The sequence below is a fragment of the Triticum urartu genome, chromosome 2 (genome assembly GCF_003073215.2).
Source record: "Triticum urartu cultivar G1812 chromosome 2, Tu2.1, whole genome shotgun sequence".
NCBI classification, from domain to species: domain Eukaryota; kingdom Viridiplantae; phylum Streptophyta; class Magnoliopsida; order Poales; family Poaceae; genus Triticum; species Triticum urartu.
In genome coordinates, this window is record NC_053023.1 from 86,552,947 (window position 1) to 86,625,035 (window position 72,089).

A 72,089-nucleotide genomic window follows, 5' to 3' on the forward strand; every position below is an offset into this window, starting at 1 on the left:
TGTTTAAGATAAAAACATTCCATGCTTGTAGAGATATTAAAGATAAGCCAAAAGAAATTTACCTCCTCGTTATAGGTCGAGGGCTAGCTTGTGGGACACCCAATGAAGACATCCCTCCAAGAGGGCTATGAGGAGATGATTGACTACCGAGAAAACATAGTTTAAGGTAAAAATATGCCACATTTGTAAAGATATTAAAGATAGGCCAGAATAAAATTACCTCCTCGTCATAGGTCGAGGACTAGCTTGTGGGACAGCCAATGGAGACATCCCACCAAGAGGGCTACAAAGAGATGATTGACTACAGGAAAGGGCATTTTTTAAAGATAAAAACATGCCACATTTGTAGAGATATTGAAGATAATAAGCCAAAAAAATACCTCCTCGTCATAGGGCGAGGGCTGGCTTGTGGGGCAATCAATGGAGACATCCCTCCAAGAGGGCTACAAAGATATGATTGGTTGCACAATATGTAGTTTGAGAAAAAAATACCTCACGCCCACTTGAGAAATTGAAAAGAAGCATTATTTTTACCTCCTTGTAATAGGACGAGGGCTGACTTGTAGGAGAGCATCTCCTGGGATTGTACATTCAACATCTACTTCGGTGTTTGGTTTTATCTTTCTAGGTTTCGGTTTCCTGTCAACAAATTGAAACAATGTTACAAACTCGAGCAATAGAAGTGAAAATATGAGTTGAGCAAATGTGAATAAATATAAATAACCTTTTCTTCACTCCATTAGTTGGGCATCCAGCTTGCCTATGTCCAAGTTGGTTACACTTCTTGCACCTGTTTTGGCTTCCTAATTGACCTTTTGGTGGTGGTTTCTTTTTATAATGTCCTCCTCCCTTTTCAAGGCAACTTCTAAATCTCAACTTCCTTTTTCTTCTTACGGAACTTTTGGGGAGTGGTGCATGCAATACAAAGTCTAATTTAACATTAGGCCATTATGATCTATCTGTGAGGGGCTCTACAACCCCCCTATATGCTGCCCTAAACCTTTCTAGAGAGTAGTACTCATGAAGATAATCTTCCATCTTCACGTTCCTTTTTCCAATCAAGAAAACAAGTGCATGCTCACACGGTTTACCTGTGTGCTGCCACTCAAGGCACGTGCACTCGCTTTTCTCTATGTTAACCACATGCCTCAAATTGTCTTTGTTGATGTCCCTGACCTCACCTTTCCAATTACTTGATCTGGTAACTTTCAAGTGCCCAAGCCCCCTTGTTCTATTATTCACTTGTTGTACAACTGCTGGCAACATTCGTCCTTGTAACTTCTCCCCAATTGTTCTCCTTGTTGCAACCAATTTCATTATCTTTCCATTAAGCGTGTCAGCTAACACATCTACGGGAAGATCTTTGGTTCCTTTTATCCAATTATTGAAGGTCTCTGCAAGGTTGTTATGAATGTAATCGCACTTGATCTCAGTGTCAAAACTAGACCTCATCCACTTCAAATTATGGTACTCTTGCAAGTACTTGCCCACAGTTTGGCTAGATTCTAGACCCTTGGAGAAGTGATACTCAAACATTGAAGGTCTATGTGTCTTACCAGCAGCCCACATGCGTCCAATTATGTCACCATTATATCTTTTTGAAAAATTCTGCATTAAATGCCTAAAGCACTCCCTCTGTTCTGCTTGAGGGAAAACTTTCTTAACTGCATTTTCTAGGCCTTTGCATGCATCCGTACATATAGCAAGCTTTGAAATTGGCCCTAATGCCCTATGCAACTGTGTCATGAACCATGTCCAATTATCTTCATCTTCAACCTCAATAAAGCCAAATGCAAGTGGAAACATCCAATTATGTCCATCTAAAGCTGTGCATGCAGGTAAATGACCATTCCACTTTCCATTCAATGCAGTTGAGTCTACGCTAAGATAAGGCCTACATCCAGCATGGAATCCATCTACACAAGGCTTAAGTGCCATAAAAAATCTGTGGAAGTAAACTTTACCTTTCGTTAGCTTAGTATCGACCTCAACAATGCTTCCAGGGGATCTAAGTTCCATCTCTGCTTTAAAATTATATAGGTAACAGAAGCTACTACCCCAAGAACCATATATCTCATCCTTTGCTCTCTCCCTCCCCTTCCATACAGTGTGATAACCAGTGGTTACATTCCAGTCTTCCTCTAACTTTTCTTGTAAATCCTTGCAACCAATGTTTGGAGTTTTCCTTAAAATTTTCTTAGACCTTTCTTGAACCCAATCTTGCGAGGCCATTGCTGAATTGAGCCTACTACTTGAAACACATGTGTGTGCCAATCCTATCTGGTTAACCTGCATACATAACAAAGTTGTTAGCGTTGCTACAATAACATGATGCTACCATAACAAAAATAATAGAGAAAGTGAAATATTAAGCTGTGTTAGTACCCTGGTCTTTGTCTTATCAGCCATAATGCGACATGTTATTTTCCATGGACAATCTTTAGCCATACAATGTGCCATCCACCTACTTTTGTCAGCTCTGTGAGTCCCAAGGTTGAATTCTTCATTGATTGCCCATTGCCTCACAGCCCTCCTACAATCGATCATTGTTGGAAAGATTGAACCTTTCTCATCTTTTGGATGATCTTCGTCATAGGACATTTCTATGTCTTCGGGAACTTGGTCATCAACTGGTATAGCTCCCTCGGCCATTAACTCCTCATTAGCATGGCACACAACAACTGGAGCTGGATCATTTATTGGTTGAGCATCCTCAACCTCATCCTCAATTCCAAGTACCTCACACATGTTTTCCTGGGACATAGGAGCTATTATATCATCACCTATAGGAGTTATCTCAAGATTGGACCAGTCAATAATAACCTGACCATCACATTGCACATATCTCTCATTATTACGAAGCACATTACCATCGTCAACACATGATGCACTACTAGCATTTGACTGGTAAACATCAGAACTTGAGAAAATGATGTTGTCGACTATCTCACTAGATGGGATATTTTCTGAACAAGATGATGCCGTAAACCCCTTTGCAATTTCCACAACTTGAGCAAGCACAAGCAATTCTTTCTCTTCCCATCTCTCAAGAAATGATGTCAGCAACTTTCAGTAGTTATCAATCCTCTCAACTGAGTCAAAATGCTTGTCCTTGCATAAAATATGGACCTCTTGTCCGCTCCCCCGAACAATTTTGGACCCAATGAGTTCTATCATTTTTTCAACCGAAAAATGTTTCATGTTAACCTCAAACTCCACATCATGTTGGGCAACTTGATGCTCGCTGCCATCATCAAGCTTTGCAACAAATCGAAGAACTCTAACAATTAGTTTATAAATGACAACGTGCAATTCTACACCTTCTTCCCTACAAAATTTCGAATAGAATCAATGATTAGGCATAAATATTCGTCAATATTTGAGTTAACAATTCACGTAATCCTCCTATTCAAAAGCATAGGTTGAACGACTAACCCTTCCGGAACTGTGCCCTCTGGCTCTAACTGTTTCGGAGCTGCACCTTCTGGCACCATCTTGGCGAACAACACCCTTCTACTCCTACTTGTGAAGCCTGCTCACTAGTTCTCCTCCTCCACCATAATCTCCATGGCCTAGGGTTCCACAATACACATGTCAGATCAAATGTGTGTGTGTGTGTGCGTGTGTGTGTGGAGAGAGAGAGAGAGAGAGAGAGGCAACCTGTAAGGGGCGGCGGCAGAACGTACGTGTGGACTGTTGGGGAGGAGAAGAAACGGGATGAGGCGGCGGCGGGATGAAGCACGTCGACGTGGCGGGGCGCCTGGGAGGATGGAACGGCAAGGCGTCGGTTTAGGGAGGAGGCACGGCAAGGCGGCGCCACGCTGCAGAGGAGGCACAGCTAGGCGGTGGCGCTGGGAGGAGGAACGGCGAGGCGGCGGCGTCGTGCTTCGTTCTGTCTCTCGTGGTTTGATCGTTTCGTATCCAGGAAACGACCTGGGGGCAATTTCGTCATAGCAAAAAAGAGATGTGGGTCTGGACATGGAAAAAAGGAAAAAAATCAATTTGTGCTATTTTGTCCAAGTATTAGTCAAAGGTGTGCTATACAATCCAATAAAAAGAAAGGTGTGCTATGGGAGCAAAGTCCCAAAAAAGACGTGGCATTTTCTCAAATTGCTCCCGCTCCTCACCCTCCCCGCGCCCTCGGTCGGCGGCGGCGGCGTCCCCCTCCGGGCGGCGCAGATCTCCAAAACCCTAAGCCCTGGCGCGGTAGGGTTTGTGGTCCGCCATGGCGCCCATCAACAGCTCCAACATGGAGATGCACTCGCAGAAGCTCTTCGAGCCCGACCTACGTACGTCCCCGCGTTCCCCTCCGCACATGCCCTGTTTATTCGTCTTTTTTGTATGCGCCGCCGCGTCAATTTTGCAGCAGTGCTTGCGCGACGCGCTCGCGATTTCGTTCGGGGGCGGCGAATCGTATGTAGTTTACCCGCCCATTGTTTCCTCGCAACCTTTTCTGTTCGTTTGCAGTTAGGCTGTCGCTCTTGTAGTCCTGTTTACCTTACTGAATCTCCGCATTCCCCTTCTGGTTTATTAAGCCTGTATCTTTTTCCTACAGCGTAGATTAATTAGAGGTGTATTGCCCCCCAAATGTACAGTTTTGCAGCTTCAGGTTTCCGCTGCCTGGAACCGAATGAAGCTGTTCCATGTTTTTTAGTTGATCTAGCATGTAGTTCACCATTGTAGAATTTTGCCAAAGGGCCTGCTCTCCACTTTCCTGTCGAAATTCACCATACGAAGGAGTAAAATGACACCTTTTGTTCAATCCCAAGTTGCAAATTTTGAAAGCCATAATACTTTCTCTGGAGTTGGTGACTCTTTTGGCTCAATGGTCCGATGCCTAATCATCCGTTTGACTATTTTGCAGCTGTGCAAGTCCGGCTGCAGCTCGTGATGGAAGTTCGGGACAGCCTGGAGATGACACATACTCCGGATTACCTCAACTTCCTTCGATGCTACTTCAGGGCCTTCTCTGCCATCCTGAGCACCTACACCTCACCACAGGCCACAGAAAACGCTGAGCACAAGCTGCGCAATGTGGTGATCGAGATCCTCAACCGGCTTCCGCACAGTGAGGTGCTGCGACCCTTTGTGCAGGATCTTGTCAAGCTCTCTCTCCGTGTGCTGACACAGGGCAATGAGGAAAATGCCCTTCTTGTCATTCGAATCGTATTTGACCTTCTCCGCAACTTCCGCCCTACTGTTGAGGCGGAGGTCCAGCCATTTCTTGATTTTGTTGTTGCAATATACCGCAACTTCAAATTTACCGTCAAGCATTTCTTCGATAACCCCAATGCCACAGCCAATGTCGTTCCTCCCGTGTCCAATCAGCATTTGGACCCCACTGCCGATGGCCCAGGCATGTTGGCAGTGCCAAGTGGTGGACAACTCAATCCAAGCGCACAGTCTTTCAAGATAGTTACCGAGAGCCCTCTTGTGGTGATGTTCCTCTTTCAGTTGTATGCTAAGCTGGTGCAGACAAATATCCCGTTCTTATTGCCACTCATGGTGTAAGCAATTGCTGAGAACGGGCCAGACAAGGTGCCGCCTCACCTGAAGACGCCCTTTGTTGAGTTAAAGGGTGCACAAGTCAAGGTAGGGCTTAGTTCACTATACTTCTGTTGCCTTGCCTGCGGAGTTCTTAACCGATTGATGGTTTGTGCTGCAGACATTGTGTTCCTGATGTACCTGCTAAAAAGCAACGCAGATTATATAAAGCCATATGAGAACAGTATATGCAGCAGTATTGTGAAATTGCTTGTTACATGCCCCGCAGACTCAGTCTCCATAAGAAAGGTTACTATGCTTTGCAAACTCCCTTAGTTAGGTGCTGCATCATGCATTATTTTAAAACACTTCCATTTATGTAATTCCAGGAGCTGCTAGTTGGGCTGAAGCAAGTTCTCAACACTGAATACAGGCGTGGGCTGTTTCCCTTGATTGACACACTTCTTGATGAAAGGTACATAAACCATTTCACTTCTTGAATGCTCACTACCATATTTTGTTCCATGATTTTTAAATGCGGAGGCAAGATGGTTTACCATGTGGTGTGCTAGCTAGCTATTGATCTGATGTCATAACTCATGACCACCTGTTTCTTTCGAAGTTACTTTTAGAGGGCTGAATATTTCTAGATATAGTCCAAATAAACAAGGTCACATAAACTCCTTTTCGTTGAAGACAATGATAATTCAAAGCAGTTGGAAACTAAGGAATTATAAAAAAGGGTCTTTTACATCTGTATCCCTAACTCGAACCCACTACTCACATTTGCCCCTAATTCGCAAGCCTGCTCAAAAATACCCCTCCGCCGTCATGTTCCCTTATAGAATTGCCTTTCCGTGCCATTTCCGTCCAGTCAAGGCTGTTTGACTGGTAAGCGGCCGTTTCTTTGACATTTTTGCCCCTCCGTCCTTACACCTGGGCCCAGGTCACCAGTTCACTCTCTCTCCCTCTCATTCTCTCGCCTGAGCCGCACACTCTCTCTTTCTCCCCCAAATCGCCTCCCGCTGTAACCCTAACCCTAGCTCGCTCGATCCAACTCGCAAGGCTCGATCTCCTGATGGCAGCCATGGTGGAGCTTCAGATTTGACTCTGCGCGACACTCTACTACGGCGGCGGCGGCGGCGGATGGATGGGGATAGCAGTTGCGGCGGCAGCGGCGGCGGCGAACGAGGGAGCACACCGCAGCCATAGAAGCATGCTTCAGCGGGGTAAGTTTCTCTTCTAATCTGGCGTAGTCTCATGCCATTTGTAGTTCGATTTGGGATTTGTTGACCTAGTTCATAGTGCTCATGGCGTTGGGATCTGTCTCTGTTTTCCATGGTCATCGTAGGATCGACCCCGATAGAGCAGTTGGGATGGAATGTAGAATGGAAACCACACTTTTAGCTAGAGCTGGCACAAAAGCAACCAATACAGGATTCTCTTTTCCTTTTGTTGCTGACAATCAATGGACTTTTAATCAGTTTAGATCTGCCATATGTGCTCAATATCCATGGGGTCTATATGATGCAGTGGAATTCAGGTACTGGGACATTGACAAAACAGCTTGGGTCCCTGTCCAGTGTGATGATGAGCTTGGTATCATGTTTGCAATACATGATTATTTCCCTGCTAAATTAGAAATCAGTGTCATACAAAGGAAGAGAGGAGAGCCAGAGAGCAGAGGAACAAGATCTCAGTCTAGGTCTAGAGATAAAGGTAGGACCAGCCAATCAAGGGGCAGGAAAAAAATGCTCATAGTAGAGGCAGCAGCAGTTCCATGCAGGCACCAGGAACACCTACTGTAGAAGTTCCTAAGAATGCATGTCCCTCTCAGAGTAGAGATTCAGTTGACCCCTATACTGAAGAGGGACTACCAGATGATTGGCCAAGTGATGATGAGGATGAAAAGTTGTTTCCACAGTTTGTAACAAGGAAGAAGGGCAAGGAGAAAGATGATGAGGGGGAAGATTATGTTCCACCCCCTGAAGGCATGTTTGCTGAGGCAGGTGAAGATGAGAAGGAGGAGGACAGGGACATGGGATACTCTGAAACATCTGATGAGGAAAGACCAGATGTGCAATACAATAGAGATGATCCTTCTTTGGCACAGGGAACAATATTTTCTAGTGCTTTAGACTGTAGAAATGCTCTTGCAACCTTCTCAATAAAGACTGAAAGTGAATTTGTGATAGACAAGAGTGACAGTACTAGGTTGACAGTGCATTGTGCTTATAAGAGGTGTCAATGGAGGATGCATGCCTCCTTAATGAGACATAGCACACTGTTTCAGGTATCTAATATATAGCAACTAACATTGCATTGTGCTTATAGTTAGCAGCATTGATACTGTATTTTGTTTTCTTGTTGCAGTACATAGGTTCTAACATGTGTCTGAACTTTCATGATGCAGGTTAAGGTGAACAAAACTGCTCATACATGTCCCAGTGTGAACAGGAGAAAAATATTGAAGTCAGCTAAGAGTAGATGCGTTGCTGATGCTGTGAAGACCTGGGTTTTAGAGGATTCAGAAGTGGGACCAACAGAATTGCAGAAAAATTTGAAGAAGTATGGCCTGGCAGTTCCATATATGAGAGTATTCTATGGGAAGCAAATGGCACTTGACAATATCTATGGTAAGTGGGTTGACTCTTTCCAGTTACTGTATACCTTCAAGGCAGAAGTGGAGAAAGCATCTCCTGGTAGTGTAGTTACCATTGATAAACACACTGTGCAGTACAAACTAAATGGGAAGAGTAGACAGAAAGAGTGCTTTAGAAGAGTATTTGTTTCTTTCAAAGCATGTTGGCAAGGTTTTTTGAATGGATGTAGGCCTTATCTTGCAGTAGATGCCACTGCATTAAATGGCAGATTTAGAGGGCAACTAGTTAGTGCATGTGCTGTGGATGCTTGCAATTGGATCTTCCCAGTTGCATATGGAGTTCTAGAGGGTGAAAACATAGACAGTTGGACTTGGTTTTTTCAGAACTTAAGAGAGCTTATAGGACACCCACCAGGTCTTGTTATCCACACTGATGCATGCAAAGGCCTGGAGACTGCAGTGGAAGATGTGTTCCCAGGTGTGGAGCATAGAGAATGCATGAGGCATTTGGCTGCAAATTTCACAAAAAAGTTTAGAGGAAAATTCTTTGATGAAAATTTATGGCCCTGTTCATTGACATACAGCATAAAGAAACACAACTACCATCTTAGGCAGTTGCACAGTAAGGCTGGTGTGAAGGAGTACTTAGAGGAGCATCATACCAAGCTATGGGCAAGGTCACTGTTCAATGAAGTATGTAAAGTAGATTATGTTAATAACAATCTAGCTGAGTCCTTTAATTCAAAGATTAAAAAATGGAAGGGTGTACACATTGTGGACTTGCTAGACAAAATAAGACAGTTTATAATGGAGAAGTTTGATCTCAGACAGCAGATTGCAGCTGCTACATTCATTGGCCACATCATAATCCCCAAAGTCATGAAAATGCTTCATGCAAAATCTAAGGACCTTGATATGGAGATAGTGAAGAGAAGCACATATGAGGCAGAGATCACAGCAGTTGACAAGGAAAAGAGAGAGTGGAGATATCCAGTAAATTTGGCCACTGGGACTTGCAGTTGTAGAAAGTGGCAGTTAACTGGACAGCCTTGCATACATGCTTTGTATTTTATTACTTCAATGAGAGGCCCAGTAAGTGAGATTGATCAGTATGTACATGAGTACTTTTCTGTTGCTAGATTCAATGCTACTTATGCTGAAAATTTGCCTGCAATGGAGGGCAAACAACAGTGGGATGTGGTGGACCCTGGGTTTAAATTGTCTGCTCCATTGCAAAACAGGGCCCCTGGTAGACCTAGGAAGACAAGAATTAGGGCAAAATCTGAGGGAAAAGGACTTGGAGGAAGGAGAAAGAAATGTGGCAGGTGTGGAACGCTTGGCCATCGTGGCACTCACTGCAAGGAATCCATTGACCCAGCTTTTGGGGAAGAAGAGCACTGGGGGGCTGAAAATGCAATAGATGATCATTTAGATGCTGAAACAGATGCTGAAAATGCTACTGAGGTTGAAACAGATGCTGAAAATGCTACAGAGGTTGAACCTGATGCTGAAAATGCTGTAGAGGTTGAACCTGATGCTCCAATTGCTACAGATGCACCAACAGTGTCATCTGCTGTAAGGTGAAACTGCTATAGATGTTCTCATTTCAATTTTTGCTTTATTTGATGTTCTCATTTCCTTTTTTGCTTTATTTGATGTTCTCATTTCCTTTTTGCTGCATTTAATGTTCTCATTTCAATTGTAGCCCAAGGAAGAACTACAAAAGGGCAGCTGATAGAGGGATGTCACCAGCCAAGAAGAGGCTCAAGTTTGCACCAGATCCTACAGTAGGATCTGTAACTGGAAGCAACCAGCTAAGCAAAGAAGTGAGCAAAACTGTCACCACAAGGAGGAGTTCAAGGCTCTTAACTAACCCTGCTTGCAACACCAGGAGCAAGAAGATGAAAGACCTGTGACCTTGTTAGCTGCTACCTTAAGTGTGTGATGCTGAAATTATGAACTTATGTAATGGTGAACTTGTGAGCTACTATCTTGAATGTGCAATGCTCCTTTTGTGACCTGCTAGTTTGGAATATTATGTGAGCTGCTATCTTGTGAGATGCTACTTTCAAATATTTTTGTGAGCTCCTATTTTGTCACAACAGATCATTTGTTCAAATATTTCAATCTATGCTATTTCAGTCATCGATCAAAGCAAGATTCTTGAGTCATTTCCAAATAGCAACATCACAACATTCCCAAATCACAGCATTGTCCTGTGATAATACATACCCACACCAAGCTCCATCACAACATACACTACAAAGAGAAATCCATTTAGTATGGATTATTAGACCACCCAGAAACAAATGTGGCCACAATGCTAATACCAAGAACTATGATAAATCCCCATGCTTGCATAAGCTCGTTCCTCTTTTTCATCTTCAGCTTCAGTTTCTTGTTCTTCTCGGTTAGATACATCACCCTCCTCTCTAAATCATGAGATTTTAGCCAGCTCTTCTCCAATCCTGCATGAAGCTCCTCAAATGCACGAGCAACACGTTCGGTCGGTGGTGGGTCAATCCATACAACCCACTCAGATTCATCAGGAAGCTGCAAAATCAATGATCGAATTAGAAAGAGGGGAAAGAGCAGAATCGAATCAAGCTTAAAAGCCAAACACTTACATCAAGAGGGCAGCCGAGAAACCTTCTGCCGGAGCTTGCTCCTCCCCAGGCGACACGACGAGCAGGAATAAGCCCGTGGCCAGGGCACCGCTGCATCGAGCGAACCTCAAGGCCACAGAATGTCAGATCGGGGATGTAAAACTCCGATTGAAACTGAACTATGCCGACACCATCAACCTAACAGCAGCAAAAAAAACCCAAATTGATGAACCCTAATTTCGCAATATGCCCATCTCTCCCCCAAATCGACACTGAAACTTACATTGGCGGCCACCGACGAGCTCGTAGAAGACATCCCTGCCGTGCCCGCCGTAGACATCGCTCACCATGCCGTGCTTGACCTGCCCCTCTCTCTCTCTCTCCGACCGCGGAAACGCCCGATCCAGTACGTGCTCAAAAATGCCCCTGTCGTCGCGAGGAAGAAGAAAGAGGGGAGAGAGAGTGAACCGGTTAGTTGGGCCCAGATGTACGGCAGGAGGGGCAAAAATGTCAAAGAAATGGCACGTTAGCGGTCAAACAACCTTGACTGGACGGAAACGGCTCGGAGGGGCATTTCTATAAGGGCACATCACGGCGGAGGGGCATTTTTGAGCAGGCTTTGGAATTAGGGGTATATCTGATTAGGTGGTTCGAGTTAGGGACAGAAATGCAAATGGCCCTATAAAAAATCATCCCTCTCCTTGATTTGGATTGGTTTGAACTCCTCAATTTTAGTTTGTAGACAATCGCTGTAAAACTGTAAGCAGAGCAATACCATATCCACTGAGCTGTCAATGAGGCACTACGTGTTACGCTGACCTTATCCTTCTTTTCTTATGGTTGCTGTGTTATAACTCAACTGGGTACATGGTGATCTTATGCCATATATGCCCTGTTATGGACATTGGAGCACTTGATTGCTTGCTTTTTTGCGTGTCATGCTTTATTCTTAGTTTCAGACAAGTTTTAACTCTTGATTGCTTGTCTTCCAGGGTTTTGGTTGGCACAGGGCGAGTTTGTATCGAGACATTAAGGCCGCTTGCTTATACCCTTCTTGCAGAGTTGGTGCATTATGTTCGAGGAGACCTTTCCCTTCCGCTGGTTGATCTTATTCTTTAACTCTAGCACGTCAATCTTGTTATGTTAAAATATTTATTTTATTTCACAAGATCACAAATTTGGCACTGCTCAGTCAGAGGGTATGTCCGGCTTATGTCCAAAACATGCGTTACCTACTTTTTGGGTATGGCCTAATTTTTGGTCATTATTTGGATGCTTACCAATATTTTGACATGCCTTGCTCCTTTGCCTATTTTAGTTTATTTTTTTTGCCGACATTGGCCAAATCATGGGCATGAGAAACCATGGCCAAAATTTTGGCCAGGTAGAATTTGGTTTGGTAGACTTGGGCTTAAAATCAAACACACCCATGATTTCTGCAGTTCCATAGATTTTAGAGGGAGAACTACTATCTTATTTGCTCATTGTAAACACCATCAATATAAAGGCTTAGGCAGCTAGTTGTTTGATTGATTAGGTGCTTTGTCAGATGTTTCTTTTGCTAGCTGTAACACAGATACTGTAATTTTCCTTATTCAGCAAAGATTATGCAAGTATCTACCAGAGCAGACTTTTGCTTTGTTCTACTATATTCATGACCGAGTTTTGGGGATGTTTATACTAAAGCAGTAACTTCACTTTTGTGCAGTTGTCACGGATCATCTATTTGTTCTCTCGGAATATGCATGATTCTTCGTTAACTCTCGTAATTCATACGACGTCTGCCCGCCTAATGCTTAATCTGGTATGCTTACTATTCTTCCTTTCTTTAGTACAAAAAATGGCATTTACCAAGGATTTCAAATCCATATTGGCTGCTGGAGGCAGGCGTCAGTGGGCTTAATCAGGCCAGCTGGACTTAGGTGGGTGTTTGGAAGGAGTGGAAAGGAGGGGATAAGAGGGGGATAGGGGAGGAAGCGAGTGAAGTCACTGCCACCGTCACATCCGTTCCACGATAGCAGATCTTTAAAAAAAATCCTTGAACATAGACCTTTAACTTGAGCTCGATCTCGATCTCGATCTCGATCATGGCTTTGCTGGCCTATGATGATGATGATGTCAGGATACGATGGTTGCCTGCCAACGATCATCTCTATCATCGAGTCTCCTCTCTACCTATGGTTCTGTGTTCTGCGGCGGTGACCTGCTGGGAGGGAAAATGCATACGTAAAAAATCAAGAGCTATCCCTAACATCGCCAGATGGTCCAAGCAATCACTCCTGCTACATTTTTGTGTTATTGCTTTTCCCATTCCTTTTTCTTTTCTCTTCTCTTCTCCAAATATGCTTATCCTATATTATGTACCTTACGTTTTACATTAGGTAACCTTGGATGCTATGTCTCCTAACTTCCTACCAAAATGGTATATTTATTAAATAAAGTACTTGGTATCATTTATTGTTTGTATTTGCACTGTCTAACTCTCGCCGAAGATGACCCTATACACTTAGTTGTCCTGGTGCCCTGGGGTCGCCGTGATTTTCCAGAGTGCCGAGATAATTCTAGTGATTTGTACATTACTTTTGTTGTTGAGTTTTTCCTTCTGTAATTCAATATTCATGCATAACCATAAAGCTAAACAGTAGTTTTAGTGAAAATAGCGTTTGTAAACCGCTAATTTTTCTGGTACCACTCTAGGTTGAGCCCATATATGAAAAAGGTGTTGACCAGCAAAGCATGGATGTAGCACGAGTATTGTTGGTAAGAATTGTTTGTTCATAATGTACACATGAAAGATTACTTTTTCTCTAACAAATACTCCTGATTGGCCAATTACCAGGGGCGCATATTGGATGTATTTGTTGGGAAATTTAGGACACTGAAGCGCACGATTCCTCAGGTATATGGAAACTTCAGAATCTTTCTTCAATCCATTGGCACATTATACACACATGGCCACATTGGTTAGATATTGCAATAATTCAAACTGCAGAAGTACGGTACACAGCTATAAAACATAGGCAATATTTTCTAATGCTTCTATGTTCCAAAACAATGTGGCAGTTCTGCTCGGCTGAATCCCTGCAGGGTCTGTATGGAATGGAGTACGAGTTAGCTGTGTGAATTTCTAATGCAAATGTGTGTAGGATTGCGTTGGTAGTCTTGGTCCCTCTAATTTTTTGGTATGCAATTTTTGTTCCATCCCATATCAACTGTCGCTCAAACGAATGTATCTAGCACTGAAATATGGGACGGCGGTTGTATAAGTATACAACTATATACACAACAGAAGATTCATATTATCAGTGTTTCAGTCTTATTCTAGCAGAAATCTACTATCCATTCGGAATTTCCAAGGCCAAAGTGCAGGCCTTGGTGTGTTGCAGTAAAGTAGCTATCATAAGATCTCCCCCAACTATCCTTATGCCTTCCCCTGCTAGTTACCGGCATGATATATTCTCCCTGCCGTCATTGCCTATCCACATGATAAGTTTCTGTTTGGCGGCATGCTTTACTTTCCCTGTTAAATATCCACAAAAGCAGGTGATGAGGTAGGAAAAGCATGGGGAATAATGTTGTTAGTACTCCTAATTGTTAAGGCCCAATCATCAACTGTAGGGTTGACCTAAGGGCTCTGCTCACTCTGGCTAAGAAGATAAGGTTCCTTTTAAGTGTCATGTAGCTTTGTGTGATTGGCTGGGTGCCCTGTCTCTTTTGTATCTACATGTTTTACATATTTCCATCTTGTCCTGCAACAGAACATATCAGTTCTTAAGATTTCTATTATGAACAACAATGAAAGGTAGCTATCATTTACTTCAATTTCAGCTTCTTTATACATGAGAACTGAAAATGTAATGGTAGATTCATGTTGTGCTTACTAATATGCGTATCTCATGATCTACTTTTGAGCATAGTACATAAATTGGCTTTCAAGCACCCATTATTACTGCGTCATTTCCATTTAGTGTTTTATATTATGTTACCTTTCTCTTGTTCTCTGTAGTTGCTTGAAGAAGTTGAGGAAGGGAAGGAACGTCCAAATTTGAGAATGAAGCTCGAAGTCCCATTGCAGGTGTGTTTTATGTGATGCAGCTGAATCTGATAAACCAAGCACCATTAAACATAATTAGGGATCCATGCCTAAATCTGATAGAGCTGCTGCTTTTTTGTTGTTGTTTATTAAACCATTTTGACATCTATTGCAGACTGTGTTGAATTTGCAACCACCCTTGGAATATACGAAGGAGGTTAATGATTACAAAAGTCTGGTAAGGACACTCGTAATGGGTATGCATTTTGATATACAGTATTCACACCATTCAAAGTTTTTAAGCGATGACATGCATCTTGTGGCTACACGTCTGAACTATGAATTTTCATATTGAACACACCAGGAATGAAGACAATAATTTGGAGTATAACCCATGCTCATTGGCCACACCCACAGGTATTATGGACTCTCTGAATTGCTAAATACTCCCTCCGTCCCAAAATGTAAGAAGTGTCAAAAATGGTCTTACATTTTGGGACGGAGGGAGTAGTAAATTTGTCCGCTTGTCACTTTCTTTGTGCTCTAGTCCTTGAGTTCTTATATCCTATCATGTGTTGTGCAGCAACAGAATCAGTAATCTGCTAATTTCTCTGTTCAACCCTTCAGGGGACTGCGGGAGGATGAGGTACATCACTCTGTCCGAGCCTTTTCTCCTCTTGGTTTGATTCGAGTTTTTGTAATAAATCTTGACCATCTATTCTAGGTGCGGAAGACTTCAGGTGTTCTAAAATCTGGTGTTCACTGTTTAGCTCTATTTAAGGAGAAAGATGAGGAGAGGGACATACTGCAATGTTTTTCACAAATGCTAGCTATAATGGAAGCTCGTGATATCATGGATATGTTTTCCTTCTGCATGCCGGACCTCTTTGATTGCATGATAACCAACAACCAGCTTTTACACATATTTTCTTCCCTTCTGCAAGCTCCAAAGGTTCTTCGGCCCTTCACAGATGTATTGACTAATTTCCTTGTTAGCTCGAAGCTTGATGCTCTGAAACAACCAGATTCACCTGCAGCAAAGCTTGTCTTGCAACTCTTCCGCTTCTTGTTTATTGCTGCCGCAAAGGCTCCAGAAAGCTGCGAACGCACTCTTCAGCCACATGTGCCAGTACTAATGGAAGTTTGCATGAAGAGTGCCACTGAAGTTGAGAAACCTCTTGGTTACATGCACCTTCTCCGTAGCATGTTCCGTGCATTGAACAGTGCTAAATTTGATTCGTTGATGCGTGATCTTATTCCATCTCTTCAACCTTGCCTCAATTTGTTACTCTCGATGCTTGACGGGCCAACAACTGCAGATATGCGGGACTTGATTCTGGAGCTTTGCCTGATATTACCTGCCCGTTTGAGTTCGTTGCTACCTCACATTCCTCGTTTGATGAAACCTCTTGTTCTTTCTCTGAAAGGGAATGATGATCTTGTGAGCTTAGCTCTTTGTACGCTTGAATTTTGGATTGATAGCCTAAATCCTGATTTTCTGGAACCTAGCATGGCCAGTTTAATGTCTGAGGTCATTCTTGCTTTATGGTCTCACTTAAGGCCCCTTCCCTACAAATGGGGTACAAAGTCCTTGGAACTTTTAGGTAAGCTAGGTGGTCGAAACAGGCGAATTCTGAAGGAGCCCCTAGCACTTGAATGCAAAGAAAATCCGGAACATGGACTTCGTTTAGTTCTGACTTTTGAGCCTGCAACACCATTTTTAGTTCCTCTGGACAGATGCATACATTTTGCTGTTGGTGCTGTTATGCAAGGTAATGGTATGGAAGCTTTCTACAGGAAACAGGCTCTTTGTTAAATTTGAGGGAAAATGTACCTGCGGAGGGTGTGAGCTCTGGCGTTCTTGGGCATCTGCTCATTTCTTCATTAGATCCCTCAAGGCGTCGCAACGATGCTTCAGATATGAAGGTTGGTATACTATTTAAGACTCCCCTCAAGACATCCTGTGTATACTATTGAGCACTAGCATTAAATATTATTATGTACTCCCCCCTTTCTCCTTTTGATGTCCTTTAGAATGCATGAGTCTACATCTTAAAATTCTGACCCTAAGATGCACACAAGTATTTGGATCTACCATATGCCAATATTGTTGTGACACGTGTCATAAATGATACCCTCAATTCATTATATTAAGGACTGGATCAGTATCGAGCACAAGTTAAAGAGAATGGGTTGAAGTGTTGTTTAATCAGATCTTTTTTCTCTTATGGAATATGATATCCTTATTTCTACATTCCCCATGGTTACCTGTTACCAAAGTTGCTAAAATGTATAGTCAGGTTTATTTTGACTTGGTGTTCATTTGGAGTTACTTGATATATCTTTGCAGATGATTGTTTGTTTGTGGAACTAACAGTTGGCTTTTATTTACCTGGTAACCTCTTTGTAAATGAAAGCCAATGTGGTACTACTCCCTCCATCCCATATTAATTGTCCCTCAAATGGTTGTATCTAGACGTATTTCAATGCTAGATACATCCGTTTGAGCGACAATTAATATGGGAAGGAGGGACTACTAAACTAAAAGCCACTATTAATAATTATCATTTTGAATTAGTAATTTCTACTAAACTAACCATCTTCAGTCTTTGGATTATACTGGGCCTTTATCATTGCCAAGTTGGCACACGTGATTTTTGGGTTGCATGCAATATCTGCACTTCTGATTGTAGCTAACTGCAACTAGGTGTTTAATCAGGTGTCGTCACACTTGCAATTCTATGCATATAGATCTTTTAGATTCTTATTTGCAGATCTGTTGATCAGTTAGCCCTTAAGTTTTAGTGATCCATGTCCAAAGCAAAATGATTTCATAGATTAGTGGTAATTGATTCTGGACTTGGAACCATAGTTTTTTTCTTGGCCTGTGTTCTAGCAATCTTATTGTTTCGTACTGATGCTTCCCTTTATTTTATCTGTATTTAGGGAGATTTAGGTGTCAAGACAAAGACACAATTATTGGCAGAAAAATCTGTTTTCAAGGTTTTGCTTGTAGCTATCATCGCCGCTAAAGCTGATACCAGTCTTCAAGATGAGAAGGATGACTTTGTTGTTGATATATGCCGGCATTTTGCTATACTTTTCCATGTTGATTCGTCATCCTCCAATCAATCTGGATTTGGGCAGCCTATTGGTTCGTCCCTGTCATCTAGCATCACCATGGGGTCTAGACCAAGAAGCACCACATCATCTAATCTCCGGGAGTTGGACCCTTTAATATTTTTGGATGCATTAGTTGAAGTTCTATCTAGTGAAAACCGTCAACATGCAAAAGCTGCTCTATCTGCTTTGAATACTTTTGCTGAGACACTAATCTTTCTCGCACGGATGAAACACACTGGTGTGCTAAGAGGAGGCCCAAGCGCTCCTATGCTCGTTTCTAGTCCATCTTTGAATCCAGTATATTCTCCTCCCCCGAGTGTGCGGGTTGCCGTGTTTGAGGAACTATTGCCCCGTTTATTGCACTGTTGTTATGGTAGCACGTGGCAAGCTCAGATGGGTGGTGTATAATAGGCCTTGAAGCATTGGTTGGTAAAGTGTCTGTGGAAACCCTATGTATCTTTCAGGTCAGAGTTGTGCGTGGACTTATATATGTTCTTAAGAGGCTTCCAGTGCATGCAAACAAAGAGCAGGAGGAGACAAACCATGTCCTAACACAAGTGTTACGGGTAGTAAACAACGCAGATGAAGCAAACAGTGAACCCCGCAGACAAAGTTTCCAGGGAGTTGTTGAGTTTCTTGCTTTCGAGCTGTTTAACCCCAATGCTTCAATTGTTGTGAGAAAGAATGTGCAGGCATGCTTATCACTGCTTGCAAGTAGGACTGGCAGTGAAGTCTCTGAATTGCTTGAGCCTTTGTATCTACCATTGCTTCAGCCTCTGATTTCACGACCTCTGCGTTCAAAGAACGTTGAGCAACAGGTTTCCTTGGATTCCTAACCTTTTACTCACCCAGACTAAACTTTGACAATATCAGTTGATAGATTTCTTTTCTTTTCTTTTTGTCACAGGTGGGTACTGTTACAGCCCTGAACTTCTGTCTAGCACTAAGACCACCTCTTCTGAAGTTGTCATCTGAGCTCGTCAATTTTTTGCAAGAAGCACTGCAAATTGCGGAGGCTGATGAAACAGTATGGGTCACCAAGCTGATGAATGCCAAAATAGTCATGACATGGAATAAACTAAGAACTGCATGCATTGAACTGCTCTGTACTGCGATGGCTTGGGGAGATCTGAAAGCTCCAATTCACAGTGAATTGCGGGCAAAGATTATCTCAATGTTTTTCAAGTCTCTGACATGTAGGACAACAGAAATTGTCAATGTTGCCAAGGAGGGACTTCGTCAGGTAATGTTTATCTGCACTTATGTTTTGTTATATTGACACTTTGCGATGGAAATTAGAATATTTGCTAATTGTTACCCTTTTGTTTGTTAATCTCTGCTTTACTAATAACTATTTCAACATAAAAAAATGTTTTCCATGTGTTATGTTAAAAGGGCAGCCCCAGTGCATGTAGCTCCCGCTTGTGCAGGGTCTGGGGAAGGGTCCGACCACTTTGGGTCTATTGTACGCAGCCTTTCCCTACATTTCTGTAAGAGGCTGTTTCCAGGACTTGAACCCGTGACCTCATGGTCACAAGGCAGCAGCTTTTCCATGTGTTATGTTCTCACTTGTAATTGCATTTACAGGTTGTTCAGCAACAGAGGATGCCAAAAGATCTTTTACAGAGTAGCTTAAGGCCCATCTTAGTTAACTTAGCACAGACAAGGAGTCTCACCATGCCGTTACTCCAAGGATTGGCCCGTCTGCTTGAATTACTGTCAAATTGGTTCAATGTAACTTTGGGTGCAAAGTTATTGGATCACTTGAAAAAATGGCTGGAGCCAGAGAAGCTTGCCCAGAGTCAAAAATCTTGGAAAACTGGAGATGAACCAAAAATAGCTGCAGGTGACATATTTTGCTATTCATCATGTATTCTATTTCTCTCAAATAGGATATTGTGTGTGGGAAGGGATTACATGCCACTCTACATTTATAAACCAAGACTTCACTAACTTTGTTAGTTGTAACATATTTTACATGAACCTACTTAGATATAGATGATTATAATCTTCATTGGGAAATATATGATTCATTTAAAAATAGTGATCCAATGTGAAGCCATCCTTGTATTGTCTGGCAAAATCATGTTATCCTCATTTCTAACTTTCTTTTGCTTGGTAGTTGTATATGGTCTTACGTAATGTTTTTTCTTTGCTTGGGCAGCTATGATTGAGCTTTTTCACCTTCTCCCCGCGGCGGCGAGCAAGTTCTTGGATGACCTTGTCACCTTGGTAATAGATTTGGAGAGTGCACTTCCTGAAGACCAATTTTATAGTGAAATCAACAGCCCTTACCGTGCTCCACTCTCCAAGTTTTTGAACCGCTATGCTGTGGAGGCTGTGGACTATTTTCTTGCTTGGTTAAGTCATCAGAAGTATTTCAGAAGGTAGACACTTTACCAGATCATGCGTTTATCGATGATGTATGAATAGTACTACTTTGTGCAATAATGGGAAGCTTCAAAAGCACAGTTTAGTACTGCATGCAGTTTGTGGTTATATGCTACTCCCTCCGTCCCATAATATAAGATGTTTTTTGACACTACACTAGAGTCAAAAAGCGTCTTCCGTCTTACATTATGGGACGGAGGGAGTACTACTCTACCAAACTTGGGTAGATTATAATTAACTTAAAAGACTTTTAGCTGGCTTAATCCAGAAGCGATTTTTTGGGTTATTATGGATTCATTTTTACATGTGTTTTCAAAACTGTACTTTACCACTGTACCTTCATAATGCAGAGGGAATTACTTTAGGCATTCTGCAAGTGCAATGCACATTTTTTGCAACATATCTCTGAAATTAGACACCGACCAGGTGATTGAAATAATAGGTTGGTAAAAAATAGCATCCCCAGAATCATTCTTCCATTAGATTGTCGTTATCTGCTGACATCTTATTTTCCCCTTCAAAGTTATATTGGGAGATATACATATGTGAACAGCCTTTGGTCCTGTGGCTTTATCATCTTTGAAATGCACCTCTTGCTCCTATGATTAACATAGGGGTAATTATATTTATCACGTCCAAAAATTGATTAATTCTTCCTTTTTGAAAATACAGGTTTATGTACATAATCTGCTCTGATACTGGGGAATTACGGGATGAACTTGCGAAGTCACCTCAAAAGATACTTGCTAGTGCCTTTTCACAGTTTAACTCTCAGACTGAAGCAGGTGCTGCTCAACTACCATCTTTGGGACCTGGTAATCAGTTGTTGTCCTCGGTAAAGGATGAAGGAGCTGGAGCCACAACCAATAGTTTTACTGTCCAATCTTCATCAAACATGGTTATTGGTTCAGATAGTTATTTCAATGGATTAGAACTTATCTTGACCCTTGTGAAATTGATGCCCGAGTGGCTCCGTGACAACAGGGATGTCTTCAACACATTGTTGCTTGCTTGGAAATCACCTGCAAGAATTGCTCGCCTGCAGAATGAGCAGGAATTAAGTTTACCCCAGGTAGGTGTTTTCTCTTTCCACTTACTCCTGATGCCTTTATACACTGGTCATGTACAACATCTTTGATATTTTGACCGCTGCCTTTCCTGTTTTAACATTTCTTAATTTTCTGTTTTGTGCATTACTTATATTTCATTTCCTGCATTCTTTGCTTTGCTTGTGTCATCTTTCTGTGTATCAGATCATATTTGGCTATCAAGTTGGACTCTTTTTTCGAATTTTTTTTTGTTTTCAGATGTTCGTTACTTCAGTTTTGGCCTCTCTTTTTGCAACATCAATTTATGGCACAAGGAAAAAAAAATCTGTCGGACTCTAAAGGTTTTAATAACGCTTCAAACTTCTGGCAATTTTTGTGCTCCACAGATCCTTCTGAAATGCTACTTTAGTACCCTACCAGTGGCGCAGTTTGACAATCCTAACTTCCTAAGCAATTAGTACTATCACATGGATATTTTTTCTGGTTTCTGCGTTATCTGAATACTCTGCTGCACTGCGGAAATCCATTTTGGCTCTAGGGAGCACATGCTCCTGCGTGCCAAAAATGGATTTTACAAATGTCATTTTTTTTTGAAAAAAAAAGATGTGTTCATTGTCGCACCCAAATGGTATGTGCAAATTTCTAGGGGAAAAACTTATGCATTTTGACCTGTGAAAGAAAAAACAAGTTGAACGCCAAATGTTACACGTTTTTTTGTTTTTTTCACTGACGAAGCACTGCTATCCCATATGGCATGAAAATTGTCAAGCACACTTGCTACACTAATATGAACATCTACAAAAAATTTCAGAATTTTTGAAATTTATTTACTATTTATTTTGATTTTACTGTTCATTAGGGAGCATATGCTCCCCAGAGCCAAAAAATTGCGCACTGAGCTTATTCACTCCGATGCACATACTTCCTCTTGCACTGAGTGCTTATTCACTCCTATGCACATACTTGCTCATAATTGAAGTTTGGTACTTGAGTTCCTGTTGCAAGACAAAATTTACTCTTTTGCAACTTATTAATGCTGTGGTAAATATTGTGAGTTACTTTGATCCCTTATCATATTGCAGATTTCCACATTCTATCCAGATCTTGTTTTTTTTAATATATTTGCTTTCTGACCAGGTGATGGAAAGCAAACGGCTCATAAAATGCTTCCTGAATTACTTAAGGCACGATCGTACTGAAGTTAGTGCACTCTTTGATATGCTATCAATATTCTTGTACCGAAGCCGAATAGATTATAGCTTTCTGAAGGAATTTTATGTCATAGAGGTAACCCCATTTCTTGTTTCTAATTCGTGCAAGTTGTTCGCTTGTATTTTCTGAGTGCTTACCATTTCTTACACATTTACATGTTGCATTTAGGTTGCTGAAGGATATGCTCCAAATTTGAAGAAAACTATTCTGACTCACTTTCTGAACATATTCCAACTAAAACAGTATGGGCAAGATCATTTGGTTGTTGCTATGCAGATACTCATTCCTCCAATGCTAGCTCATTCTTTCCAAAACGGACAAAGTTGGGAAGTTGTTGATCCTTCTATAGTTAAAATTATTGTTTACAAGCTTCTTGATCCTCCGGAAGAGGTGAACTGTAGTCCACTCCTTAATACATGCCTGGTCTTTTTCTCTTCATGAGGGTAATGGGATTTTTTTTCATGTGTCTAGGTCAGTGCTGAATATGACGAGCCTTTAAGAATAGAACTCCGTCAGCTTGCCACATTACTTCTGAAGTATCTTCAGAATGACCTTGTTCACCATCGAAAGGAACTCATAAAGTTTGGCTGGAACCATCTTTAACGTGAAGACAATTCCAGCAAACAGTGGGCCTTTGTGAACGTGTGCCATTTCTTAGAGGCATATCAAGCCCCTGAAAAGATAATTCTACAGGTAGGTTAACATAAATTTCTCCTGTAACAACTGTGCATTGTTACCAGCTTATCCAGCAAGCCAGTCTGACCTGTTATATTGCCCAGGTTTTTATTGCTCTATTATGGACATGCCAACCAGAAAATAAGTTGCTAGTGAAGCAAGCTCTTGATATCCTTATGCCTGCTCTGCCTAGAAGACTCCCTCCTGGGGATACTCGCATGCCAATATGGATCAGATACATGAAGAAAATCCTTGTGGAGGAAGGCCATTCTATTCCCAACATGATTCACATATTCCAGCTAATTGTTCGCCATGCAGAACTGTTCTATAGTTGCAGAGCACATTTTGTTCCCCAGATGGTTAACTCTCTTAGCCGTCTTGGATTACCATACAACACAACTGCTGAAAACCGACGTCTTGCAATCGAACTTGCTGGATTGGTAGTGGCGTGGGAGAGACAGAGGCAGAGTGAAATGAAAGTTGTGCAGGAAAGTGAGAGCCAGAATCAGATTGTTGATATGCTTAGCCCTACTGTTATTGGTGGTGATCCAAAACGCTCTTCAGATGTTCCCATGTTTGCTGATGATCTGAGTAAGAGGGTAAAGGTTGAGCCAGGCTTACAACCTCTTCCTGTGATGTCACCTGGTGGGGCATCCATACCTAATATTGAAACACCAGGATCTTCTGGGCAACCGGATGAGGAATATAAACCCAATGCTGCAATGGAAGAGATGATTATTACTTTCCTTATAAGGGTGATTATCTTTTTTAGTTTTACGCCTTTTGTTTTAAATAACACACTGCATCAGTAGATTGTGTGCGTTAAATTAATATTTTTCTTTCAAAATACGTGCATGTTTCTAAGGTATACCTCTTGTTTTGTGGTGTTGTATACTTGCGGCGTATATCACAACTTGATAACCTGTGCTTTCTCCCCTTAAGGGGACCTGTGGATTAGCTGGCTCATTGCTCTTTTGTCATATAGCACTCTCCTAAACAATCAGCATGTCCACGTCGCATTTTATATTTGGTTTGAAGTAGTGGATACTCATATAAATTCATTGATTTGGAGAATAGGTGTCACTGGTGATTGAACCCAAGGAAAAAGAATCTAGTTCAATGTACAAGCAAGCTCTTGATTTGCTGACACAAGCTTTGGAAGTCTGGCCCAATGCCAATGTTAAATTCAATTATCTCGAGAAGCTGCTTGGGAATCTGACACCCGCCCAGTCAAAGGACCCTGCAACGGCGCTTGCACAGGGTCTTGATGTTATGAACAAAGTCCTGGAAAAACAACCCCGCCTCTTCATTCGGAATAACATCAATCATATTTCTCAAGTAAGTTACTCCAGAATTATGTCTCCTCTCTTGACAAGGTCTTCCTTAGATTCCTATTTTTGAGGGGGTCTACACAGATGTTTCTAATCTTTGATATGTTCTGTGAACTCTTGTGCTTAGATACTGGAACCTTGCTTCAATAACAAAATGCTGGATGCTGGAAAGTCCCTTTGTTCCTTGCTAAAGATGGTATTCAGCGCTTTTCCACTTGAAGCAGCTACGACGCCGCAGGATATAAAAATGTTGTATCAAAGGGTTCAAGATCTCATTCAGAAGCATCTTGCTGCTGTGACAACTCCACAGATAACACTCGAAGCTAGCAATGCTAACTCTATAATAAGCTTTGCACTGTTCGTCCTCAATGCACTTGCAGAAGTACAAAAGAATTTCATTGATCCATTTATTGTGCTGCTTCTTCGTGTCCTGCAACGTCTTGCACGGGATATGGGATCTTCTGCTGGCAACCATGCCCGACAAGTATGTTGACTTAATTTTGTTATGTTTTTTAACTTACCTTAATGCACTAATACGCTGACATATTTTGGTGCAAGCAATCTGCATTTTTGATCTCTTATCCTTGGATCTCACTTATCTTTTACTTCTATGGCTGTAGCAAACCTTATTATTGATTAATTATATTTGGTGAACTGAATAAACAGTGACATCAAGATAACTTATCCAGGGTGAAACACAGGTCACTTTAAATTAGTTGTCCAGCAAACTTTGTCGCATCGTGTACCCATGTACTACCTCCGTCCGGGTTTATTTCCCCCCTTAGTATTTTGTGCCCAATTTTGACCGTAGATTTGACTAACAGAAACAAAATACGTTGTATGTCACAAAGTTTGACCCAAAAATACAAGGGAGAGTAAGAAACCCAGGCGGAGCTTAGTACATGATTGACTAGTTGTCACTCTACCCTTAAAATGTCAACGCTATAGTCCGTTTCAGTCTCAGCTTCCACTTTGTCCCTTAGTTTTCTTTTGGTTATTTTTTTCCTATGACCTACAACTTTTTACGTCAGAATTAGAATTAGGATTACCCATTTAATGACCAAACCTGCTATTTGTTATTATTGTTTAACTATGTGGTATGGTTCCTATTCCATGCACAATTTTTCTGATAAGACTCAGTGAACACTTGTTTGATTAACCTTGGCAATTGACATTGCAATACTTTTAGGGACAGAGGCCTGAAATGGATTCAGCAGTTAGCTCGCGCCCTACTGTGGATTCTGTTAGAAAACGTGAGGAAGAGAGAATGACTGAACAGTTTTCTGTATTGAGGAGGAGAGAGATATATACAAGGTTACATGGGCCTGGGCCTCACTCTAGACTATGGGCCTGGGCCTGTACAAGACAAACACAACATATATACTTAACACCCCCCTTCAAACTTAAGGTGGGTCAGGAGCATCTGATACACCAAGTTTGAGAGTGTGAAACCTATGCTGATCTCTAGTTTGTGCCTTGGTGAAGAAATCTGCGACTTGAAGCTCTGATGGGACATATTGTAGCTTGACAGTGGATTGTTGACAATGAGATCGAGTGAAAAAGGCATCCACACCAATGTGTTTGGTCAACTCATGCTTGACTGGATCATTAGCAATCTGAATAGCAGCAGTGTTGTCACAAAGAAGAGGTGTTGGTGTATGACATAAGACACCAAGATCATCCAATAGCCAGCGAAGCCATACAATCTCTGTTGTAGTAGTAGAGAGAGCCCTAAGCTCTGCCTCGGCGCTGGAGCGAGACACGGCAGTTTGCTTCTTTGATTTCCATGCAATGAGAGATGTACCAAGAAATATGCAATAGCCAGTGACCGAGCGACGATCAATAGGATCACTCGCCCAAGTGGAATCAGAGTAAGCATGAAGCTGGAGCTGACTGGAATTAGCATAGAACAAGTGGCGAGATGTAGTTCCCCTTAAATACCTAAGGACTCGAAATAGGTGACCATGATGAACTGAGGTGGGAGCACAAACAAATTGACTGAGAATATGGACTGCATGTGCGATGTCAGGTCTGGTCACTGTGAGGTACACTAGACTGCCGACAATGTGACGATAGCGAGCGGGATCCTCAAGAGGAGTGCCATCAGTAGGACGCAACTGCAGATGAAGCTCCATAGGTGTAGCAGCAATGCGCGTGTCAGTGAGACCTGAGCGAAGAATCAAATCCTGAGTGTACTTTTGCTGGGAGATATAGTAACCATCATCAGTATGCTCGACCTCAATCCCGAGAAAATAGCTGAGAGACCCCAAATCTGACATCTGGAATTGTTCACTCAATTTTTTCTTAACAAAATAAATATACCCAACATCATCTCCAGTGATCAACATGTCATCTACATAAAGTAGAAGCAATGTACGGCCATGCTCAGATGTATGAATGAAGAGTGCAGGGTCATGTTCACAAGGAGAAAAACCGGCAGCTTGAATCACAGAACTGAACCGCTCAAACCAGGCACGAGGGGCTTGCTTAAGCCCATAAAGAGCCTTTCGAAGACGACAAACATGACCTGATGGAACCTTGATACCTGGAGGTGGCTGCATATATACTTCCTCATGTAAATCACCATGAAGGAAGGCATTCTTCACATCCATGTGGGAAATTTTCCATGACCGAGTAGCAGCCACAGCAATTAGAGTTCGAACTGAAGTCATGTGAGCAACAGGAGCAAACGTCTCATCATAATCTTTCCCATGAGACTGCTGAAAACCTCTTGCAACAAGGCGAGCCTTGTAGTGTTCCACAGAACCATTTGACTTGGTTTTAACCTTATACACCCATTTGCAAGTGATAGGGACTGAACGAGGAGGTAATGGTACCAAATCCCATGTACCAGTACGCTCTAAGGCTGCAAGCTCCTCAGACATAGCCAGTTGCCACTCAAGTGACACAACTGCCTCCTCATAGGTACTAGGCTCAGAAACAGCCCCTGCATATAAGTCCTTTTTGTATCGCGTTGCTAGAGAAGAGCCGTCAGTGCAAGGATCAGTAGTACTGGCTGGAGGAGTAGAAGACAAAGGCATAGATGACTGCGTGTCACATGGAACTTTAGAACAACGAGTGTAATGGAAAGTATTGACTGGAGGAGTAGAATAACGACGAGTGTAATGGAAAGGAAGACTATCTAGAGGTGGAGCTAGTGGAAGAGAGAAAGGAGCTGGTGAGGAAGGAGATGAAACATGTGGTGGAGATGGTTCTAATGTTAGGACAGAGGAAGGTTGTTCAGCTATGGACTCATCTAAAAAGATAGGTGGGAGTGAAAGAAACGAGGTAGACTCTAAAGAAGTTGAGGATGATGGTTTAGTGGAAGGGGAATAGAAGAAGGGTTGATCCTCAACAAAAGTGACATCGCGAGAAAAGCGAATGCGGCGAGCAGAAGAATCATAGCAACGGTAGCCCTTATGTTCAAGACTATATCCAAGAAAGACACACTGTGCAGACTGAGCAGTCAACTTGGTACGCTCACGAGGAGCTAAAAGAACATAACAAGTACAACCAAAGACACGGAGGTGGTCATACGTGGGAGGAGAACCAAACAAAACCTCACCAGGACACTTGCCTTCAAGGCGAGTAGAAGGTTGGAGATTGATAAGATAAACAGCAGTTGAGATAGCTTCACCCCAAAAATGAGTGGGGACAAAGGAAGAAATCAGAAGGGTACGAGCTGTCTCAACAATATGGCGATGCTTACACTCAGCAACGCCATTCTGAGCATGGGCACCAGGGCATGAAAGCTGAGGGAGAGTACCCTCAGATGAGAGAAACTCGCGAAAAGCAGTAGATAGATACTCCCCCCCCCCCCCGGAGTCAGAACAAAAAACACGAACAGCACTGGAAAACTGAGTATGGACCATATGTACAAAAGCCTTATATATAGAAAACAACTCGGAACGATGCTTCATAAAATAGACCCAAGTATGTCGAGAGTGATCATCAACAAATATGACATAATGTTTGTGGCCACCTTTCGAAACAAAGGGGGAAGGACCCCATACATCAGAGTGCACTAAATCAAAAGGATGACTAGAATGAGTAGTGCTGGAAGAGTATGGAAGCTGTATTTGTTTGCCTAGCTTACAACCCTTACAGTGAAAACCAGCATCTATGGAAACATGACCCAAAACACCTTGTCGAACAAGGGTAGAAAAACGAGAACCACACAAGTGACCTAAGCGATGGTGCCACTGGGCAAAAGAAACGACGAAGTGGATCTTGATGTTGATGCAGCCATCCGGAACGCGGATGTGGTGGAAGCTGAAGGAAGGTGTAAGGTGTCAAGGATGTAGAGGGATGTGGATCCTCTACGGCGATGGCCAGTTCTAATGACCCTCTTGCTCTGACGGTCCTGCACATAACAAAATGAGTCATCAAAACCAACAAAGTAGTTCATATCAGCAAGCTGGCCAACAGACATAAGATTCATGGACAGCTCTGGAGCGAAGGAGATGGCAGGAACAGAAAACTTGGATGTGCAAAGAGAACCCTGATGAGTAATAGAACAAGGTGTACCATCAGCAGTCTGAACAGAGGCACCATCCCGCACTGGCTGGCAAGACACAAGCTGAGAGTGATCAGAGGTCACATGGAAAGAAGCTCCAGAGTCCAGAACCCAAGGCTGGGTTACAGCAACAGCGGGCTGAGAGAGAACAGATGCAGAAGCACCCCTCGCTTGCTGCTGATAAGGAGCTTGCTGCTGATAAGGAGCCTGGGGTGCACGACGCTGCTGATTGAGGGCCCGTCTAGCCTGAAACTCAGCTAACAGCTCTGGATGAAGCTTGAAACAACCATCTCTGTGGTGTCCTGCCTTCTTGCAGAACGAGCAGACGACAGCTGAAGGTGTGGCCTTGGAGGCACCTGGCCGCTGAGGAAAAGCCAGAACACTAGTGTGCAGAGTCTGCGCAGAAGTAGCCCCAAGAGAACGGAGACGAGTCTCCTCAGCGATCAAGCTAGCAAGTGCCTCTGTCAAGGTGGGAGGAGTCGTACGACCAAGCAATTGAGTGCGAATGTTCTCAAAGTCTGGCTTGAGACCCATCACAAACTGAAACATGAGAGTCTGATGGTCATACTTTTCCTTTGCTGCACATGACTCACAACCAGAATTACCCTTTGGAACCATGGAACCTAGCTGCCCAGTGATGCGAGTGAAAGCTCCATAGTACTCTTCTATGGACATGTCTTCTGGCTGCCGAGTGTTGTGTAAATTCTGCAACAAGGAGAAATGAAGTGCGCTGTTGGGCTGAAGGTAGCGCTGCTCAAAGTACTTCCATATCTCTTTAGCTGAAGTGTGATGCTCAAGACTCATTCGGAGTGAGGGTTCAACACCCAGAATTAAAACTCCCATCACACGATCATCGATCTTTTGCCAAGACTTCCTTGCTGCATCATCATTTGGACTAGGTGGATCATCTGTCAGATGAGAAACAAAACCAGCCGTCCTCAAGACAGTCCGGGCAGAAAATGCCCATTCCCTGTAGTTTGAACCATCAAGCTTGATATCTATGATCAAAGAACCAAATCCGAAATCATTTCTTGCCATAGTGGTGAGCGGCCAGCAGCTGGAAACACCCAATCTGATAGCAACTGCAGGCAGCAACAAGAGAAGAGCAGCAGACAGCCACAAACAGGAGCTGGATCTGGATCTCACTGGATAGAAGGTGGAGCTTGCTGGATCTTGCTGGATAGAAGGGGAACGCCTGGAGCTTGCTGTAGAGCAGAGAAGGCACCAAGAGCTTGCTGGAGATGGCTGCTGGAGAGCAGGGGAAGTATTCTCACAGAGTAGCTGTGAGGACACACAGAGGAGCTGCTGGAGAGCAGCTCCTACAGGTTGATGACAAAGATGGGATGGGGCAGCGATGTGGATGTCTCCTCACCAGACAGATCCGCCTGAATCACCTCACCGGCGGCGATTTCATGGGTGGCGGCTGGAAGAGGGACTAGGGTTTGGTCCTGGTCTGATACCATGTTAGAAAACGTGAGGAAGAGAGAATGACTGAACAGTTTTCTGTATTGAGGAGGAGAGAGATATATACAAGGTTACATGGGCCTGGGCCTCACTCTAGACTATGGGCCTGGGCCTGTACAAGACAAACACAACATATATACTTAACAGATTCTACTGTCATATGCAACATGAAGACTGTCCTGAAGCTCATAAGTGAGAGGGTGATGGGCTTTTCTGAGTACAGACGAAATATGGGACAAATACTTCAAACACTTCTTTCAGAGAGAGGCACCGATTCCAGTGTTCTTCTATGCATACTAGACATAATAAAAGCTTGGATTGAGGATGACTACAGACTTGTTTCATCAGCTGGCTCTGTTAGTTCTCTTAACCCAAAAGATATAGTAACTTATCTTCAGAAGTTATCAGTGGTTGACAGGAAAAGTTTCTCCTCATCCGCACAAGAAGAATGGGATGCAAAGTATCTGCAGCTTCTTTATTCACTTTGTGGTGATTCTACCAAGTAAGAACATCTCTATGCAGCAAGTTTTTATTAGTAGTTTTTGGTTTCTATTTGATATTTATTTGTTTGTGCAGATATCCATTGGCTTCCAGGCAAGAGTATTTTCATAAGGTTGAGAGACAATACATGCTTGGATTTAGGGCTAAAGATCCAGAAATGAGGAAGCGGTTCTTCAGGCTTTACCATGACTACGTGGGAAAGACGTTATTTGCTAGATTGCAATTTATAATAGACTCAGGACTGGGAAGCAGTGAGTGATGTTTTCTGGTTGAAGCAAGGCTTGGATCTCATTTTAGCTATATTGGTTGAAAATGAACCAATTTCTCTTGCCTCAAATTCTGCTCGACTTACCCCGCTTATGATAGTGGGTCCAGTTCCAGATCGCATTGTCATGCCACAGCAGGTTCCTGACGCTCGTGAAAGCTTGGATGGCACTTCCCTGTCATTTGATTCTCTTACGACGAGGCATTCTCAGTTCTTAAATGAAGCAAGCAAGCTTGTGGTAAATACCATTCTAAACTTTCATAGAGGCAGGCTAATCTGGATGGGGCTATGTTTTTATTTAACCCTTTTGCCAGTTTCGCTTGCAAGAAATCTTTGTCTTGAATGTAATCCATGTTAAGAACTACTCCCTCCGTAAACTAATATAAGAGCATTTAGATCACTATAGTGATCTAAACACTCTTATATTAGTTTACGGAGGGAGTAATTCCTTTGTTATCTGTAATTTATGCAGGTCGCAGATGTCATGGCTCCATTGAAAGAACTTGCTTTTGCTGATCCCAGTGTCACGTATCATTTGTGGGTTCTTGTCTTCCCAATTGTTTGGGTTACTTAACAGAAAGATGAACAAGTTGCGCTAGCCAAGCCAATAATTGCACTTCTCTCAAAAGACTACCATAAGAGGCAGCAGGGATGCAGGCCTAATGTAGCCCAAGCACTTCTTGAAGGTCTTCATTTGAGCCACCCTCAACCACGCATGCCGAGCGAGCTTATCAAATATATTGGAAAAACTTGCAATGCCTGGCACACTTCAATCGCATTACTTGAGAGTCACATGCTGCTTATGAATGAGGCTAAATGCTCCGAGTCACTGGCCGAGTTATACAGGCTTCTGAATGAAGATGACATGAGGTATGGATTATGGAAGAAAAGATCAATCACTGCAGAAACTAGAGCTGGGCTATCACTTGTCCAGCATGGATATTGGCAGCAGGCGCAAACCCTCTTTTACCAGGCAATGATCAAAGCAACTCAGGGCACATACAATAATACTGTCCCAAAAGCTGAAATGTGTCTGTGGGAAGAACAGTGGTTGTCTTGTGCAACTCAGTTAGGCCAGTGGGAAGTATTGGCTGATTTTGGAAAAGGTGTGGAGAATTATGAGATTCTTTTGGATTGCCTCTGGAAGGCGCCTGACTGGACATATATGAAGGAGCATGTAATTCCGAAAGCTCAAGTAGAAGAGACACCAAAGTTACGTCTGATTCAAGCATTTTTCACTCTTCATGACAAAGGTACTAATGGTGTTGGAGAAGCTGAGAACCTCATTAGCAAAGGTGTTGAACTCGCACTAGAACAGTGGTGGCAGTTGCCTGAGATGTCTGTGCAGTCCCGAATGCCTCTGCTGCAGCAGTTTCAGCAGTTGGTTGAAGTGAAAGAATCCTCTAAAATACTTCTTGACACTGCAAATGGGAATAAACCAGCTTCGGGGAACTCCGGTGCCAGTTCAAATCACCAGAATTCATTTGCTGATCTCAAGGATATCCTTGAGACATGGAGACTTAGGACTCCTAATGATTGGGACAATACGACTATTTGGTATGACCTGCTCCAATGGAGGAATGAAATGTACAATTCGGTAATAGATGCGTTCAAGGATTTTGGCCAAACAAATCCTCAACTTCATCATCTTGGTTACCGAGACAAGGCTTGGAATGTGAACAAGCTTGCTCACATCACTCGCAAGCATGGTCTTCCTGATGTTTGTGTTACTATACTTGATAAGATGTATGGGCATGCTACAATGGAAGTCCAGGTGACTGTCTCTACCATTAAAAATTTGTATTACTGCACACTCATCCAATGTCTATTTTACTAGTTTGCGTTCTGATCTGATTGCAGGAAGCATTTGTGAAGATATGCGAACAAGCTAAGGCATACTTAGATATGAAAGGCGAACTAGTCAGTGGTCTTAACTTGATCAATAATACCAATTTAGAATTTTTCCCTGTGAAAAATAAAGCAGAAATATTTCGTCTGAAAGGCGACTTCATGTTGAAAATGAATGACTGTGAGAATGCAAATGTTGCGTATTCAAATGCAATCACCCTTTTTAAGCATTTGCCAAAAGGGTGGATTAGCTGGGGAAATTATTGTGACATGGTATGGCTATGATCCTCTTTGTTAACAATGCCCGTTCAGTTTACAGATTTATTGAGTAATTATGATTGTTTGTCTTTATGCAGATTTTCAAAGAAACACAAGAAGAGGTTTGGCTTGAGTATGCCGCAAGTTGTTTTTTCCAAGGCGTTAAATATGGAGTTTCGAACTCAAGCAGCCATCTAGCTCGAATTCTCTATCTTCTCAGCTTTGATACGCAAAATGAACCAGTCGGAAGGGCTTTAGATAAATATCTTGAGCAGCTGCCCCATTGGGTTTGGCTTTCTTGGATCCCTCAATTGTTGCTATCATTACAGAGAAATGAAGCTCAACACTGCAAATTGGTTTTGCTGAAGATAGCTCAAGTTTATCCACAGGTAAAATCAATGCTTTAACTTTCTTGTTATTGAACTTCTTGGACTAAAAAAATGCATATTCTTGCCTCTGGATGTACACATCTGAAAGTTGTTCATGCAGGCCTTGTATTATTGGCTTCGTACATACTTGATGGAGCGGCGTGATGTTGCTACTAAAACTGAAATGGGAAGAAATATGTTGGCTCAGCAGCGTATGCAACAAGCTATGTTGGCAAACAATGCTGCAAATAACAGCAGTGCGGGTGGTAATTTGACTTCTGACAACCAGGTTCATCAGGACGCCCAGTCTGGTAGTGCTACAGGTTCTCATGAGGGGGGCAACCTCCAAGGACAAGAGGTGGACAGATCTACGGTTGAAGGTGGTACAAGTACCAGTCATGATCAAGGTCAACAGAGCTCAACAGGTGCAGAGGGTTCACAAAATGCACTAAGACGTAACAATGGACTTGGTTGGGTCACTTCCGCAGCAAGTGCCTTTGATGCTGCAAAGGATATCATGGAAGCTCTTAGGAGCAAGCATACCAATCTAGCCAACGAACTTGAGGTAAGAAATAACTAAGTAGTTTAGTGAGAAGATTATTCATATTGATGTACATATCTCAAAAGTGTGGTAGAGGTGATATATTATTTCTAAACCACCAGAGTAAATTGCAAAAAACCACCACAATTGGGTCAAAGTTTTCAATGCTTCACAAAAAAACCACCAGAAAACATGCATTTTGGTGGGTGTTTTGATGATATTTGCACAATTGTGGTGGTTTTTTGCAATTTACTCAAACCACCAACTGCTCTATAATTGTAGAGTAAATAGTTTTAGGCTGTTTGCACATTTTTAAGGAAATTTGTTAAACAATGGCACACTTTAAAATCGGCAGAAAGCTGTGATGCTTATGTACAATATAGTTCGTCTATAATGAAGGTTTATAATATAATGTTATTTCATGCTTGTTTCAGCTTTTACTGTCTGAAATTGGATCAAGATTCTGGTGTGTGCAGGGCTTGCTTTTCACAAGATGCTGTTAACAAACACGTTGATTTTGTCAAGGAGTACAAGCAAGATTTTGAGCGTGACCTTGACCCAGATAGTGCTACTACATTTCCATCAATCCTTGCTGAAGTTACTGAGAGATTGAAGCACTGGAAGAATATTCTGCAGAGTAATTTTGAGGACAGATTTCCTGCTGTATTAAAGCTAGAGGAAGAAAGTAAAGTACTTAGGGATTTTCATGTTGTTGACGTAGAACTCCCAGGGCAGTATTTTACAGATCAGGTCGGTCCTTATTCTTTTGAACTATTTCACTCATGATTGGTGTCAGATGAAGTAATGCTCCACATTCTTTTGAAAGTTTTATGCTACCCACCAGTTCGTGACTGTGTACTACTCGCCACACTGGTTATTGTTTGTATTATCTCACTTTGCATTTCTTTTGCAGGAGGTTGCGCTTGACCACACTGTCAAGTTGGACAGAGTTGGACCTGATATACCAATTGTCCGGAGACATGGTAGTAGCTTTCGGCGCCTGACACTTATTGGTTCTGATGGTTCACAGCGCCATTTTATTGTTCAGACATCATTAACTCCGAATGCTCGGAGTGATGAAAGAATGCTGCAGCTTTTCCGTGTGCTAAACAAAATGTTTGACAAACACAAGGAGTCGAGACGTCGCCATCTTGCTATCCATACCCCGATAATTATTCCTGTTTGGTCTCAGGTGAACTAACCCCCTGGTTCTGCCCTATTCCTTACCTGATAATAATCTGTTATCCTGAACTTTTAGGTTCAAGGTAGTATGTAATGAACATGTCTTGACATTGCAATTTTTATTATTCAGGTTCGGATGGTAGAGGATGATTTGATGTACAGCACTTTCCTTGAGGTTTATGAAATCAACTGTGCACGGCATAACAGAGAAGCTGATTCACCTATAACAATTTTTAAAGAGCAGCTAAATCAAGCCATCTCAGGGAAGGTTTCTCCTGAACAAGTGGTGGAACTGCGTTTGCAAGCATACAATGAAATTACTAAAAGTATTGTAAATGATAATATCTTCTCCCAGTACATGCACAAGATTCTGCCAACTGGCAACCACCTTTGGACTTTCAAGAAACAGTTTGCAATCCAAGTGGCTCTGTCCTGCTTCATGTCATACATGTTGCAGATTGGTGGCAGGGCTCCTAACAAAATTCTGTTTGCGAAAAATACCGGGAAGATCTTCCAGACTGACTTCCATCCAGGTATTCTTCTTGATGATCATTAATCCTTTTCTTTTGAGGGTCAATAATTAATCTATGTAAATATGGCATGTGGAACTTGATGATCACTCACATTTGATTTTTTTTTCAGCTTATGATCCAAATGGATTGATTGAGTTCAATGAGCTAGTTCCATTTAGGATGACACGCAACATGCAAGCTTTCTTCTCAAATTTTGGCGTTGAAGGTCTCATCGTTTCTGCCATGTGTTCTGCTGCCCAGTCTGTGGAGTGAATATTTCCACCCAGCATAGGTGATTCTTGTAGGATATACTCCCTCCGGTCCTTTTTACTCTGCATATTAGGTTTGTCTGAAGTCAATCTCATCCAACTTTGACCAAGTTTATATAAAAAATTATAGACATTCACATAACAACACCAATATCATTAGATTCATCTTGGAATATATTTTCATATTATATTTATTAGATATTATAGATGCTAATAATTTCTAATATAAATTTGGTCAAACTTAGCAAAGTTTGACTTTCGGCAAATCCCATGTGCAGAGTAAAAAGGACCGGCGGGAGTATTCTCTAAGACTAAGATAGATAGGATCTTATCTTGGTACCGATTCTGCTTGAAGATTCATTATAGGGTGCATCTATTTAGTTTTATTGCATGCGCCACATGTTGAAATTGCTGCTATTATGATTTTCAGCAAACCCAACACATATGGCATCATCTGGCTATGTTTTTCCGCGACGAGCTGTTATCTTGGTCATGGAGAAGGCCGCTTGGCATTCCGTCTGTTCCAGTTGCCACTGGAATGATCAATCCATTGGATTTCCAGCAAAAGGTTATACACAATGTGGATCACGTCATCAACCGTATCAAATCCATATCACCACATTATCTTGCTGATGAGGTATGCAGTTTCTTGAAGATGATGTTTGTGTGGCGCTTGATCTTTTGCAGATAACATTTAAGTTGTGCGATCTCTGACCATTCTCTTGATTTTTCAGGAGGAGAGCACAACAGAACCGCCCCAGTCTGTCCAAAGAGGCGTTGCAGAACTGGTGGAATCGGCGCTATCTTCGAGGAACCTGTGCATGATGGATCCGACGTGGCACCCGTGGTTCTGAGGGATGCGAATCACATTTTGTAGACTAATGAGCAAGTAGTGTCTCCCTAGTTAATTTCTCCTGTGAATATAACCTTATGTAGCAGAACCGGTCCGCTAGCTTGTATCGTGTTCGTGTAGATAAAGTAGGAAGCTGGGGTTGCAGCTCTGTTTTCCTGCCGGTATTGACATAGTTTGATTTTGTTGGTTTAGCTCGGCGGCATGAATGAACCAACGGTAACATGTCCAATTTGAAAAGTGAGACATGACTCCTAGAGAATGAGATTCAACAAATAATTGTTGTGACTTCCATCATAATTGTGCAGAATCCTGTCTCTTGGATGTTGCACCATGTATTTTCTTTCTTGAAGACTGCCTTTAAAAACTTGGGCTGTGCTCCCTTCGCCCGCGTTTGATCCTTTCGTTTTGAGAGAAAGTTTGACCATGCATACTACATGTAACATATAAAATGTAACTATATGTCACAAAAGTGGATGGCTTGTACCCGGGGACCCGGCTGGGCGGTTCATGATGGGTGGACCGGGGTTGCACCTGGGGTCACCGTCATTGGGCGGGGTCTGTACGCCCACGAGCGACCTGTTGCATGCTGCCCCGCGTGTGATCCCTATCAGCGTATAATTTTTACAAAACTAGATAGGAAATGTGGCTTGTCACACCCGGCAGCTCTGCCGGGTACAGTTATATCCAATTGGGTAATAGTCATAGGAGCATTTTTTTTTTACAGAACAGTCATAGGCGCATTGTAAATACTCCCTCCGGTCCTTTTTCACTAGTAGAAAAAGGGTCAATCGTGAAGCACATTAGTGCCGGTTTGTATTTGAGCCGGCACTAATGTATACATTAGTGCCGGTTCCAACGGCTAGCCGGGCCGCTTTCATTAGTACCGGTTCGTGGCGAACCTTTAGCACCGGTTCGTGCCACGAACCGGTACTAATGAGAGTGGTGGCAGGATGTTGTCAGACAGGTGCCCCTCCAGCCCCTTTAGTACCGGTTCGTGCCACGAACCGGTACTAAAGGTCGTCCTATATAAACCCTTCGTCCACCAGCACTCTGTTCTTCCCCCTTTCCCCTCTCCGGCCCTCTCCTCTGTTCTTCCCTTCTTCCTCTCGAGTTCATCACAAAATTTGCCCAAAATTTGTCAAGATTTGAAGGCCCTCATCCATTCAAATGATCACAAAGGTTAGCAACTTTGTCCTTTCATCTCTCATTGCTAGATTAGCTCTTGCATTGGTTTATATAGTGATTAATTTGTGAGTTTAGTAATTTGGGAGGATATATATGTGCGTGCTAGTATTTGATTTATATGCAATTTGAGGTCAAAAATAACACTTAGTTTGCATATGTAGGTGTGGTTTACTTAGTGCCTTCTAAATCTCCATCGTAGCCACCGTTGATCGCCCGCACCGTCCCGTCGCCGGCACCACCTTGTGGTGAGCCTCTTGTTCATGACATTTTATATAAAAATTGATGTGTGTGATTTGGATATATAGTTACTCGTATAATTATCTTACCCGTACATTGTTTGTTATACATATAGTGCCATGGTTTTGATATCCGTCCCCGTCGGCCCTAGTCCTTGTTATGATTCGGATGTGGTATGTATATTCTCTTTTAAAACTAGTTGCATTTCGTGTTTATGACAAATTATGCCCATCAAGTTGACATAGAAATTTTTTCTAGGAGGTATCTGAACCTGAAATTCCAACCGACCCTATTGCCGAGAGGTTAAATTTAGTTGAAAGAGAAAACGAGTACTTGAAAGAAAAATTGAAAAGAATTGAGGGGGAGAAGATGGAATTGGAGTTGCATGTTGCCGATGTCGTCGATGATCACAAGATCAAGATGGAGAAAATGCGCTTGAAGATTAGAAAGATTAGAAAATATGCCATCGATAGTGAGGCTTGGTATCATTATGCTGTTGGATCCATTGTTACCTTAGTTGCGATCTTGATCGTATTTGTTGTTGCATTTAAATGCTTTAGCTAGAGAGTTATTTGTTTGTTGCATTTAAGTGTTGTATGAACTTTATGTATGAACTTGTATTAATTTGGTCTATTCGGTGTTGTGTAATGAAGATGAGCCGGCAATGGATGTACGATGACCGATGCTCTCCCCAGTTCGTTGAGGGCGTGCGTACTTTTCTGCTTGCGGCTGAGGCAAACAAGCGGGCGGATGGTTTTATGCCTTGTCCATGTGCTCGCTGTAAGAATGGTCATAATTACTCTACGTCAAGAACCATTCACGTCCACCTGTTTAAGACCGGTTTCATGCCCCATTATAATGTTTGGACCAAGCACGGAGAAAGAGGGGTTATGATGGAAGACAATGAAGAAGAAGAGGACGACGACAGCTATCCTGGCCATGGGTTCCCTGAATACGATGATACAACAATGGGGGAAGAAGCTGAGCCGGTAATGCGGGAAGAAGCTGAGCCGGCAATGCGGAAAGAAGCTGAAGAAGAGGCATCAGATGAGCCCGTTGATGATCTAGGTCAGGCCATTGCCGATGCAAAGAGAAACTGCGCAAGTGATTTGGAGAAGAAGTTGCAGCGCATGTTAGAGGATCAAAAAAAATTGTTGTACCCGAATTGCGTAGGTGACAAGAAAAAGCTGGGCACCACACTGGAATTGTTGCAATGGAAGGCAGAGAATGGTGTATCTGACAAGGGATTTGGAAAGTTGCTGGTAATGATAAAGGATATGCTTCCAAAGGACAACGAATTGCCCGAGAGTACGTACGAAGCAAAGAAGGTTGTCTGCCCTCTAGGGTTAGAGGTGCAGAAGATACATGCATGCCCTAATGATTGCATCCTCTACCGCGGTGAGTACGAGGATTTGAACGCTTGCCCGGTATGTGGTGCATTGCGCTATAAGATCTGCCGTGATGACCCTGGTGATGTCGAGGGCCGGCGCCCCAGGAAGAAGATTCCTGCCAAGGTGATGTGGTATGCTCCTATAATACCACGGTTGAAACGTTTGTTCCAAAACAAAGAGCATGCCAAGGCGATGCGATGGCACAGAGAAGACCGTAAGAAAGACGGAAAGTTGAGAGTACCCGCTGACGGGTCGCAGTGGAGAAAAATCGAAAGAAAGTACGGGAAGGAGTTTGCAGATGACGCAAGGAGCGTATGGTTTGGTCTAAGCGCAGATGGCATTAATCCTTTTGGGGAGCAGAGCAGCAACCATAGCACCTGGCCTGTGACTCTATGTTTGTATAACCTTCCTCCTTGGTTGTGCATGAAGCGGAAGTTTATTATGATGCCAGTGCTCATCCAAGGCCCTAAGAAATCCGGCAACAACATTGATGTGTACCTAAGGCCATTAGTTGAAGAACTCTTACAACTGTGGAATGGAACAGGTGTACGTGCGTGCGATGAGCACATGAGGGAAGAATTTGACCTAAAGGCGTTGTTGTTCGTGACCATCAATGATTGGCCTGCTCTCAGTAACCTTTCAGGACAGACAAACAAGGGATACCGCGCATGCACGCACTGTTTGGACGATACCGACAGTATATATTTGGCTAATTGTAAGAAGAATGTGTACCTGGGACATCGTCGATTTCTTCCGAGCAGGCATCCCGTAAGAAAGAAAGGCAAGCATTTCAAAGGTGAGGCAGATCACCGGACGAAGCCTCGCCACCGTACTGGTGCTGATGTACATGATATGGTCAAGGATTTGAAGGTGGTCTTTGGAAAGGGTCCTGGTGGACAACCTGTTCCGAATGACGCTGACGGACGCGCACCCATGTGGAAGAAGAAATCTATATTTTGGGACCTGCCCTATTGGAAAGACCTCGAGGTCCGCTCCGCAATCGACGTGATGCACGTGACGAAGAATCTTTGTGTGACCCTGCTTGGCTTCTTGGGTGTGTATGGGAAGACAAAAGATACACCTGAGGCACGGGAGGACCAGCAACGTATGCACGGAAAAGACGGCATACATCAGGGTCATGCAAACTACGCTCTTACCAAAGAAGAGAAGGAAATCTTCTTTGAATGCCTGCTCAGTATTAAGGTACTGTCTGGCTTCTCATCGAATATAAAGGGAATAATAAACATGGCAGAGAAAAAGTTCCAGAACCTAAAGTCTCATGACTGCCACGTGATTATGACGCAACTGCTTCCGGTTGCATTGAGGGGGCTTCTACCGGAAAACGTTCGATTAGCCATTGTGAAGCTATGTGCATTTCTCAATGCAATCTCTCAGAAGGTAATCGATCCAGAAATCATACCAAGGTTAGAGAATGATTTGGTGCAATGTCTTGTCAGTTTCGAGTTGGTGTTCCCACCATCCTTCTTCAACATCATGACGCACGTCCTAGTTCACCTATGCGAAGAGATTAACGTTTTGGGTCCTGTATTTCTACACAATATGTTCCCCTTTGAGAGGTTCAGGGAGTCTTAAAGAAATATGTTCATAACCGTGCTAGGCCAGAAGGAAGCATCTCCAAGGGCCGTCAAAATGAGGAGGTCATTGAGTTTTGTATTGACTTTATTCCTGACCTTAAGCCGATTGGTGTTCCTAAATCGCGGCATAAGGGCAGACTGGATGGAAAAGGCACGCTAGGAGGGGAACAAATAATATGTATGGACGGACATTCTCTCACTGAAGCACACTACACAGTTCTACAGAATTCCGCCTTGGTGGCTCCGTATATGGATGAACACAAGAATTTGCTATGCTCCAAACACCCGAAGCGGTCTGATGACTGGATTACACGTGAACAAACCAGGAGTTTCGCCAGCTGGTTGCAAGCACGTACCATGCATGACACCTCTATTGAAGATGACATGTACTTGCTATCCCAGTTACCATCTTCGAATATAATGACTTTCAAAGGGTACGAGATAAATGGTAATACATTTTACACGATCGCCCAAGATAAGAAGAGCACCAACCAAAACAGTGGTGTCCGCTTTGATGCAGAAACCAAGACAGAAAAGGAAACATATTATGGTTATATACAGGACATATGGGAACTTGACTATCGACGTGGTTTGAAGGTCCCTTTGTTTCGATGCAAATGGGTCAATATGACACGAGGCGGGGTAACGGAAGACCCGCAGTACGGAATGACAACAGTGGATCTCAACAATCTTGCGTATGCAGACAAACCATTCGTCCTAGCCAATGATGTGGCACAGGTTTTCTATGTGAAGGACATGTCTACCAAGCCAAGAAAAAGAAAAGATAAGGAAGCGAATGCATCGTACGATGAGTCAAAGCGGCACATAATTCTTTCTGGGAAGAGAAACATCGTGGGAGTGGATGACAAGACAGACAAGTCAGAAGATTATGAAAAGTTTGATGAAATTGCTCCATTCACAGTGAATATTGACCCGAGCATCCCGTTAAATGATGAAGATTTTCCATGGCTACGACGCAAAGGGACACACGCGAAGAAAAAGTTTCACACCCAAAGATCTGGGATGTGATCGGCTTAGCTATCATCACTTTTTTCTGTGTTTCACACCCAGGAGAGAATCTCTGTAATAGTTAGGGTAGCTAGTTATGTGTTTTGACATTTGAAACGCGAAGAAATTTTATGTGCAAGCAAATTCTTTCATGCATTTATTGATTTTTTCAGCTAAATGACCCTGAAATTGAAAAGCATTTCAAATGAACTCAGAAAAGGATGAAAGTTGGCATGGTATCATAATTTCACCCACATAGCATGTGCAAAAAAGTAGAGAGGGTTACCGCAAAAACTGGATACACTTCGTGTACAAAATGGACAATCTGTTTCGAAGTATCAGGGTTTCGGACGAAAACTCATCCGTTACAAAGGCATTTCATTTTTAAATAACTTAAGCATTACCAAATTGAATATAATGATAAAACACATTAATATTAAACATAAGAAAAAAGAATCACTGGAAAATGTATTTTTAAAGTTAAGTTATTCACAAACTAGTGATTCACACAAATTTCAAATAATTCAAATTTTAAACTATTCAAATTTAAAAACTACCGGCACTAACTGAAAGTTTCTAAAAACTATCAAAAATATTCACAAAGAAACTCTAAATACAGCAAAAAACAACTAAAAATAAATAAAACAAAATAAATAAAGCAGAAAAGAAAAAACTAAATGAAAAAAGCCCACCTACCGGGCCACAGCGGCCTGCATACGACTAGAAACCCAACCTGTTGTTGGGCCAGGATGCAGGCCCGCAAGCCCAATAGGCCCCACAGGGCAGAGTAGAAGAGGTAGGCCTAGAAGGCCTGCTTTAGAGAGGAGTTCGAGACAGCAGCGGCAGCGGGGCTTATAAGCAGGTGTGAGCGCCCTTCGGCTAGCGAGGTGGGACTAAACTTCTGCGCCCCTCGCCTGGCAGCGCACCCCCTTTAGTACCGGGTCGTGGCACCAACCGGTACTAAAGGGGGGGCTTTAGTACCGGTTGGAGCCAGGAACCGGTACTAAAGGGGGGTGCTCCCCCCGCTTGGCCTGGCCAAAACAGGCCTTTAGTACCGGTTGGTGGCTCCAACCGGTACTAAAGGTGTCCCCTATATAAGAAACACTTCGAAATTTTTCAGTTTCTCATCTCCCACTTCTCTCTGCCGCCGCCCGTTCCCGCGTCGTCGCCGCCCCCGTCGCGCCGTCCCCGTCGACTCCGCGACGCCCCCGTCCTCGTCGCGTCGTCCCCGTCGACTCCGCGGCACCCCCGTCGCCGTCCCGGTCGCCGATCCCCTCGCTTCGCCATCGCCGTCGCCTTTGGATCGACCTCGCCCTCGCCCTCGCCGTCGCCTCGACCTTGCCCGCGCGCGCTGTGAGCCCCTCCCCCGGCCCCTCTCCTCCCTCCAATCGATCGTAGCGCACACCGGCGCCGGCGCCAGCGCCGACCATAGCGCACACACACGCGCACGCGCACACACACACTACATGCACACACACACACACACTACACACACACTAGACGCGGACACACACACAATTTTTCTGTTTTTAGCTTTTAGTTTTTTCTGTTTTTCATACAAAGTTTTAGATGAATTAATTAATTAATTAGATTAATGTCAAATAGTATGTAGAAATGTTAGTTATAATATATATAATGTCAAATGTTATAGAAATGTTAGTTATATAGAAATGTTAGAAATTTTGGAAATGTTAGTTTTAGCTAGCTAGATGAATTAGATTAATTTCAAATTGTTAGACGATGATCGATGTTTTTTTAGTTTCTTATATTTTTAGTTATAAAATTTAGAATTTGCATATATGAAATCATCACAATCCATCATTTAAAAAATGTTACTTTACTTTTACGGCATATAGTATTTTGTTGTCGACGATGCCCGGCCCGCATCCTCGCCGTCGACACGTCCGCGACGACGTCCTGCTTCAGAGGACCCATGTCCGGGACTGGGCTCCGCCGGGCTGGCACTGGGAGGTGCTACCTTCAGGGGCGCGACGCTTGGTGAGGAACCCGGCCCCGGGTCCCGTCGTCGACCCTCATCTCCTTTGGTGGCATTCACGTGGGCCACTTTCGGTGCGGAGGGAGCCGGCCCCGCCGGAGGTGGTACGTCGCCGTGTCAGGGAGGAGGACGAGCACGTCCATCGCTACATGGCTGCTATGGACGTCAGGTTCTCCAATACCTGGTAGGTTCTTTGGGGAGATCACCCGAGCTATGATCCAGTGATGGTTCCTTCTCTTTGGGTGTCCACCGCCCGCACCTCGGGAACCGCGAGTGGCCTAGATTACTCTGTACTATTCAATCTTTATTAGCTTGCTAGCTAGCTAGCTAGTGATGTATTCAATATTATATCTATTATTCGAGATGATGTATTCGAGATTATATCTATTATTCGAGACGATGTATTCGAGATTATATCTATTATTCGAGATTATACTAAATTGTTTTATATTTCTTTTGGCATAGTTAAATAAAAGCTATGGCGGACAATACCGACAGAGAGAGAGAACAGACCATGCTCGATATCATACGCGGGCCAGATGATGATCGGAATGAAGAAGATTTTGACGGCTCCGAATTTCTAAACAACACCGGAGAGGGTGATATGATATTCGATCGCGACGACCGAGAAGATGAAGTCATGAACTACGACGAAGAACATGTTGATCCTGAAACAACAAACACCGGCGAGGTATATATATATTTATATAAGCAGGAATCTGGTGATCATCGCATGTTTTAAATGAGTTGAAGATATATTAACGAATCGATCTTTCTTCTTTCAGCCATCCGGATCGAGCAAATCTTCAGGCAAAAGAACGAAACGAGGCCCGAACAAAAAGTTGAAGGAGGGCGTAAAGTACAATATCGAGGCAATCAGACCTAATGGCGAACCATTAGCGCCTAAGAAGATTGCGGACAAGTTCGTTCGTCAGTGCGGAGTTATTGTGAAGGACCAACTCCCGATCTCCCTTCAAGAATGGAGAAAGCCAGCAAATCCACGTCCAGATGTTACTTTTGTCGACGAGAATCAAAAAAATCTGCTTTGGGATACTCTCATGGAACATTTCACCTTACCAGATAATTTCACAGAGCAGACGTGCGGAAAGTCAAGGACGCTGCTCTTAGGAAGATGGCGGTTGCATTCAAGAACCACAAGAGAATGACGTGGGAGAAGTACGTCAAGGGAGGAAGGAAGACTCCAGTATTCGAGGGGATACTAGAGAATCAAAGTGCTCATTGGGACGATTTTGTGAAATTCAAGGATTCAGAATTAGCTAAGGAACGGTCGAGAATAAACAAGAAGAATGCCGAAAAAAGGATAAGTTTCATAAGCTGGGGCCAGGTGGCTACGCGGTGGCAATGCCTAAGTGGGATAAGTCTGAGAAAGAGATGGAGGATGCAGGTGTCACTCCGGTTAGTAAGAGCTGGCCCCCCAGGTGCAGGACTTGGTTCTATGCGCATGGGGGGGAGTTGGACCCGAAGACAGGCAATGTTTCGACGAAGGCATGTCTGAACGGAGCCGACGATGCGCTACTTGTTGCAATAGAAGAGGCTCGATCGGGGGTGTTCCAGCCCAACAGAGAGAACGACGAGCTTACGCGTGCGCTGGGAAATCCTGAACACCCGGGAAGAACACGAGGCAAGGGCGCTATTCCGTGGTATGAGGGGTTTTCGGACTGGAACGCCGACTACAGAACCCGTGCGAGAAAGAAGATTGCGGAGGAGAAGAAGAGGAAGATGGAGGAGGAGCAAAGGAAGCTCGACTATGAACGCCTTCAAGGCCTAGAAGCAAGTTAAGCGGAATTGGCAGCTAAATTCCAGCGGCAGCAGAAGCAGATCGACTCACTTAGCCAGCAAAGGGGGTCTCAGCAGCTGCAGCAGCTAGCGGATGATCCAGCATTGGATACCACCGCCCCATCCATGCCGAGAAGCAGCGTGGGTTCCGCCCCGGGCGACGCAGTAGTGCTGGATAGATACCCCGTGGATGACATCACGGAGAACACTAACTGCGAGCTACACTTCAAAATGAAGAACATATCCATGAAGGTGGCGGACGCCGTTGCTTTTTCAAATTCCCCCGAGGCAACCTTCCATTGCAACCCGATTCCAGCGGGCTATGCTCGTGTCTTGGTTGATGAGGTGATGGACCAATATTCGGGGCTAGAGCTTGACATTCCTGGAGGTGATGAGGAGCACACACTCGGAGATGCCAAACATCGTATCATCCTATGGAGAAAGGATTGCATCATTTTTCGAAGGCCACCGACACCGCGTCACCCGACTCCTCGTCGAAGTCCGCCACCGAGTCAGCAGACTCCCGCTCCTCCAAGTCCACCAACGCGTGAGGCCACTCCTCCTCCTCCAAGTCCGGCAAAGTGTCAAGCCACTCCTCCTCCAAGTCCGACACAGCGTCAGACGTCCACTCCTCCTCCAAGTCCAGCACAGCTTCAGGCCACTCCTCCTCGTCCAACTCAGCCCCGTCAGCCGTCTCCGCTGCCTCAGCAATCGCAGAAGAGACACCCCGCAGCTATGGTGCGTAGCGGTACCAGTCGAGGTCATAGTACAGGAAGTACAGGCGGAGGCAAGCGATATAAATATGGTCCAAACCTCACTACTCCTCTTCCTGTGAGGGCTTACGACAGGACCGAGGAGCAAACCAATGCCATAGTGCGGGCAGAAGTCGACGCCCATTTTGGACCGAAACCGCCACCGCCGCCAAGGGAGAAAGTGCCTGTGGAAGTAGTTGACCACTTCATTCGTATGGCTCAACCACCAGCTCCTAAGCCTGTTGACACAGACTATGAGCGCCACATCAGGAAGTTACATCGACAACGTCTACAGAAGGAGGCGAGCTCGAGCTCGAGCAAACAACAAGCAGCTGTCGAAAAATGCGGGAAAACCGTTGCCCAGCTGGGAGAACAGGCGGCGCAATCGACCCCCCCCGCTTGTTGTGCCGACAACACGTGACAGTACGCGCGCCCAATATTATTGTGGCCAAACAGTTTACGTTCTCGAGGTGGGCAATGTGGTAATAACCCAGGAGCATATAATGCAGGCTGAAGAACTCAAGATCACTGTTGGACAACTCCTCGAGATCGAGGACATGCCTGTGATTACAGAGGAGGAAATAAAACGGAAATATGTCCGGGGCCAACCTTTGGTCAAGCCAGAAGATGTCAAGAAGCTCCCAACGAGAATGTATGAATTGCATCAATGGTACATGGACATTACCAAGAGATCCAATCGAGAGTCCCTCATGGTGTATGTCAAGAAGGATGATTACTACCATGAGAATGCTGTGGCCGTTGAGTATTCTGAACTGTTTCAGTTATACAATCAAGACGCACTCGACAAATCTATCGTCAGTTGCTATTGTCTGTAAGTGATTTCTTTCTGTAATTTAAGTCTCAAGCTAGCTGTAGTGATCCTTTTGATCAATCATTACCTGTAATTATCCTCACTATATTCTTTTCTGTGGTATTATGCAGGATGAAGATGTATGAAATGAGAAAAGGTGGACGCTATGGCATTGGGTTCATTGACCCAAACACCGTTAATCAATACACATGGAAAATGAGCAAGTATTATGAAAAGCAGGTAGAGGACAGCATGCTAGAGTTCTTGAAGCGCCTCAAATACAATGAAGATATACTACTTCCTTACAACTTCGAGTGAGTCACACTTTCTTGTACTACAAATTCTCTGTTTTTGCCTACTAGCTAGCTACATGTTTTTGCTTACATATGCCCGCTTAATTAAGACATGCAAACGTGTGTGCATGCAGATTTCACTGGATCTTGTGTATCATTAAAGTTGACGCCGGAACAGTTGAAATACTGGACTCGCTACTCAAAGCAAATAGTGACTACAACATCTTGTATGGGATAGTCAACAGGTAATTTCAATCATTATTAACTATATATCTCGGCCTATTTAGTTCGTCATTTCATGATATGAACTATTTAATAACCCCTTTATTCATTTTCTTTGTCGGCGGGCAGGGCTTGGGCAAGGTTCATCAGCGTCACGGAAGGCGAATGGAAACCACAGCTGAAATGGTTTCGATCCAAGGTAAGTAATTAAGTAGTACTAGCTAGCTAGCTAGCTGCCATCTCTTTAATTATCATGCTTGATTAATTATTATCTGATCAAATTAAATTCCATTCTCGTAATAAAGGCCCTGAAGCAGGCGCAGGGGACTAATCTGTGTGCATACTGCGTTTGCGAGAACATTCGCATGATGGCGTCCGAAAGGAGCAGATCTCAAAGACAGGAATGGGTACGCTTGTCAGAACACTATTCACAATTTTTACACCATTATCGATATCTAGTCACACAACTAATACACATGCATATTGATCTCCTTCTTAACAGTTCAAAGAGGTGCGGGACAAGTTCCTAGAAACGGAGCGCGTAGAAGCACTTCAAGAGGAAATAGCGGGATTTTTGCTCGACCAGGTCATAAATCCGAAGGGAGAATACTATTACCCGCTACCGCCCCCATCGAACATGTCATGAACCACTTCTAATTGTCATCGTGTGCTCCGAAGGCACCAATTAGGCTAATGCCACTGGCTCTGAAGGCAACATGCATATGTAGGAGAAATTCTATATAGCTATACATGTGTGTATGTGTAAATTAATATGGTGGTTTGTGAGACATTGATGATATATATATATGATTGGTTCTACTAGAAATTCTATTTATATATATATATGCATAACATGTACAATGTGTAGTATCGTAAAATACCAGCAAACGAAAAAGAATTAAAATAGAAAACACAAAATTAAATGAAAAAGAAATCATAAAACCAAAAGTCCCCCAAACATTTTAGTACCGGTTGGTGTTACCAACCGGTACTAAAGGGCTCCCGGCCCCCGGAGCTGGCTCGTGCCACGTAGTTGCCGTTTAGCACCGGTTCGTGCTGAACCGGTACTAAAGGGGGGGGGGGCCTTTAGTGCCGAAATGTTAGTGCCGGTTCCGAAACCGGCACTAAAGGGCCTTACGAACCGGTGCTAATGGCCCGTTTTCTACTAGTGTTTACTCTGCATATAAGAATTGTCTGAAGTCAAACTTCATAAAGTTTGACCATATTTATATGAAAAAATATTAACATCTGCAATGCTAAGTTTATACAATATGAAACCTAAAGTAATGACGCATCTAATGTTGTTGATTTCACATTTCGAATGTTGGTATTTTTTTCTATAAACTTTGTCAAAGTTCACGAAGTTTGACTTTAGACAAATCTTATATGCGAACTAAAAAGGACCGGAGGGAGTACTAGCTTAACCCGTGCGGCGGCACGCCGCACCCGTCTGTATGTCGTGAAAGAATGATGACACAAAACATAACTAAAATGAATGATGACACAAAACATAACTAAAATGTTGAAATCTTAGTAGATATAGTCATTCCAGTACCACTAACCTACATCAAGTATGAAGTTAATCCGACGCCAAATCATAAACTACACATATGGATTCTTGCTTTTCTCGACCAAACTCTATTTCTTTTCTGGGTTTTTTTGGAATTTTCCTGCAACCTAAAACTGAATAATGGTACTGATTCATCTAATTGGTTGGGATCTGGCGGGATACGTGATCGGTGTGTACGTAGCGCTTTGCTTTTTGATTCGTGACCAAGATTGCCTGGAATCAGTTTCTGGATTTTCCTTAGGTGCATGCATGCAGCATCTGTAGCTGCACCTCCAGGGAGAAGCTGGGGCTGAGATGACGCATGTCGGCAGCAGCGGCAGGAGGCCTCCATCCCTGACATGCTTCAGCGATGGTACTCCCGTTCCTCGACCACCTCCCCTTCCTCAAGAAGCCGCTCCAGGCCACGCCCGCGCGCCTCACACGGCGCTATGGCACAGTCTTCTCCCTCCGGACGTCTCGGCTCATGCCCCGCCGTCGTCGCCACCTCGGCGGTCACCAGGAAGTATTCCTCCGCTCGCCAACCGGCCACGCTTGTCCTACATGCGGGAGGTCTCCTTCGATTACAGGTGTTGAGAGAGTTTGTTGTGCATGCATGTACAGCACAGTTTCTTTAGGCCTTATCCCACGTCTCCTAGTCTCTCTCTAAGCTGTTAACTTCTCCTAGATAGTAGGGATTAATTCAGGGATTGTGCGCTGCATACCCGTGTATGTAATCCGTTTAAGTTTTGTGCAAGCCAACCAAAGCTGTAGATCAACGAACCCATACCGGATTTGCTCACGTAGCCATGTGAGAACAGTACGAAATAACCTCATACGGAGCGCGCTAATTGAGTGCCGCCAGAGACACCGTTGGAAGTGCACCATGAGCGCGCAACGGAGGCGCGGCTCCAGCCGCTCGATGAATCCTGATCGATCTGCGGACGGCATCACTACCGGTACCGCCACTCCGCCGCTGGGTGACAATCGCTCGAACATGGCCTGGCATACGCAATCTCGGCCCCGACGTTGAGGAAATCCCAGAGGGCGGCGCCATCGGCCAGAGCGTGGTTGCATACGAACCAGACGAAGACGCCGTCGGCAAGGCCAAGGGCCGAGCGCCGCCATGTGCACAACTCTGCAGCCGCCTCGCTTTGGGATGATCCGACGTCGGGGTTACCTCGGGCTGGAACGCCTTGTGCGGCGAGCTGCCGTGAAGTGAAGGCCACCGTCTCACATGGTTTCTTTTACATAGTCGGATCTGGAGAGGGACATGAGCGAGCTGCCGCCGTACCGGGTGCGCCACCTGATGCAGCTCGGTAGGCGCCATGACTTGACGTGCAAGCGGCGGGATACCGACGACCTGGGAAACCCCGAGGTTACTACGGACGGTCGGTCGCTCGCGCGGAGCGAGTCCATGTTCTGAGACGTCTCATCCGCCATGACGCTGCCGACAACGGGCTCCTGTCGCGGCCGTCAGCTGTGGTCTCTTCGACGTCATAGAATTTGGGGAGGTTGTCGACGTAATCGTCGCTCGATGGGCCACCGGAGTGGGCAGAGAGATCGCCGCACCGGAGCGTCCTTATCAGGCTGCGTCAGGTTGAGGCATGCCTGGGCGACATGGATGGCGTTGCACCGGCGGCCAGGGTGGGCGCGAACTCAAGACCGCCGCGGCCAGATTTCCACCTCCCGCACACAACACGACGCCATTACCTCCCCTCACTGGTCGACGTTGTTGCCTCAACGTGCGCCTACGTGAATGGGAGCTGATGAATGCCCTTGGTGGGGACATCAAGTCCGTATTTATAAAAGCCCAGATCGCTGGAACCATCAGATAAAGCGGCGTCCAGAATCAACCACGATGGCGGCATCACGACGTCTGGAACCATCCGTAAAAGCGGTGTCAACATGTGTCAAGCTCCCATAATTAAAATTTGTGCAGTCCCATGACGTGCCAAACTTGAGTCACAGTGTCAGCCAACACGTATCCAGAAAAAAACACGTACCCAAAGAAAAAGAAATCTACAACCGCCTATATGCGGTTCATGCATCTAAACAACCGCACCTGCATGCTCACCGTCAGAACCACCGCATGCAAACTTAGACATAGTCAAATCCAAGACTGCATGCAGCCCATTCCTCTAGAACGCTGCAAAAAGAATGTAGCATACCTCAAAACGAATCGCTAGGTGCACCCTAAAATGCACCACCTCAGATCCCCTACTAATTAACGTGGCGAGACCCCATTGGCCTGTTTTTTACTGATTAAAAAAGTAAAAGAAAAACCAGAAACAAGAATCCTAGCTAGGTTTAGTATAGTTCCTGAAGATCAGACGGCCCAGAGCCGGACCGAGCAGGGGAAGTCAATTTGACTGCTGCTTGAGAACCTGTTTGAACAAGAAGAAGTAGCATGGCTCCCCTGGGGTAGAGCCAATTGGCTACGACATAGTGACCGAAATACAACTTTTTTCCCACCACTTTGCAATTGCAAGAAAAAAAAAGCCTGCTCTGAATAATCTCCCTTTTGCCGGAATATTACCAATATAATCATAAAAGGCTATTTTTTGGCCAAAAAAATGAGCTTCTTTTCAGCTCTACACTTTGAGCCAAAATGATAAGTTGCATTGAAATCAAGAACGTTTTGTTCATAATTGCATGAAAGGAGTAAAAATAAGTCATCAAAGTTGTCAACTAATTCAGAAGGGCTCGGCTGGCCCGGTCGCCCTACGCTACTGGCGACCAGCAAACGGTGTCCGCTAGGCACACTCCAGCGGCGATCAGGGCCTCCGCCCTAGCCGTCGTGCGTGCATATGCCATCACCATGTACCCGACCGCCTCGCTTGCTGAGACTCCACAATACTTCTGGACGGTGGAGCAGAGGATGGAACGGCCAAACAAGACGGAAGATAAAGCGGGATAGAGGAGAGTGGGTCGAGGTGACGGCTAGCACGAGGTTGATGGCAGCAGCCGCGAGCTTGTAGCGAAGTGGTGGTTCAGTCGTGTACGTATTTGCTACGGTCCTTCAAGAGAGATGTGGATAGATAGAGAGAAAACCGCTAAACTTTCTACAGTACTTCCTTCGTTCGGAATTACTTGTAGTAGAAATGAATGTATCTAGATGTATTTTAGTTCTAGATATATCCATTTTCAAGACAAGTAATTTCAAACGGAGGAAGTACTATACAACGTGGCAGCGCCAGGTACAACCTGCCCACACCAATCCGCGATAGCAGAGACAATTCTGAACATGCAAATTGCATGCACATCGCAACCACATACAAACCGCCAAAAAGCTAGTCAGCAAGATCCATAGAACATCCATTTGTTCTATGTAGTCAAATCAGATACATGCACTCACGCACAAACTGACAATACAACAAACGGAATGTCTCAATCCCATGTATCATTGCACACACCCAAGATCCTACCCAGCCAGACACTAAATAAGGTGTGGCCTCCCCATTAGCCTGGTTTTCACTGATAAGAAAAATAAAAATAAAAAGATAAATCAAACCTAGATAGGTTTAGTATATTTCAAAGAAATGCTGTGAAGAGAATCTAGCAAAATGCATTGCAATCGTCAACTTTAACAAAGCAAAATAGCTCACTGGATAGAAGTTCAGAAGCTACATATTCAGAAACTTCATTTCGCACAAATTCCCAAACACAGAGTATACCCAACAGATTCACACCAACATTTCAAAGCAGCGAACCTCCATGGATTTTAGTACAAAAGCACAGGCTCGCATCGGATTCTGGAGGAGAAAAAAATCAAGTTCAGATACAAACCATCAAGGAGAAAATGGCTTGTTCTCCGAGCAGGGAAGAGAGGAAGAAAATTAACAGATCCAACATAGTAACAACTTGGTCGATCACCATTTGCAGAGACGCTTAATAAAAAAGTAAGCCCTAACATAAAACTGAATGTTTTTAAAGCAACAGAGAAGCCGCTCCACTTACCTGCACACCTTACTCCTACTCCTGTGATTCATAAAAATATCTCTGAACCCGAGCATAATCATCAGTCGAAAAATCACAGGCTACTAAGAACGCTCTTTCTTTTGAAGAAGCGGCCGTCAGTCTATTGAAAACCTATCAGGACAACGCTAGCTAGTGCGATCGTAGCCGCCGCAGCTATGCCAACCAAGCCGGTCGACGTCAGGGAGCGCACGGCAGCGACGCCGTTGTGGGTCTCTCCTCCTTGCTCGTCGCTGGTGAGACGTCCTTGAAGCTTGGGTTGTTCACAGTCGGGCGCACCTCATGTGCACTCTTGCCGCCGTCCCGTACCCCGCGCGCACACCCGCCTCCTCCAGTCCACCTTCATCTTCCTCCATGCACCTCCTCCATGGGCAGATGCAAGCACCAGAACCTACACAAAAAAGACACCGACATGACACCGCCCACCGCTTGTGAAACCACACGAGGAAAGCCACATGAACAGAAAACAAATCAAACTTTCTATTCCCGCGCTTCTTGACGTCGTCGTTGTTGGCCAGCTCCAGTTCTGCCTGCGCGACGTGATGGCGTCCAGGTCGTCCTCCACCGAGAAGTGGCCGAGCCCAAGCAGGTGGCCGGTCTCGCGCACCGTCGACGACTCTAGATCGGCGATCGCGTCCAGCGACGTCTGCGAGACGTCGCCATTGGCCACCAACGCCTCCGATGCGCGAGATTGGAATCACCTCGCCAGCGTGCCAAGGGGGGCGTTCAACACCACGCCGTCCCCGCGGTGGCCGTCGACAACCACCATATCATAGCGATGATGATGCAGTTTCTCGCTCGACAGGGTAGCAGCGACGGAGGCTGGACGCAGCTCCTCCCCGGCAAGGCTCGGAGGTGCAGCGTGGGTAGAGCCCACCGGAAACCATGCCGAACCTTGAAGCGCGGCTCCGCAGCTCGCCGTGGCCGAGCTTGCTCCATGCTGCACGTCGAAGAAAGGAGGAGCCTAGAAGGGCGGGGCATGCTCTGCGAGGCGGCAAACGGAGCTCCTTTTCATCCTATAGGAGAGAAACCGAGAGCGGCTCGATGTTTTGCGCCGACGCTACTCCTCAATGGTACTTCTGTTGAGATGAGATGGCCACGAAGAAGAGAAAGGAGAGGATTTTATAGATGCTTATGGCGGTAGATGATTTGACCGGAGTCATCTGGAAACCACCTCGATCACCATGAGCGGTAAGCGGCGGCGGACACATCCAGAAAAAAGAAGATAAAGAAGGAGAGAAGAAAGCGGTGGGGTGAATGGAATGCATGCAGATAAGGTAGGACAGAAAGTCAAAAATCAGAAAGCGGTGGATGGAATGCATGCGGCGCACATGCAAGACAGAAGGAATGTTACGTATCTCACGCAAAATCGCTAAACCTACCCAATGCCTACACGGTCAGGTCCCCAGGTAAATAACGTGTCGTGTTTCTATTGGCTGGTTTTTCACTGATAGAAAAAAGTTAAAAAACCTGGTAAAAGAAACCTGGCCAGATTTAGTATATGTATAATAAAAAAAAAGCAATGATATTAGTTCAGTACAGTGTCATACTGCAAATTATTATCTATTCATAAGATATGAAATTTAAGATGGGAATGGGACTGCATAACATATTGTATAGAATATATTGACAAATATGATGAACCGTTCCGACATAAGCATCTTTAGAAAGAGAATTCTGGTTTATAACATTGGTACTCACATGAAAATTTATCTAAAAATGAGCAGATAAGTCGAAGAAGAAGAACAGTACAAAGGATACATTGAGCTTATAAAAGCATAGCAAGGCAGGCTATGTAGACATAACTCGACATCATCGATATAATAGTTCATAGTTCCTAGGTTCAGATATGGACTGGATAGTTCTCCTTATAGACATCCCATCTGGGTAGCCAAGGATGACCAAGTTCAGTACAGGCCATTTTGTCAAAGCAAAGCAAGCAGGGTACATTTAGTCAATAGAGCAGATCGACGATGGATCTCATTAAGTAGGTAACAATAGTTTAGCTATTACAAGCAAGACAGAGGGTACATTTAGTCAATAGAGCAGATCGACGATGGATCTCATTAAGTAGGTAACAATAGTTTAGCTATTACAAGCAAGACAGAGGGTACATTTAGTCAATAGAGCAGATCGACGATGGATCTCATTAAGTAGGTAACAATAGTTTAGCTATTACAAGCAAGACAGAGGGTACATTTAGTCAATAGAGCAGATCGACGATGGATCTCATTAAGTAGGTAACAATAGTTTAGCTATTACAAGCAAGACAGAGGGTACATTTAGTCAATAGAGCAGATCGACGATGGATCTCATTAAGTAGGTAACAATAGTTTAGCTATTACAAGCAAGACAGAGGGTACATTTAGTCAATAGAGCAGATCGACGATGGATCTCATTAAGTAGGTAACAATAGTTTAGCTATTACAAGCAAGACAGAGGGTACATTTAGTCAATAGAGCAGATCGACGATGGATCTCATTAAGTAGGTAACAATAGTTTAGCTATTACAAGCAAGACAGAGGGTACATTTAGTCAATAGAGCAGATCGACGATGGATCTCATTAAGTAGGTAACAATAGTTTAGCTATTACAAGCAAGACAGAGGGTACATTTAGTCAATAGAGCAGATCGACGATGGATCTCATTAAGTAGGTAACAATAGTTTAGCTATTACAAGCAAGACAGAGGGTACATTTAGTCAATAGAGCAGATCGACGATGGATCTCATTAAGTAGGTAACAATAGTTTAGCTATTACAAGCAAGACAGAGGGTACATTTAGTCAATAGAGCAGATCGACGATGGATCTCATTAAGTAGGTAACAATAGTTTAGCTATTACAAGCAAGACAGAGGGTACATTTAGTCAATAGAGCAGATCGACGATGGATCTCATTAAGTAGGTAACAATAGTTTAGCTATTACAAGCAAGACAGAGGGTACATTTAGTCAATAGAGCAGATCGACGATGGATCTCATTAAGTAGGTAACAATAGTTTAGCTATTACAAGCAAGACAGAGCTCCTCACATGCCCCTCTTGTTATTTATCAATGATGCTTAATTAGTACTGGATCATCACTGTCTGACCTAAGCCGCGACCAAGCCGTAGAAAAAGGAAGCTACAACTGTGTGAACCAAATATAAATGGGGACAATCCTGCTCTCCATCATGCTAAATGGGGACTTCTCTAGCACTCACGCTTACTATTGGTCACGCTTGTGTATTCAGATGCCACTCAAGATATAACCACCAAACGAATTCATTTGCATGTGTGGGTGGGTACATGATGGAAGGACCTGCATCCAGAGAAAAGAAGGGCTTGAAAAAAAGAAATCACAACTTTTTACATGCAAGAGTAGTAAGCACTAATCGCATATCCTTTGTTGTATTTCAAGCCTAATAGGAACAGGTGATAGACGATCGACCTTGTGTATCAAACAAACATATGATAAAAATATGTACGTTCAAATTTCAATTATTTGTATTGAGCATATTCACCCCATAATAAATCTCATCAGTTTATTAGTATATAAGTAGAATGGCAACCAAAACTGCTGTGTAAACAACCACATTTTCAAGCTTATAAAAGACACGCAAATTCTTTACTCATGTGACGCATTAATCAGGCTTATAAAAGACACGCAAAGAGAAAATTCAAACAAAACTCTGAAGCATAGCTATTTCCAGTGTAACATCGTCATTGCTAATGCACTGACCTGATACTCTTGAAGCCAGGGCTCAGTAATATGTAACCTGAATGCCATTTTTGATACTTGCAAACTATGCATACTTGTCGCAAGAGGCTGCATGTAGATAGCAGAAAACAAAAAGATAAGTAACAACAAAAGCACACTTTAAAGAAGGAGCAAAATGAAATAAGGATGAAACAAAAATAAAGTCAATTTAACACATAAGCTAACGATTGTAGGTAAGCAACAGGACAATAATATTTGAAATAAAGTTCAACATAGAAAGGTAAGCGAACTGACATGCTTCTGTGTCAATTGTAAAGAATAATGATTTACCTCCTTTTTTGGGCAGCCAACAAATGGAAGCTTAGTCTAGCAAGAGATCCTGGAGTACCTTTGTGACGCCCGGATAATTAGGCTACAGTAATCCCGCGTTAACGATGCCATGTCACCTTGGGTACTGTTGATAATCTCGCGTTAGTTCGAAACGGATTCAAATTTAAAATTAGAATTAAAGTTTAAACAATTAAAGTTTTCAAAAGTCAAAACTAAAATATTCGGAGCGTGGCAATAAAGTCTAGATATTTATGGTGAAAGAACCACACTTTTATAAAAATGTTTGAATGCTCAAAAATGATTTAAGGAGTAGCTAAAACAACTAAATAAATGCCTTTTGTATTTTATAAAATACTAAACTATTTTATTTGGGGGTTAAACCTTTTTTTGACCGAGGTACAATTACTAATACTAATTTAGGTGCAACTTTTATGTTTTATAAAACTAAAATAATATAAACCCATAGAAAGAAAAATAAGAAAAGAAAAACAGACAAAATAAATAAAGGGGGGGGACCCCTGGCCAACTGGGCCAAACGGCCCAGCCGGCCAGCCCACTGGCCCATCCGGCCCCTCACTCCCTTAACCCCCCTGGACATAGAAACCCTAACCCACTTCCCACACACTCCCCCCACTCCCCCGATCCCCTTCTGGATCGGGGCCTGACCGCGGCCACGACGCGCGACGCTAGCGCCCCACTCCCCCATTGCCTCGACCCCGACGCCGCGCCCCATCGCTCGTCGTCGCCCGGAGACGCCACCCCGTCGCTGCCCCGGCGCACGTCCCCGTCGCCTACCCCGCCGCCTCGACGCCACCCGGAACACCCCCCCGCCTCGGTCACCCCGTCGCCGCTCGGATCGCCGCCCCGCTGCTCGTCCTCATCTCCCTCCTCGCCGGACGCCGTGGAGGCGCGCCGCCCCGCCGCGGCACCAACGCCGCCCCTTCGTCGTCCTCCTCCCCGAGCTCACTGCCACGAACCCTACGCCGCCCAGTGAGCTTCCCCCTCCTCCTCTCTTCCTCGCGCTCAGGCCATGGCCTCCCCCCGCGGCTCCGCTGACGCCGCCGTGGCCTCGCCGCGCCCGGCGTGCCCCCGCGCGCCGCGCCCCAGCTCCTGGCCGCTCCTGCCTCCGTCGATGCACGCGCGCTCGCGCGCCCAGCGCCCCGCTGCCACCCCGGGGCCGCGGCCTCCTTCCCTACGCTGCGCCTGGGCCGCGCGCCCCACCGTGCCGCTCGCCCGCGTGGCCCTGCTCCGCCTCGCCGCTCCGGCCACGGCCTCGCCTAGCGCAGCCGCTCGCCGCGACCGCTGTCTGCCTCGTCGCCGCTCCTGCTGCTGCCCCCCACCCCTGCTCCGCCTCCTGCCGCCGACCACGGTCCGGCCACGCCCGCTCGGCCCCGCTCCGACCTCGCCCTGCTGCCGCTCCCCCTCCCCTGCACCCGCGGACGCCGGCGCCCAGCGCCCGTCCCCCTCCTCTGTCGGCCTGGGCGGGTGCACAGCACCCACTCCAGGCGCCCGTAACCCGCGCGCCCGCTAAGCCACCCCTGGCCCAATGATAAGTGGGGCCTAGCCCCAGAACAAATGTAAAAAACAAAAAAAGAAAGTAAAAAATTAAATAATTAAATTGATTAAAAAAATAAATTAATAAACAATAATTAAAATGATAATTAATTAGTTAATTGAATAATTAATTAAACCTGATTAGATTAATCTAACCACTAATTAAACTAATTGACATTGTTTAATTAACCTACTAATTAAACAGCCAATGACCTGTGGGCCCCACACGTGGTTGACCCAGTCAACTGTGCAATTGACTGCTGACGTCAGCATGATGTCATGCTGATGTCATCATTTACTATTCTGGATAATGTTGAAGTAATTAAATAAATTTCAGAAATTAATAAAATCTTTAGAAAATCATATTTTTTAATCCGTAACTCGGATTAAATTATTTTCAACATAAAAGTTGCTCAGAACGACGAGACGAACCCGGATACGCAGCCTGTTCATCCGTCATGCATCCCTAGCATAGCAAACTTGCAACTTTCCCCCTCCGGCTACTCTGCCCGAAAACGCGAAACACCGGGGCTACTTTCCCGGATGTTTCCCCCCTTCACCAGTATCACCTATCCCTGCGTTAGATCACCTCTAGCGCCGCGTTTGTCATGTTATGCTTTGATTGCTATGTTATTTATTGTGTTCCCCTCCGTTACTTTTTCCGGTAGACCCCGAGACCGCTGTCGGTACCCCTGTGATCGACTACAGTGTTGACGACCCCCCTTCTTGCCAGAGCAACCAGGCAAGCCCCCCCCCCCCGATCACCAGATATCGCCTATTCTTCTCTACTGCTTGCATTAGAGTAGTGTAGCCTGTTACTGCTTTCGGTTAATCCTATTCTACTGCATAGCCTGTCTTTGCTACTACTGTTGTTACCTTTACCTGCTATCCTACTGCTTAGTATAGGATGCTAGTGTTCCATTAGTGGCCATACACTCTTGTTCGTCTGCCATGCTATACTACCGGGCCGTGATCACTTCGGGAGGTGATCACGGGCATATACTATATACTTTACACTGTTACATTACCTGTGATACTGTTCGGAGATGGGGGCTGAAGGGGCAGGTGGTTCCACCCAGGTAGTGGTGGGCCTGGGTTCCTGACGGCCCCCGACTGTTACTTTGTGGCGGAGCGACAGGGCAGGTTGAGACCACCTAGGAGAGAGGTGGGCCTGGCCCTGGTCGGCGTTCACAGATACTTAACACGCTTAACGAGTTCTTGGTATTTGATCTGAGTCTGGCCATTTGGTCTATACGCACTAACCAGCTACGCAGGAACAGTTATGGGCACTCGGCGTCGTGGTATCAGCCGAAGCACTTCGTGACGTCAGCGACTGAGCGGCGCGCGCCGGATTGGAACGTAGGCCTACTCTTGTATTAAGGGGCTAGTTCTGCTTCCGGCCGCGTACGCTACGTGTAGGTGTGCTATGGGCGATGGGCCCAGACCCCTGTGCGCTTAGGTTTAGACCGGCGTGCTGACCTCTCTGTTGGGCCTAGGTGGGGCTGTGACGTGTTGATCTTCCGCGGCCGGGCATGACCCCGAAAAGTGTGTCCGGCCAAATGGGATCAAGCGTGTTGGGTTATGTGGTGCACCCCTACAGGGAAGTTAATCTATTCGAATAGCCGTGATCTTCTGTAACAGGACGACTTGGAGTTGTACCTTGACCTTATGACAACTAGAACCGGATACTTAATAAAACACACACTTCCAAGTGCCAGATACAACCCGGTGATTGCTCTCCAACAGGGCATCGAGGAGGGGATTGCCGGGTAGGATTATGCTATGCGATGCTACATGGAGGACTTCAGTCTACTCTCTTCTATATGCTGCAAGACGGAGGCTGCCAGAAGCGTAGTCTTCGACAGGATTAGCTATCCCCCTCTTATTCCGGCATTCTGCAGTTCAGTCTACTGATATGGCCCTTTACACATATACCCATGCATATGTAGTGTAGCTCCTTGCTTGCGAGTACTTTGGATGAGTACTCACGGTTGCCTTGTTTCCCCTTTTTCCCATCTCTCTATCCGATTGCTGCAACCAGACGATGGAGCCCAGGATCCAGACGCCACCTTCGACGATGATTCCTATTACTCTGGAGGTGCCTACTACTACGTGCAGCCCGCTGACGACGACCAGGAGTAGTTAGGAGGATCCCAGGCAGGAGGCCTGCTCCTCTTTCGATCTGTATCCCAGTTTGTGCTAGCCTTCTTAAGGCAAACTTGTTTAACTTATATCTGTACTCAGATATTGTTATGTTATCTCCATACTTCTACAGAATGAAGAGAGTCACAACTCTTGCTTAACCCTGGTTTGTATTATGATGCTTGTATGACTTATTTTTATTTATAGAGTTGTGTTGTGATATCTTTCCGTGAGTCCCTGATCTTGACCGTACACATTTGCGTGCATGATTAGTGTACGACTGGATCGGGGGCGTCACAACCTTTCATGTTATCTCCATACTTCTACAGAAAGAAGAGAGTCACAACTCTTGCTTAACCCTGGTTTGTATTATGATGCTTGTATGACTTATTTTTATTTATAGAGTTGTGTTGTGATATCTTTCCGTGAGTCCCTGATCTTGACCGTATTTCCGTGAGTCACAACCTTTCATGTTATCTCCATACTTCTACAGAAAGAAGAGAGGTTATCTCCATACTTCTACAGAAAGAAGAGAGTCACAACTCTTGCTTAACCCTGGTTTGTATTATGATGCTTGTATGACTTATTTTTATTTATAGAGTTGTGTTGTGATATCTTTCCGTGAGTCACAACCTTTCATGTTATCTCCATACTTCTACAGAAAGAAGAGAGTCACAACTCTTGCTTAACCCTGGTTTGTATTATGATGCTTGTATGACTTATTTTTATTTATAGAGTTGTGTTGTGATTCTTTCCGTGAGTACCTGATCTTGACCGTACACATTTGCGTGCATGATTAGTGTACGACTGGATCGGGGGCGTCACAACCTTTCATGTTATCTCCATACTTCTACAGAAAGAAGAGTCACAACTCTTGCTTAAATTTAATAGCTGCGAGCCAGGGTCCTATTTTCATTCTCCATGACTTCAAAGTTGCTTCTATCAATCAGAATCATATAGGAAACAAACAAAATACATGGATCTAGTTTGAAGTTCCAAAACTATACATCATCGGCAACATAATATAACTGAAACAGAAATACTTTACATATAGATCATTCCGTAATCACAAAGCTAATCATTGAGAAGCACATATATCTTACATTCCTTTCAATCCTTAGGACCAGCCAATTAAAGTTGACTCTCCTTAGTAATTGGCACCTGACCTGACAAATGAAAAATAAAATTAGTCAACGATGTGATGCCAAAAGTAATAGGATAATACAATCAAGAAACAATAGCGAGCCATGGGGAGTAGGATGTAAGCACCATGACACTGCAATCAGCACACACCTTAATCTTAACTAGAAAAGGGTGGAAAACACATTTGGTTCTATCACACAATCTCAGACAAAACATGTTCACTTCCAGAATTTCAGTGGCTCCATCTAATTATAGAAAGGGTTGCTGTACTAATGAACATGGGAATGTCAATGTACTAAACTATGGCCACCCATGAGAATCAGCGCTTCAAAGTTTAATAGCAAGTATACCTTATTAAACAGCAGATAATCAGCTTCAGAATTCACATAAACATTAGCTACTGTCATTTTGCGTTTTCGGAAAAAACCTACAAACACGCAGGCCTGCACATTGAACTCACATGGCTAGTTTTCTACTTGATGTTATAGGGTAGCAGAGACTAAAAGTTCAATTTTCAGTGGTTAAAAGCACCCTGTTGGGCAACCTGAAGTGCCCAGAGCAGTGTAAACTAATAACCTTTCTGCAACTAAAACAAGCATAGGTAACCCTGCTCTCAGCTATACGTTGTGTCGAATTGAAAAAATACTATGCATATACAGAGCGCACATAGACAAATAATAAAAAAAGACTATTATATCAGAATGGGAAGAGGAAAACACAGGGCATCATTGTAGTGCTGAAGATCCTGCGCTGCCTGCGACGTGCACGGTCGCCATGGCCGCGAGCTAGGGTTCCGGGCGCGAGGAGGGAGGGACGGACGGACGACAGCTCGATTGCCATGGTGTTTCATGATAAGAAGGTCCATCGGCTGAGTTATCTGCAAGCACAAGCACATAATTTGCTGCATCACACACCAAGCTATTTTGTATAGCTAAAGACGGGTTTATACAAAATCATGAAACTGGACAAATAAAAAATTATATTTGGGGGTATAGGATTTTTAGAAATCACATGTGTTGAAATGTGCAGCTCACTTTGATCTGAAGCTATTCCGGTGTACCATGTTCTTTAAGAATCTCTGTAGGGACATAATCTCAACTGTATTGTGTTTAGCAGCAAGAGGGACACTCAATATATCCATTCTGGGTGTTCCAAAAACTGAAAATGTCGGAAATCAGATAGAAACGATCTGTAGAAATGTCCCCTGAAAAATAAAAGTGAAATGTCATCACAAAGTACTCTAGTAGTAAGAAAAAGGCAAACGTCCTCTAGTAGTAATGAGGTTGTAAAGAAAGTTTGGTACCTTAGCTGGTTGTGGTTCAGGCCCAATCGAGAGCTACGTCGAGGGAATTGCTAATGCTTCCATCTGCCTGAACCTTTAGCACAAAGCTATGGATTTGCCATTGGAGATGAACCTAGCAGAGTAGATTGTAAGAAATGGAACAAATCAAGAGGAGTGAAGGAAAAAAATCTGGCATAACAAGAGTAGTGAAGGAAACAAATCTGGCATAATTTATTCTATAAGATGTCCGTAAATTCAGACAAAAGATACCAACTTTGTTCCCTGAGGTGGACTGAAATAAACCATATGACCAAGACACCTGGTTCATCCTGAATTATGGAGTGAAGAAAAAAGTTGCCCTATACAACCATCAGAGTTCATGACAGTACAAAAGAATAAAAAACTAAAATTGTTGCATCATATAGCTTGCATAGCAGATAGAGAATACAACAAATACAAATTCCAAATTAGAGGAATTGTTCAGTTTTGTTTTGCGGGAGCGCATATAGGTGCAACTAATACATTTCTTAATGTCCCATATAAGAAGAAATACTATAAGAAGTTCATAGGACTAAACCAAAACACCAAACACCATAGTTGATCAAAGCATAAAGTTGACCATTCTTGCTCCTGTTTCCAACATGCAGTTGGCTACCACATGGCTCTAAGCCCAATCTAGCCTACAGGATAAAGATTATGTCCTTTGGAAGCAGATTAGACTGAAAATGCTTTGCTTGTGCTATTGGATAAATGAACCTAACTGAACACCATGCAAAATCTAGGAGTATTACTGAACCTAACTGAAACACATGCCAAATCATTCTCTTGATGCCCATTTACTCCTAGGAGTACTACTGAACCTAACTGGATTTTGGAGCATTTACAAAACCTAGGAGTACTACTGAACCTAAGTGCATGTTTGGTGTACTAAACATAGGAATTGAGTGTTTGTACTGCATGGATGCAAATCAAAGGAGCTGGAGCTGCGTGCTTGTACTCCATAGACGTTTTATGAACTCTATAGTCCATGGAAAATGAACATAGCCGCAAACTAATAAAAACAAAGCAGCAGAGGAGAGGACGAGCTCACCTACGAGGTTGTAGCCAAGGCAGTAGCACAGCTCGTCGCCGCAGCTGAGCTCCGAGCGCTGCCTCCATGCCCCGGCCTCTTCCGCGCGCTGGCCTCTTGCGTCCGACCTCCTCCGAGCGCTGCCTCCTAACAGCCACCGGATCCGACGCGCCCGGACTCGCAGCCAACGGATTCGGCGACCGCGATGTGGCGCCCATCCCCCCCGACACGGTTGACCACGGCTCCGGCGACCGCGGCGAGAACCCGTGGAAGCACGCGCACACGCCGGCGCCCTCCCTCTCTGGTCGCTTCCTCCACAGCGCGTAGGGTAGGTGGCGGTGATGGCGTGGCGGCGGCGGATGGGCAGGGAGGATGGCTGGCGGGGAGTGATGGCTAGGGTTCAATCGCGGTTCGAGGAGGTGGGTGGCGGCGGCGGCGATGCGGGTGGGAGGATAGGAGGCGCGCGGGAGGGAGGGAGAGAGGAGGAGGCGGCTAGGTCTCCACCACAGGAGCGCCCCCCTTTTATACCCCCACGACGCGAAATGACCGGAATGCCCTGGTGGAGGTAAGGTATTTCTATACTATTCTTCTATATAGTGTACCAGTTTTGAAAGTTTGATTTCATGCATCAAAATGCATTCCTAGCCGTTCATTGGGCTCCATCCGACGGCTTATAATGCATGGATTCGCTGCTGCAGTAGCATCAGTGTTTTCTGCGTCACTCTAGAAGCATCTAGGACCCCACTGCATGTCAGTTCTTTTGAGCAAACAGAGTCACGCCATGCCATAGTCGAATCGCCTGGAGCAGTGCAAACTGATTTACTAAAGACGCCCACATAATAAAAAAGGTAAACAAATCAAACCAGTGTATAGCGCACATATGAACCTGTCTCACGTGCAATTCTAGGTGGAAAGTTGTAGTGAATGCTACAGTAAAACATAGCCATAGGTAGAGGAGGCACTACCTGAACCTAGGTACGTACATACATATTAACCTGTTTTTTTTAAATGCATTTTGAACGTGTGTTAAAATGTGAAAAAATACCAAATAAAATTTCACGCTTACATCTTCACAATACATATGCGCGATACAAAGTTTAACAAAAAATGTCTTTTTATTTTGCGTCCGTATAAAAGACAAATTCCAGTGCTTCTAAGTAGCATTTTACGACATGTTGTTTTTTCTTTTTTGCACATGCAAAAAATTTTGTTTCTCCGTGAAAGTTTCTGTGCACAGATAGAACATGGAGATATACACGGGCAGCTTTTTTTTTTGAGGATTTAGAAATGTGTTTCCAAGGCGAGTTCATATGTACCCTGGTTCTTTTATATATTTTCCGCAATATGTACCCTATTTTTTGTGCAAATTACATATTCATGTGATAGTTAATGTCGTAAGAACGTGACAAGCTTTCTTATGCTAATTCTGAGTATTTTCTTTATGCTTTCATACATGCTTAATGGTCATTTGTCTTGAATAATTTCTCCAGGCATTTTCATGACTTATTTTCACCGAAATCACTTTGCAACGTAAAGACGCGCATTGCGCGTGCACGCATACTAGTACAATTAGTTGCCATTGAAATTTTATCCGACGGCTCAGGACGATCGGGTAAATATCAGACAGCCCACAGCGATCTGGCCTGAGATCCGACGGCCTGTATCACGAGGAGATCTCGATCCGACGGTCCAGAATCCAAATGAACGGGGGAGCTCCATTTTGGTCCAGACTCTAACAAGGGGATGACCCATTCGTGCCTGCCCGATAGGCGCCACACTTGCATGTTGCTGCGCCGCACACCAAGGAGCCTTTGACCGGCCCCAGTCGTTGGTCACACCACCAGCGTGGCACCGGCCTGACGTGCGTAAGGCGTCACACCTATTAGAATATCTGAATTGCTTGTAATGACCAGAACCGTCGTCTCGGTACATTCACATTCCAGCTTAGATGTTCTTATGTAAGGATGAAACGCCTAAGGGGTAGGCGTCTGCACATGAATGTCAAATACGTCAACCAATATGGCGTGTCCAGTCCATGACGCCTTCCTTTTTGGTGTCTGGACGTTGTAAGTACGCCCTTGTGTATGGCGTGGCATAATACCGTCAACCTCGCCTTTTAACTTGACGCTATAGTGCCATGAACCGCCCGCGAACTTGGTGTGTCAGGCCGTTTATGGTGCCACCTAGAGTTAGCCGTGTCATGTCAGATAGGCTGGTCATGCCGTCAGGTGACGTGTCCTTTTTATGGCTCCTTGGAATTTGTCCATTTGAGCTCCGCTCGACCCACCCACCTCCCCCCCGAAACCAAGTCGTCCCCTCCACAGAGCCACACTCGCGGTTCACCCAACCTCGTCGGCTCCTCCGGGTGTTCCACACGGAAGCGACGGGCCATTGGAAGCTTGCTGCTGGCGGCAGGCCCCTCTTCCCTTAAGGCCCTGTTACCAATCTCGACCCCAACCCCAAATCCACGGTGGTCGGATAGTCCGACGGTGGAGACGACGCAGAAGCTTCTAGATCTGGGCAAACCAGCAGGTAATCTTGTTACGAATCAACCTTAGAGCATGTATATCAGTTGTTCATTAGGTAATAGGAGGGGGGAGAATATCTAGTGCTCCCGTTTATTTTGGTGCTCCCATGCTCCAAATTTTCAAAATGTGCATTTAAATGTTTCAAAAAATTCCGAAAAAATCGTGGATGTTCACATCACATGAGTGTACAATCCCTAAAAATTTCGAATCAAAATTCGAAACACACATTAAGAAACAAAAAAGACAAATCCAGCATCAATGTTTTGCAGAAAACGCCCCGAACATTCCTAAAATAATGCTTTCATCCACATCCCCATGATGCTGCCCATTGGATCACAATCCATCGGCCGAGGTTGCATCGGAGCACCTAAGCTCAGGTGCTCCGGGAGCACCTGATATTCTCCCAATAGGATGGCGTATGTCGAACCTTTTTCTGGGTTAATGTTGGCTATATTGCCTTTTTTGTAGGATGGCGTATCGTAACGTAGTCCATTTTTACATCATGGTGGTGTTCTTAACATCCAATCTGGCAGCACCGGTGTGGAGTTTATGAACACCCAAAGCCGTGTGTAATGTTTTCCAAAGGATCCAACTCTTGTTGAACTTGCTGATAAGGTGAGAAAAGTGATGGATGTCGTTGGAAGTTCTGTAGTAAGGATGGAAGGAAGATATGACGCCGACACAGGCCCTCGACCGTTCTGCACCATGATCCCCTTGGCCGAGGATTATTTTTGGGATAACTACAAGGCAATGGTTCGATGAACTTGCATGAAGATCCTTGTTATATATGCAGTGGTTGAGGCGGGTCAGAACCTGTCAGACATAGACCTCAATCGCATGCCTCAAGGCTGTGATGGTCACGGCCATAGGTCAGGCGTAGGCAGCCATAGTGTACCTAGTCATTGTGTCCTTAGTCCAGAGATCTATGATACCATGACCGGCAGTCAGCCAACGGCAGAAGTTAGCACCCCTGTAACACAAGAGTTTGTAGAAGCTGAGGAAAATGTGGTCAGTGGTTTTGATCTGAACAACAATGTGGCTACCGAGGACGAGAGTGATGCAGTTTCGCCAGGAAGGAGTGAGTTGGAGGTGGATGCAGAGGAGGTGGATGCAGAGGAGGTCGAGGAAGATGATGAAGAGGAAGAGCCATTGTTTGAAAGAATGGCCCCGGAGCTTCCTCTGATAGAAATATTAACCGAGTTACGCGCAGAGGAAACAACCTTTGCATCAGACGATCTTAACGAGGCAACTTATGATTCTCAGGAAGAGGGAGAGGAAGATGCCGAGTGGGAATACCTGACGAGACATGCAGAGAACTCGGATGACGATTGCCCCGCTGATGAATTTGAGTTCAGTTTGTTGGAAAAGATAGTCTTCCGCACTGTATACCAGAGAGACATGAGTACACATGAGTTTAGAGATTTGACAGGCGCTGACCTAGTAGTTGTGACGGAGGAAGATATGTATGATACGGAGGCAGTGGCGGTGCCAAGGCCTCAGACATTGGAAGAAAAGAAGATAAATCCAAGGTCCAAGCCTTTAATATATCCAGGGCTTGTGTTCAGCTCAATGCTAGACATGAAGATATTGCTGCAGGAGTATGCAGTGCGACACTATCGGCCTTACATAGTCCGAAAGTGAGACAAAAAAAGCGATTCGTGGTGTGGTGTGAGAACAGGGAGCAAGGCTGTCCCTGGAAGGTGTGTGCCAGGAAGCGCAAACCGGACGATCGATGGAAGATTGTTAGCTGCGTAGGATCGCACAAATGCGGGAGAGACCGCATAGAAGGTCATCACCGGCAGCTGACGTCCAGCTTCATCGGCCAGCGTCTGAAACATGCCATCGCCAAGCAGTCGACGCAGTCCGTGTCACAACTTCAGGATTACATAAGCATGATATTTGAGTACAATGTCAACTATGGAAAGCCCTGGAGGGCTAAGCAGCTGGCTCTAAAGATGGTATACGGTGTCTGGGAGGAGTCGTACAGTCTGCTCCCGAAACAACTTCAGGCGATGAAAGCCCGCAATCCAGGATTGGTGTACGAGGTGGGGGGATACCTAGAAAAGACCCCGGAGGGGTGGGACAGGAGATTCACTGTGTTTAGGAGGTCATTCTGGGCCTTCGGGGCGTCCATAGAGGCGTACCGTCACTGCAAGCCAGTTCTTTCTGTTGACGGAACGTTTATGTCCGGCAAGGTCCGAGGCGTGCTTCTGGTGGCCATAACCTATGACGCCGACAATCAGCTCGTGCCCCTTGCTTTCGGTCTCGTCGAATGGGAAGACAATTCCAACTGGGAATGGTTTCTGACTCTTCTCTGGGTGCATGTTCTAGGTGCTGATAGGTCACCGTGCATCATATCTGACCGGCACCCTGGTATCATCAATGTTGTGCGCGCGTAGTTAGAAGGTTATCCGGATGTGATTCACAGATGGTGCATGAGGCATTTCATACAGAAATTCTACTCCAGGGTAAAGAACAAAGACTGCACTGACGCATTGAAGCTCGTGTGCTGTGAATTTGAGCCTTCCATGTTCCAGCAAAGGCTGAATCACCTCTTGAAGTTTGTGTTCAATGATGGCTCGGAGTTCATACAGACACACCTTCCTTTGAAGGAGAAGTGGGCTCGTGCCTTCGACGTAGGGGGTGCTAGGTACGACCACATGACGAGAAACATGGCCACATGAGGAGCAACATAACTAATCCTGACCGTGCCCCCGTCCGCTTCTAGCCGTTGGAATCGGGACTAATGCTCATATTAGTGCCGGACCCAAACCCGACCGGGACTAGTGCTTCGGACGAAAGATCAGTTTTCTACTAGTGCGCTAGCTCCATACCATTCTTCAATGCCAAAGCTTCCGCTGCAGCGGCATCAAGCACATGTTGTTGACCCAGGGCGTGTTCTGATCTCCTCTAGCTTCACAAAACTTCATATATCCAACTTCTTTCCGTGGCTTCTAACTCCAAGCAGTGATCTGAGATGCGTTCTGCTGCATCTGCAGCTTCTCAAGCGCTGCGGCCCGGCTAGGAGGGCTATGGCCTTGTATGGTTCAGACTGGGCCAGCTGGAAGCAGCCCAATTAGGGCCGACAGGTGCACAGCGAGGCGAGGGAGATCGATCCTGTAGTGATAGGTTCTAATTTTCGAGCGCACTCAGCGAACCGTTTTCTTTAGCGGTGGCAGGATGTTGTAAATAAGGTGAACTCCAGCTTTTCCAATCGGTGGAACTGGGCCTTCCTCGCTCCAGATTTTTCCACTAGGATCGACCACAGCTTCGCGAAGCCAGCTTCTGGAGGTTATTTCGTTCGGCTCTTATCTGCTCCAGGAAATTGTGAAGTGTGGAGCGGGAGGAGATTAGAACACACCCCCAGTAAGAGCCTCACCGTCGTGGTTTCGAAGAACCGCCGCCGTGGCATCCACGTTCATTCATGTTATAAAGATTTTATAAGTATAACCACGGTTTGAAATAGACTCGAATCCTCTTCATATTTCAAATCAACGGTTTGAAATAGACTCGAACCTTTCGTAGTACAGGACGGACTTGGTAGGGAGAAAAGGGGGAAGCAACACCGACGCCCTGACGTTGAGCTGTCCGCCTGTCCCGGCGTCGGTCCGGTGGTACCAACCCGATGGAAAAACCCGCGATGCGCCGCTTTCTTAATTCGTTTGCTTCACGTAATCAATTTGGCACTGCCGCGCACGTTGCCGGGCGTCTTTTATTAGTAGCACACCGACAGTGTTAGTTAGCGATCTTTTTCTTAACAGGAAAGCGACGGCAGGTAAACCATTTTAACACCGGCAGAAGAACAGTTCCGTTAACAACAGCGCCGCTCTTACCTTTTAGGACAGAGGAGTAAGTGAAGAGCAAGGTAAGTGGCCGAAATCACTATTCTGACCTTTTAGTAATCTTTGTCATAAACTAAACTCGACATAAAAGTACTTCACGATCTGACCCTTTTAACAACGCCACGGCCCATGGCGTTTCTAGGCGCCACAGAAACCCCGAGCTAGCTCGCGTTGCAGCCCTGACCCACGATCAGAACGTGGCAAGCTGGAAACGCCGAGCCAGTTCGCGTTGCTAGAAACGTCAGGAACCTTGGCGTTTCATCCCAATATACAAATGTCGGGGTCTTTGGCGTTTCAGATCAGGCCCACCGTCAGGCGTAGCTGGAGTGAGTGGCGGTCAGAAACGCCAAACATTTTGGTGTTGCTGAGAATGGCATGCCTCGTGGCGTTGCATTTAGTCTCGGGAGAATGCATGTGATCGATACGGCGCAGTGCGTGCATGAATGGGTTGCTTTCTTCTCAGGGAGGGGTTCCTTTCTTCTTCTTTTTTTAACAGAGTTCACTTTCTTCCGGGAGCCGGCGCATGCATGGATGCATGCATGGATGGGTTGCTGTTAAGTGCTAGTAACTTCTGCAACGCTAGTTATCTTGGACTGGTTTCAAGCTAG

The 72,089-nt window shown here is 44.5% G+C and overlaps 2 protein-coding genes and 2 long non-coding RNA genes across 5 annotated transcripts; 2 read left to right on the top strand and 2 right to left on the bottom strand.

Moving 5' to 3' along the window:
* The first annotated feature begins 4,133 nt into the window (after nucleotides 1–4,133).
* LOC125535212 (transformation/transcription domain-associated protein-like) lies at nucleotides 4,134–37,315 on the top strand. Its single transcript, XM_048698257.1, is given in 41 exon segments — nucleotides 4,134–4,289; nucleotides 4,865–5,602; nucleotides 5,666–5,793; nucleotides 5,874–5,959; nucleotides 11,685–11,793; nucleotides 12,401–12,496; nucleotides 13,390–13,452; nucleotides 13,532–13,591; nucleotides 14,699–14,767; nucleotides 14,901–14,982; nucleotides 15,090–15,142; nucleotides 15,309–15,371; nucleotides 15,450–16,527; nucleotides 16,530–16,651; nucleotides 17,672–18,253; nucleotides 18,256–18,666; nucleotides 18,756–19,091; nucleotides 19,436–19,694; nucleotides 20,013–20,235; nucleotides 20,912–21,311; nucleotides 22,426–22,575; nucleotides 22,669–22,890; nucleotides 22,972–23,193; nucleotides 23,280–23,930; nucleotides 24,253–24,513; nucleotides 24,634–24,990; nucleotides 25,696–25,744; nucleotides 30,634–30,988; nucleotides 31,063–31,221; nucleotides 31,223–31,490; nucleotides 31,725–33,026; nucleotides 33,113–33,373; nucleotides 33,457–33,747; nucleotides 33,848–34,291; nucleotides 34,623–34,639; nucleotides 34,702–35,017; nucleotides 35,181–35,459; nucleotides 35,580–35,982; nucleotides 36,092–36,230; nucleotides 36,648–36,867; nucleotides 36,965–37,315. Coding segments are annotated over 41 exon segments (11,508 nt in total). The 5' UTR covers nucleotides 4,134–4,225; the 3' UTR covers nucleotides 37,085–37,315.
* LOC125536023 lies at nucleotides 7,870–10,183 on the top strand. The gene is made up of 2 exons (XM_048699100.1): nucleotides 7,870–9,666; nucleotides 9,792–10,183. The coding sequence occupies exons 1-2, from the start codon at nucleotides 7,889–7,891 to the stop codon at nucleotides 10,000–10,002; spliced, it is 1,989 nt and encodes a 662-aa protein (XP_048555057.1). The 5' UTR covers nucleotides 7,870–7,888; the 3' UTR covers nucleotides 10,003–10,183.
* Nucleotides 37,316–53,755: 16,440 nt separating the features above from the next.
* LOC125536024 lies at nucleotides 53,756–55,190 on the bottom strand. Its single transcript, XR_007294887.1, has 2 exons — nucleotides 54,372–55,190; nucleotides 53,756–54,285 (listed from the first exon to the last, which is right to left on the bottom strand). It is a non-coding gene; the product is annotated as an uncharacterized LOC125536024 (long non-coding RNA).
* Nucleotides 55,191–62,472: 7,282 nt separating this feature from the next.
* On the bottom strand, nucleotides 62,473–65,618 carry LOC125536025. Of its 2 annotated transcripts, none has more exons than XR_007294889.1 (4): nucleotides 65,133–65,618; nucleotides 64,064–64,175; nucleotides 63,772–63,964; nucleotides 62,473–63,637 (listed from the first exon to the last, which is right to left on the bottom strand). It is a non-coding gene; the product is annotated as an uncharacterized LOC125536025 (long non-coding RNA). The 2 variants fall into 2 exon arrangements; XR_007294888.1 differs by having other exon boundaries at nucleotides 63,795–63,964; nucleotides 65,133–65,617.
* Nucleotides 65,619–72,089: the final 6,471 nt, after the last annotated feature.

Bases quoted from the DNA above. Each gene is read 5' to 3' on its own strand.
- LOC125536023 (XM_048699100.1), top strand. From the start codon at position 7,889: ATGATGCAGGTTAAGGTGAACAAAACTGCTCATACATGTCCCAGTGTG. The intron at 9,667-9,791 runs GTGAAACTGCTA...TTTCAATTGTAG, and splicing joins ACAGTGTCATCTGCTGTAAG to CCCAAGGAAGAACTACAAAA.